Source organism: Puma concolor, chromosome A1 (assembly GCF_028749965.1).
Source record: "Puma concolor isolate L17-30 chromosome A1, mPumCon1.1.hap2, whole genome shotgun sequence".
Lineage (NCBI taxonomy): Eukaryota > Metazoa > Chordata > Mammalia > Carnivora > Felidae > Puma > Puma concolor.
Window position 1 is genome coordinate 42429659 of NC_141667.1, and position 68480 is coordinate 42498138.

Below are 68480 nucleotides of genomic sequence, written 5' to 3' on the forward strand. Positions count from 1 at the left end.
TATAGAGTTTCAATGACTTGCCCAAGGTCACAATGAAATTTAATGTCAAATCCAAGACCAAAACACAGGTCACCCCACTTCCTGGTGATCTGTTTCTCCCCCTAATTCTGATACTTTCCACTCCTATATACTCCCTTCCCCAGGGAAACTTCTGTCAAAAGAGTTATGTGTTATTTACAAAGCACAAGTAAACACACACACACACACACACACACGTACATGCACACAGAGACACAATATGAAAACATCTTAAAATAACAGAGAAGCAAATAAGAAAAGAATAAAAGCAATATTGGATCTCAGAGTGTTAACACTGTTGGGTAGGAAAGAAATGTACCTGAAAGCTGAGAAAACATGTTACAGGGCTTTCCACAATGTTGTAATTCTCTTCTCGTTCTTTATTCAGGTTAGATACAAGCAGCCAGGAGCTGGGGTGGGGGGTGAAGGGGGATCTCACAAGTTTTAGGGGAGGATTAGGATATAGGGGGGTAACTCATTCATTCATTCATCTCTGGCTACTACATATGTACAATAGAATCTGCTTAAATGCAGACCAGATCCGATCACCTCTCCACGCTCTGTGGATTGTGGTGGGAGAGAAAGCTTCAGCATGATTCCAAGAAGGAGAATAGTTAACCATATTGTTTAAAAGGGATTCTTAAACCCTTGTAAAGACCATTTTATTTATTTTTTTTTAAAGGATTTTGCTTTAGACATAGATCTTCATTGGCAAATATTCCTTTTTAAATTTTTTTTTTCAACGTTTATTTTATTTTTGGGAGGACAGAGAGAGACCGAGCATGAACGGGGGAGGGGCAGAGAGAGAGGGAGACACAGAATCGGAAACAGGCTCCAGGCTCTGAGCCATCAGCCCAGAGCCCGACGCGGGGCTCAAACTCACGGACCGCGAGATGGTGACCTGGCTGAAGTTGGACGCTTAACCGACTGCGCCACCCAGGCGCCCCAAGACCATTTTATTTAGCAGAGCAATTTCATATAGGATCTAGTAACTGCAATGATACAGTGCAATGCTTTTCTCATTTAAAAAATAATCCTACCCCTCTTCTTTGGAAATATGTTGAACATTTTTATAACTGATCTGGTTAGAGGCAGATTTGCCAGGTATACAGATGAACCAAGGTGCACAGAATCAGATAATTTTAACCAAAATTCCCAATGAAATATAAAATGGGTAGGTATAATGCCCTTCACTTAAAAATAAATAAATTTGATAGATATAGATATGAATAGAGATAGAAACAGAGATAGAGAGACGGAGATGATAGAGATAGAGACAGATTTGCAGCAATTAAAAAAGATCTGGAGAAACAGTAGCTCGTGTGGGAAAAGATGTCAATGAATCAAAAGCTCAATGTGAGCCAGTGGTAAGATGCGGGTGCTGGAGAGAAGAAAAATCTTAATGCAACATTAAAATACAACACTAAATTACATTATGCACAGTGATGGCCCTCTCTGCTCTCCCCACAAGCCAGTACCAAAGCCTGGTGCATTGTGGGAAGCACACTTTCAGAGGAGCTGAAATTGGCGTCTGGCCAGAGGGCAGTAATAAGTCAGTGGGAAAAGGGAAAGGGGCTGTAACCTGAGACAAGTGAGGAATGGTTCATGGCATGGGTTCCAGGGCCAAGCAAGCTTTCTCCAAAATAAGATGCGGAACTGTCCTGGAATGCATGTGCCCCCGTCCATCTCCCAGGAATGTTGTTGAAAGGGTGCTGCCTGGGAGGTTGGACCCATCCACAACATCCCTCCCTGTTTGGGGATTTTACGGTTTGTGGTGGGAACCAAATCACATCTATTCTACACGGTCATGGATTAGGTCACTTCATTTCCTTCCCGGAGAAGAATATTCTAGAACGGAGTGCATTTTGGCAACCAACCAAGCTCCTAAAAGAAAATAAGATGTACCGATGTGTAGATGACCTTGGTGACTAGAAGATGAAATGTTGACACAACTCATTCCCAACCCACTACGCTATCAACCATCTGGTCGGACCGAAAAGCTAGAAATTAAGGACCCAGGGTCTGACAGTAAAATCTAAGCCTATGGCTAGATCTTCTTGAATGTTCCCACATCTCAGAACAAGAGTGAACCTCCTGTATCAGGATAGCCTGAATGGCCCATCCAAGAAATGTAGGTACCAGGGGTGTCTCCCAGACGTCCTGAGTTAGAATTATTGGAGCAGGAACCAGAAGGTTCATTTGCAGCAAGTTCTTTTGAACTTGAAAGGTGATTCTTTGGCACATTTTCTGAGAACCATGGTTTCAGACTAGTGTTTATCATGCTTTAGTGTGCATTAGAATCACCTGGAGAGCAAGGCAAAAACTAGGGCTCCGGGACTCCGGAGATTCTGATTCAGAGGTCTCAGGTGGGCCCCAGAATTTGCGTTTCAGACAATTTCACAGGTAAGGCTGACGTGGCGGGTCCAGTGGGTGGACCATACTCGGAGTTCACTGCCTTAGGGAATTCCTGATTTCGTTATCAAATAGCTCAGATACTGTGGTAGGCAGCTTCTGGAAGGCCCCCAGTGATTCCTTGCCTCCTGGAAGTCACGCCCTTGGTATATATATCCCTCCCTTTTTGTGTGGGCTATAGACCTAGCGACTCCCTTATAATGAATAGACCAGGCAAAACTAATTGGATGTCACTTCTGAGGTGAGCTTATGAGAAGACTCCCTTCTCTCACTCGGTTCTCACTGTCTTGCTCTCTGATGAAGCAGGCTGCCATGCTGTGAGCTGTCCTGTGGAGAGGTCACATGGAAGGGAACCGGGGGCAGCCTCCCGGCCAACAGCGAGCAAGGAACTGACCCCTGCCAACAGCGGTGTGAGTGAATTGGGAAGCGGAGCCCTCTGCCAGCGAAGCTGGAGAAGACAGCAGCTGATGCCTTCGTTGTAGCCTTGTGAGCCACCAGCTAAGCCACACTCCAGGTCCTGATTCCTATAGAAACTGTAGGATGATGGATGTTTCAAGCCACCGTATGTGTTTTATGCAGTGATAGACAACTCATAGAGATGCTTTGTCAAGGAGCTACCCCGAAATCCATACGACACCTTGGTATTTAACCCATCCTTCAAGCCTCCCATCTCATCTCTCTCTATTAGAAAGGAGACTGATGTGTATACATGTAGATGAGCAATATTTAATAATATACACTCTTCTGAAGGAATTTACGTCATCGTCTTCTTAGTGTTCAATGTTTAAGCCTTGGCCCTTGGGGAGGCTCCCGGAGTTTCCAGGCGGTTACGGAGGAGCAGAGCATCGGGCAGGAGGGAGAGGTGGATCCGCATCAGACCCCAGGCCCTGTGTGTTGAGCTGGCCGTCCTGGGGCTGTCGTTTGAGCTAAGAGCATGGTGAATGCCCACCTGCCAGTCCCCGCGAGCAAGAGGAGTGACACCCTCTTTGGCTGGCAAAAGAAAGAAATTTGCAGTTTCTCTGCTGGCGAGAGGAGAGGGTCTTTCCCTGAGAACCTGCTTGCCTTCTCTCCAGAGCAGCGCCTGATTTCCTCACGGCGGGGGGGGGGGGGGGGGGGGGGGGGGGGGGGGAGGGTGCGGGGAGGAGAGAGAGAGGTTGCCCCCTCAGGACAAGGGTTCTCATTTTCTCTAGAACGTTGTGTTGAGAAAGTGCGTTTCAGAGGCTGTATGTGGGGAAGGGCCCGCAGTCCGCTGAAAAGGTTCTAGACACAACCCCTGACACAAAGCCAGGACCTCCAGTCCCTGCTCTGTCATCCACTCCTGGTGTGGCCGACCCCAAATGAGCCCCTCCCTCTGGGCGGTGCTAGTCTCATTGTAAGATGAGGGGGCTGGGCCAGGTGATGATGCAGACCTTCCAGATGGGTGTCCTGGAGCCCAGGGCAGGGAGGCAGCTTCTGGCCATGGCCACTGGTCGGATGTAGGACAGCCCTCCTCAGAGGGCCAGGCCTCCCCCGCTCAGCCACCGCGCCCTCTCTGAGGAGCGCCCCGAGGGGCTGCTGTGCCACAGGGGGCTCCGGCAGACGTTGTCCAACCTGCTCCTAATGGTGTCCTGCAGCTCCTGGTCACCCAGCAGGACCGCCGCTGCCAGGGCCAGCCAGAAGTATTCGGTGGCATCGTGGGCGTCCTAACCCCATGACGTGGGGACAGAGAAGAGACAGCAGTGAGCAGACATCTCCAGGGGAGGCCAAGAGGCAGTGACAGGAACTCAGAACTCCAGATTCTGTCTACCCCAAGTACGTTCCCACCCCCTTCTCCTGGTTCCTGGGGGACCAGCGACATTGCTACCTCCAGTAGCCCTCCACGCCAGGTGGCACCTCACCCAGGCTCAGCCGATCGTGAAGCAGCAGCATCCTGGGCACAGTGCCTCGGGGATTCCTAAATGACTCAAGCTGACCTACCCCAGCCACTCCCTGGGACCTCTCAGTGTGACCTAACGGAGAAAATGTCCCTCACCCTTGGAGACGTGGGCGTAAGCCTGCCAATAGCTGGACGGGAAGGACACCAAAAAACAGAGAGAAGCAGAAACATACAGAGCCAAGAGATACAAGAAAAGGTGAGGAAATCCATGATGACATTGGAGCGCCAGCCTCCAGAACTACCTGGAACTCCTAAATTTATCCTTGAACTTCCCAGTTCCTGGAGCCAGTAAATCGCCTCTTTTGCATAAGCTAATTTGAGTTGAGTTCTTCCCCCCTTGCAATCCCTGGAACCACTGGTCGAGTCAATCAGACTGTCTGCACCGTGTCCCTGAACCACTTCCGGGGAGCTATGGGACAGGGGCAAGATGGCCTCTGCCATCTCCACCACCCCATCATCGTCCCTTCCTGCATGGTACGAATGAGGAACAGATGCTTCTTTGGGTGAGATTCAAAAAGGCAGTCTGGTTCCCATTAACCCTCCTAAGTCAATAATTAATTCAGGCCAGAAACAACTTCTGGCAAATAAGAAACGGACAGCAGAGCCGCGCTGAGGATCCCCTGGGGGCCAAACACAGGCGTGACTCAGAACAATATTAAGAGATTAAGGGCTGTGCTGGTGCAGACAGGGACCTCTGGTAAAGGGAAGCCAATGCTGGGGGCAAAGTTCAAGGGCCAGAATTGTAGCAGAGACTTTCAGACCACCAATACAGTTCTAGAAGTGACTGGAAAAACAAGCTCTGAATTCAGCTCCAGCAGAGCAAACAGGAGTCAGGGCTAAGGCCTCTCGAGGACGGAGGTGTGCCTACATTCGGAGATCCCACCTCGCTCTCTCAGTCGTGTCAACACGTACCCAGATTTGTCCTAGAGTTGTATAGAACTTTATAAGAAGTGCGTTGCATCTGGCTAGTTAATCCATAATATTTTGAAGACGCACAGTTGAACGTTAATGTTGTTTTTTAAAAAAAACTTTTTTTAATGTTTATTTCTTTTTGAGAGAGACAGAGACAGAATGCGAGTGGGTTAGGGGCAGAGAGAGAGGGAGACACAGAATCCAGAGCAGGCTCCAGGCTCCGAGCTATCAGCGGGGCTCGAACTCACGAGCTGTGAGACCATGACCTGAGGCCCAAGTCGGACGCTTACCCGACTGAGCCGCTCAGGCGCCCCAAACACTGATTTTGATTTTATTTATTTATTTTTTTTTTTTTAATTTTTTTTTCAACGTTTTTTATTTATTTTTGGGACAGAGAGAGACAGAGCATGAACGGGGGAGGGGCAGAGAGAGAGGGAGACACAGAATCGGAAACAGGCTCCAGGCTCTGAGCCATCAGCCCAGAGCCGGACGCGGGGCTCGAACTCCCGGACCGCGAGATCGTGACCTGGCTGAAGTCGGACGCTTAACCGACTGCGCCACCCAGGCGCCCCTGATTTTGATTTTAATGTGGGAGTCTCCAGCTCTTTTGTATCTTGTGTATGTCCATCGGCCCCTGAGGAACTCACATGCACTAGGCCATGTCCCCATTGTACCTAACAGATAAAGCGGCTACGGAAATCAGAGCAGGGCAAGGAGAAAGAGTAGCTCGAGCTATGATCCGTCTCCTCAGCGGACAGGAGCACGTTTGAGGTCTCCCACGGGGCTAAGCAGCAAAGAACCATCGTGTTCCCAGATGAGTCACCACCCCCCTCCACCCTGTGAGATATGACTCCCCATCTTGGCCCACTCAACTGTGCCCTGAAGGCTAAGGGTCAGGGAAGAGTGGGGTTGGATGGTAGCTGTCACACAACCTTGTACGCCAGCACGGCTCTTACCTTCAGCTGGCAGAAGGTGAGTCGGCCCAGGCGATAATATACCTTCGCATAGTACAGGGCCTCCTTGGGACTCTGCAGCCAGGGTGGGCAGAGGGACAGAGTCTTCAGGTAGCAGTCTTCAGCCATCTCATACATGCTCAGGGAATAGTACACCGTAGCCAGGCGGTGAAAGGCCACCAGCTCCTGCTTCTGATCTCCTAGGAATTGGAAGACTGAGGGAGACATCGTGCAGCCGACACCTGACGGCATCCGTCCACGCACCCAGTCTGTGCTGTTTTTTGAAGGTCTTCTGGGGATCAGGGGCGGTGCTTGGGATATATGGAACAGGGCAGAAGAGGTCCCTGCCCCCGTGAGGTTTCCCGCCTCACAGGACACAGATGCCCCTTAAATAATCTCACAAACAAAACTAACACTACACCTGCGGTAAGTGACGCGAAAGGCAACACGGGGCTCTGGGCGGGACTGATGAGAGCACGTGTGCCCGTCATGACTTCCTGGGACGATTTCCTGAAGGAAACTTTTTCTTTATTACAGAGGTGACTGTAACTCAAGATTCTGGGAGATAGTGATTTCCAAATCCCTGTAATGAAACATGGTGGCAAGTCTAGCTTGATGCAGTGGCTAAGGATTCTTTGCAACGAATGACTCTGTAGTGCGAACGTCTTCTCCCTTGAAAGTCTCCCCCTTCAGAGAAGCCCCGGGGGGCTGCCACCGGCATCAGTCACCCTCTGGCTTTTACCACCAGCTCCAGGTCTCAGATTACTACAAAGACCTGCTCACATTTAAACCCATGCTTTAGAACCTCCATTTCTAATGCGTTTATGATTTGTTGTTTGGGGTTTAGGCGGGTCTGTCGTTTTAATAACCAACTCCTTTAATACCAAGTGGCCTTTTAAAGAGAACAAAGGCTTCCCGTTGTGTTTTTGGAATATTTGCAAGGTGGCTCTTTGATGCAATCTAAAAAACACCACTTTTTAGGCTTCGAAGAACCAAACGCCAACAAGAAAAGAAAAAATCCAAGGGAGAGAAAATTCTCTGATATGGAAAAATCCAGTCACGGGGAAGTGCACAAAAGTGGATATAGCCTGCTTTCAGCTTCTGCCCAGGGAAGGAGAAAGAACTCTCAGAGAGGGAGCTGCCTGGGGCTCCCAAGGCCTCTGCCGAGCTAGCGGTCACTCAGATAAGATTTTCTGCAGTAAAGAAAAAGGTAGGAAGAGGAGACAGAGCTCTGAAGTGCAATTAAGACACAATAAAGTCCAGTGCCATCCACGTCTCAGGCCCTTGAGAATGCCCAGAAGTCCCTCCAAGCATCCTCGCTGAAGACTCCATTTGCCTCTACATCTAATCAAGCCTTCTCTCATCAAACCTGCTTTTCCTCAACACCAACATTCAAGATGAGGGTGGGGTTTTTTTTTTTTCGTCTTTTTTTTTTTTTTTATTCCGCCTTTTTTCTGTTTTGATGGCTCACATTGTTTCCCACTAGCTTCCGTGATAATTGTAAACTATTTCAGCCCCTTAGTGAGTGAAGTTAATGGGAATCTGACCTTCATCTACATTTCAATTCCGCAGGGAAAAATGTGCTTTTGACTAACAATCAACCAATTAAAAATTTAGGGCAGAGGCCCTTGGTAACAGGGGCACTGCCTGTGCGGGGATATGAAACCATTTACCCTATACCGGGAAGTAATACCAATGGTGGTATGATGATCAGGGTGACACAGGTAATGCTTATCTAGGACTTACGTACCAAGCGCGGAAGCGCTGTGCTGCGGGTTCTACATGGATAATCATGGGTCTTCATAACAACTACATGAGGTGGGTGCTATGTTTAAGCCTTATTTCCCTATGACACACTTGAGGCTTATAGACATTAAGCAGCTTGCTTACAACTAAGATCTCCCGACAGTTGGATCCGGGATTTGAACCCACACAGTCTGACTCCAGAGCCTTTGCTGTTACTGCTTTGTTATCCATTCCGCCCCCCCCCCCCCCATGTCCCCCACCACCATAGGATAAGCTTTCAGCCCGCCCATTCAACACGCCAGACCATCCGGATCACTTACCTATGACTGTGCTGAGTCTGGCTGCCAGAGTGGCAAACTCCAAAGCCTTCTCGTAGCCTTCCAGACTGATCTGCAGCTCCGTCAGCTTATTGAAAACCCGGAGCTCCGTTCTCACCGCCTTCATCCTCCTCGCTAAAGGGACAGCCCCAGCCTGGGAAGAGAGGCACATGGAGCCCTAGTCTAGCTAAAAATCATCGGTACAGACCGCACTCCAGGCGCTTACACTGTGCTGGTGGGGTTGGGGGGCCGCCACATGTGGCTTTTCCCAACTCGCTCTCCTGGTCCTTGCTCTTGGTCGCTCTGCCCAGATTCTAGAGGTAGGAGAACTGTAAAGGTCATCAGGCCTCCTGAGACTAGAAAAGCCGAGATCAGGAAAAGGAAGATGACCTATCTCAGGGCCACATGGGAACTTATTCACGTCCCAGTTCACAGGCTCCTTTGGCACCCGCGGCAGTCTGTGGAATTCGCGCGTGCTGTATGAGAGCGCCCAATAAATGGCCATTTCCGTTATTTTTATGACGATCGAATTTTAGGCAGGTCACTTCATCTCTCTCGACTTAATTCTCTCATCTATGAAGTGCATATGACGACGCGCACCTCAACGGTCAGGGACATACTCCACGCTCTCCTCACCCCTAGCTCAGTGCCCAGCACATAGTGGGTGTTCGATAAATGTTTGTTGACTGAAGAAAGAGCTGAACAAGCAAACGAATGAATAAGAGAAATTTTAGGGTCAAACAAGATAATAAACTTTCCAGACTTCACCGAACAACCATTATGATTTTGACACATCTGCTTCGCATCTGCAGGATTACTTAATTACAATTATTTTTTGAGCCAACGCTCTGCCTCAACTTTTGCGATAATGAATTCATGGGTTTGATGAGCTGGTGTTACACATGTTTAATATTTTAAATGTATTTTAATGCCCACTTAATAAAAACATAGTAAAACACAAGCGTTCATCCCTGGACCAATCATCTCCCCACCGTGCCCCCAGTGGTACCCGGGAACATTCTGGTAAACACACAAGTGAGCCAGAAACCATAAAGCACCACTCACCCAAGAGATGCAATTATTTTCGCGTGTTTTGCCAGAAAAGATAATTTATCAAGCCTAGGAATGACAGAATTTATCAACTCCTTCTTTGGGGGCTTGTGGATTGAAGAAAGGAAGACCACATAGGCACTGAATGAGGAACGAAAGGAAAAGGAATAACAGGAAGAGAGGGGAAGGGGGCCCCAGGCCTTGTGGCCCTGGCACGTTTGTGCCAGCGCCTGGCTGGCCTGGCTGGACTTACCCGGTAATACTCCACCGCACGGTGCCTGTGGCGGGTCCCATTGAAGAACACGTCGCCCGCTTCTTCATAGAGTTTGAGAGCCAGGGAGGGCTCTTCGGACTTCAGGGCTTTCTGGATGGCTGCCTGGATGGGACAGAGACAGCTGTCAAAGGCAGAGAAGACTTCCAAACGGCCACAGGACCAGCAGGAGCGAGGTCCTGGCCACCTGGTTCAACTCTCGGCTCACATCCTCTGAACGTTGAATTGTGGTCCACACTCACGGGGCTGGTAAGAAGACTTTGAGATTCCCTAGTCTGCCATTTCCCATCGTGGCATGAGAGATTACTTGGGGAGCCCTTGAGATGATTTTTTTAGCAGTACAGAGACAAGCATTTTGTGTTTCAATAGTTAAGTATTTATTTTAATATGTTTTAGGAGAGATGAATAATGCATCCAAATCTGTGCTTTCAGATAGTGTGATTTAGTGTAAAAAGCTCTAATTGATCAAATCGAGTTGATCTGAAGTTGAGTCAAAGAAAATAATAACGGTACAGGCAATACATAAACGTGGCAAAACCATTAACTTCATACACAAATGACTGGAGTTTGGAAACCAGCGATCTCATCCAACACCTACACTTTGCAGACGGTTTGGAGAAACCGAGGCTCAGAAAGAATAAGGAAAACTCTCTACATTTACATAATAGTTACTGCCAAAGAAATGCTAGTGTCTTCCAGCGTGATACCCTTCCCCTGGCTCCCACGACCTCTCTATCTCTAGCCAGTGATTCCACATTGCATGTAAACAAAACTTAGTGAGGAAGCTGAAGAATGTACCATAGCGTCTGCAGCCCAGCTATGGGACCTCAGAGGGCCTGAGGTTGAGAACAACTCTGCAGAAAATCAGGTCTGGGGTTGCGTGGGCCTGAGACCAGGGCTGGCCAATGGGTCCCTGGGGAAGACCCGGCAGTAATTGTTATTGCCTTGCTGCACAGAGAAACAGGTGGGGAGACGGAATCCGGGAATCAGGGGGCTCTGCCGGCCGAGCAAATGCACACCCCAGACAGCCGCCCCTGGGCCTCGTGTCCTGGAGAGTGAAAGGCAAGGCCGAATTGTCTGCTCTCTGAAAAAGCTTCCAGCTCTAAAGTCCCACGGCAGGAGAGCATGGAGGCTGAGAGTGAAGGCTTTGTGTCACACGGCCCATGGGCAGTTTTCACAGCTTACCAGCCGTATCACCTTGGGCAAGTTACTCAGCCTCATTGAGCCACATCCGTGAAATGGGAACTGGAGTAGACACTCCTGCTGTATTCGGAACGAGGGTTAAACTACAGCAGGTATGTGATGTGTTTGCACAGTGAGCATGCGCTCACTGTTAACATAACCATCATTAAGTCTCGGCGGAAGTGACTTTGTGTGGGTTTAAGTAATAAGGGGAATAAAAAGGGAGAAAAATAAGAAAAGGGAAGGAAGAAAAGCTAAATGACATGTTTCCAATGAAACAAATGATGTATACCATCATAATGTCGGCACTGTGCAGATAATAGCAATGATGATGACGATAATAAAAATAAAATGCCATTTATTAAGAATTCACTAAGTCCCAAGCACTTAGTAAATGCTTGCTTTGTATATGCATTTCCTACACAAGTGACACACATACTCCTTACCCTTAGAGATGGGGTTTACCCATGAAGAAACCGAGGCCCTGTGATGTGGCCAGTGCAGCCAGGCCAAGGTCACGCGGTCCATACTTGATGGCTCTGTGACCAGATTCCAGGCTGTCTGTCTGCAAAGCCCCGGCCTTTCATCACTACACTGTCCCATATCTCAGGCATTAAAGGGATGCAAACAAAAAGACTGGAAGAGGACAATAACGTTAACACCCTGCACTCATCAACCTCGCCTCATATTGCCGCAAAACCCCGGAAGTCAAGGTTTGTGTTGAGATTAGCAGAGATCGATCGTGACATGACAGATGAGCGGCTCTCCTGCCACATTCTTTGAGAGCCCACACGTCCCTATGGGACTCAGGGACCGGCCACCTGTCACCAGACCACTCTGGGCTCCATCTTGTGTCCAGGGGACATCCCAGCGTCACCCCTCCCTCCCAGGGCTCAGCATGGACATCACCTCTCTCCAGCTGGTCGCTTTGGAGGGTACGCTGTCTCCCCAGATGACCCAAGGGGGCAGGTGGGCTCTGCAGGAGACTTACCTGCAGGTACAGCTCCACCAGATCATCTTCCTGCATGAGGTAGTGGAGTCGTCCAGCTCCGAGCCAGGCCTCGGCAGCCTTGTCTTTCGCCCCCAGGTCGATGAAGATACGCAGGCTCTCCTTGATGCAGGTGAGAGATCTCCTGAGAGACCTGGGTTGAGGGAGCGGGCAGACATGGAACCATTAGGTGTGAGTCAAGGGCCCCCTCAAAGGGGCCTCGGAGTCACTCAGCACAGGAAGAAACTGAGGCTCTGGGAGGGAGCGACCCTCCAGATTGTCCAGGACCAGATTGTCCCTGATCACACAGAGAGATCAGAGGCCTGGCTCAGCTTCAAACATCTGTGTGAACTTGAGAAAGTATAGAAGCTTTCTGTGCCTTAGTTTCCCATCTGTAAAATGGGGGTGTCATTGTACCTGCCTCCGAGGGTTATTGGGAGGATTCAGTGAGATGGTGAAGCTGGAATGCTCGGATGGAGAAACAGTGTAACAGTGATGAATATTCACAGGTTAGTTATCAGAGTCATTATCATGGCCCATGGCCCACATCCATCTTTTGGATGTTACACCGTAACATTTTTTGCCATAAGCACCTAACACACAGTGGATACCAAATGCATATTTATTAAATAAAAGCGCGAATGAATGAGCACAGTGGTAACTTTACATCATCAAAAAGATTTAGATGTTTTGTTTGAGAAGAAAAATCGAACAAGGGCAACAAGTCTTAAAAGGTTGGTGTTTATCGGAGGACTCGAATTATCTGGAAAATTGTCTTACATCCGAAACTCTTCCCCCATGACAGGGACTAAAGAAGAAATGTCGCACAGGCTATGTAGTGTGGCGCAGATTCGGAATTCTAGAACAAGAAGGAACACGGGGCATCATCTAGATAGTATTTCTCCATTCCAGCAGCAATTATCACCCAGAAGCTTTTTAAGCACACATACACAGGCAAAGTGACCCCAAGGTGTTGACATGCCATGCTAGGCCTGGGACACTGTGGGAGGATTTAGTCAAGGCTCGATAGTGACTTCATTGTGTAACCTGGGTTGAAACTTGGAGATCCAGCCCAGTCCCTTATGTTATAGAGGAAACAGGCCAAGAGTGGGAAGTAATTTGCACGAGATTGCACAACACATTGGGGGAAACTCCAAGGCCAAAACTCCCTTCTCCTGAGTCCTGGCCCAGAACTCATTTCACAGCACCCACATTCCTCTGAGACTCGTGGCCCTCCTGCAGCAGCATTATCTGGGAGCTTATTAAGAATACAGACTCCTAGGGGCGCCTGGGTGGCTCAGTTGGTTAAGCGTCCGACTTCAGCTCAGGTCGTGATCTCGCGCTCCGTGAGTTCGAGCCCCGCATCGGGCTCTGTGCTGACAGCTCAGAGCCTGGAGCCTGTTTCAGATTCTGTGTCTCCCTCTCTCTGACCCTCCCCCATTCATGCGCTGTCTCTCTCTGTCTCAAAAATAAATAAATAAACATTAAAAAAATTTTTTTAAAGAATACAGACTCCTAGAGCTACCTCAGACTCACTAAGTCCAAATCATGGCAGGTGCAAGCTCCAAATCTGGATTCCTAATGCACCCAGGTGCACCCTAACACACCCTAATAACCCAGGGGTTATGTCCACGCACATCAAAATCTGAGAACAACTACTCCAAACCATAAAGATCCTTCTAGAAACACGGATCATCATCAACCAAGTGTATGCACAGTTAGGAGGTCCTCATCAAACGTGGTTACCATCTCATCATTGTGCACAGTGATGAAAACAAGCATTGCCTTTGACTAATGAGGCCCTGGTTCGTGTTGGCAACGAGGCAGCTACTGGCCTTCTGGAGAAAGTGCCAGGCATTTGGCCCTTGCAACTCCTGAGAAGAAAGAACTCGGGTTTCCCCCCACTGCCCAGCTCTTGATAGGGCATTCAGGATGGGCACAGGCCACCCTCTCTCAAGTATTAGAATGTCAGACTGTGACATTCTCCTGGCTGTGAGCTGAGAAGCTGCACATAGTGCTGAGCTGGTCACCAGCCTGCCTGGCTGAGCTAGGATAAACGGGGGCCCCATCTTCTCTCACCCGCTCCGCACCCCCACCCCAGACCTCAAGCAGAGTTTCCAAGCCCCGCTCTCCCCACTCCCACTGGAACAGTTGATGAAGACAGGACTCCTACATCTCATCCTCCTATTCCCTCCTCTGTTTTTGTTTATTACTGTTTGCTGTCCTGGGAGACCCTTAAGCTATGGTTGTTTTCTCCAGACCCCCAGGGAGCAAGACGTGGGTTATTACAAAGAAGCCGATCGCAGAAGAGGAATGGAACTTTGCTTCTTAGACCTTTTCTCTCCGAGCTCACTATGACTGTGGATGAGCCATCAGGATTTCTCTCCAAGAAACACCCCACAGGGGAAGCCAGGACTTACAGAAACCTAACTGCTCACACAGCACCATCAAGACTCCTCGTGCATACAGGGTTTCCCAGAGACCACTGCCTGCCTCCAAGACGTACATCTGATCCGTGACGCCCAGTGAAAACAAGTGCCCGAAGGTCTGAAAATGGAAGGTGGTTTCCAGCCTCCTTGGTCCTATCCTGTCACCCATCACTGCCCAGTTGTTTGCCTATGCCAGTGGCTGTGCTCCATCACTCACCTGATGAGCCACTGGCTTGGCCTGGAATGGCCCAGCATTCCAGTTCCATCAGCCACCACCTGCAGCCCCTAGGTGTGGCTTAGCTCCCAAATCAAAAGAAGTAAGGAGCCTGGCTGGTGGGACAGCATCTGATCAGCCTTGATCCCGAGCGTCATGCTCTTCCGGGCCACCTATTGCCAAGGCTTTGCCTGAGTATCTCTCCTCTCCAATCTTGAGTCCTCTGTTTCCCATTTTTCCTGCCCCTGAAGTTCATTCTCTACAGCTGAGTCCTTGTTCCTTCCTTCCCACCTGGACATCAGCCATGAACTTGTGGCCAAGTGACTCTCATGCACCTGCATTCCCAGACTTCCTCTTTCCATCCCCTGCTGGGGCTTTCCAGATCCCTGCCCTGCCTGAATGAGTGTCTGACCTCTGGCCCAGCCTCCACTCATTGGTCCTGCCCTGTTTCCACAATAAGACCGGCCACTCACCGAGGGTTGACCCATGCCAGGTGTTGGGATATGAATTTTAATGTCCATTCTGTCATTTAAACCTCAGAAACATTAAGCCATGAGGGATCTTAGCCCATTGTGCAAATAAAGAAACTCAGAGGGTTTTTTTTTTTTTTTTTAATTTGTCCAAGTTGGCACTGTTCATTTCTAAAGATTTAGGTTGAGCCCTCTGCTGTTTGATCTTGTAATACGTGACAGTAATCATTCCCTGACATTTATTGAGCACCTGACATGCCTTATCTCACTTAATCATCAAAACAACCCTATGCAGCTAGTCCCGGTATTATATCCACTTTACGAATAGGGAAAAATAAGCCTCAGAAAGGGTAAGTGACAGGGACCAGGTAATAGACGTTGTTTAAACCAGAGTCTGGGGCGCCTGGGTGGCTCAGTCGGTTGGGTTGCTGACTTCGGCTCAGGTCATGATCTCGCGGTTCGTGAGTTCGAGCCCCACGTCGGGCTCTGTGCTGACGGCTCAGCACAGATAAACGTTAAACCAGAGTCTAACCCTGACAATCTGACTCCAGAACCCCACACACACCCTCAAGCAGCGCTCAGTCTCGGGCTCAGAAATCAGCACATGGGAGGGCTTCTGCTTTTTTTTTTTAACTCCTTTAACAACCTAGAAGTTTGGGAAGAGCATAAGCTACTTCCAGCCTCGAACAAGGTTTCCTCACCTGCCAAAGTAGGGGTGATGATGTACGTCCCAGCCCCCGTGATCACGTGACACGTCAGTGAGAGCAGTGCCTCCCTCGTTCAGGGTTACAGAAATGTTCGTGGTTGGTTGTATTAGTTACACCGAAAACCAAATGGCGAAGCGTTTCTTTGTTCATTCCACAGGAGTAAGAAGCATAAGAATAAGAATAAGGAATACTGACTTCCGGCGACTATTCTATCCACACGCAAAGAATTACTTCGTGAAGACTTGTTGCATACAGGCATGTCTTCTTTCTAAAAATAACATGCACATCCTTGGTGGCCCTTACCACAATTCATAGGATACCTTCGGCAAATATGTATGTGAATATTGTCAATATCTTGAACTGTAAGCATTGTGAGCTCAGGGACTATAGCTCTCTGTCAGGTGTTTGGGCTATAATAAACGCCCAGTGAACATTTGTCGGCTGGGTTCAATAGAGCCTCAAAATTCCCATGGGTCCCACCTGGTTCAGTACAAGGCACAGGCTGTACTAGGTCACCTGAAGACAGAAAACAAGATGCCCAAGGGCCCTGCCCACTGAGAGACTGGAAACACTAGGTCTTGTAGCTGTCACCCTGGAGGCAGAGATAGCAAGACCCCGACAGTCCTGGACAAAGGGACAGCAAAGTATTCCAAGGCAAACACCCAAAGGCTGGGCCGCAGCTTTCTCCGTCTGTATGCCCTCACCTACCATCCTCCACCTCTAAACCCTACAGAAAACCTTTCGAATAGGAGGAATTGACATGAGTAGAAAGGGAGCATGAGGTAGTGAAACCACCATAAATGGAGGAATCCGGGATCTGAGCTACTACCGGTGAAACCACATGGGTCAGCAGCCAGGACTCTCTGGAGCAGACAGGGATCAGACCAGATGAACAGTGAGGCCCTGCTCATCTATACAACTCCTGGAGCCTTCACGCTATAGCCATCCACACTAACAGTTTATCTGGGGGGGAAATTGCTGACCGAACAGGCAGAATACATACAGAGTGGTTACGAATATGGACTCTAGACCGGGGGTTGGCACACTATGGCTCATGAGCCAATGCAGCCTTCTCCTGCTTTTGTAAGCCAAATCTCAGTGAACCCAGCCGCACTCCCTCCCACACGTAGTCTACGGCTGTTTTCACAAGGCAACGCAACCTCAGCGTCGTCGTGACCGGGACCACATGGCCACCAAGCCTAAAACACTTCCTGTCTGACCTTTAACAAAAAGTTTGCCAACCCCTGTGCTAGACTCAACCTGGGTATCAACCCCGACTGCGCAGCTTCAAATTACTTGGCTTCCTTCGTTCTCAGTTCCCACAGGTCTTTGTGGATATTTGTGCAGTTATCCTGAGATGACACGTATCTTGGTAAATGCTGCATGCTCGCCGTGAAGGCCTTTAGCTACTATTCCGGCCACCATTTCCATTATGGCTGCCCGCTGTGCCAGTCCGGAGGCCCTCCCCAGCCCAGCCCACCTCCGCATCCCCTCCTAGGGGACAGGCCGAAGGCCTCTCTCTCCCTTACTACCCATATCCACTTGAACACCAAACTTCATCAAACCTACACAGTGTCTTCCAGATGGGTCCCCCCTTCCCACTATTCTCTTCCCCTCCTCCGCTTTCCGAAATCTTACCAATCCCTTAAGACCTTCTTCACACGCTACCACCTTCCTGAAGTCTTCCCCAACCCTCCTCTTCTTTCCCTCCAAACCCTCCCCTGCAGATGCCTGCCATCCTCACCCAGGAACCCTTCCTGCCTTTGAGCGTCGTGAATACGGAAATCCCACAGGGAGAGTTTCGTGGAAGAACTCTGTCCATACATCAAGACCCACTTAATAAGAGCCTCCCAGAAACAAGTGCCAGAAAAGCATTTGCTCCAACAGACACATTTGTTTATTTTTTTTAATCAGACAATGAGAACCTCCTGTGGCTTTCCCCTTTTTCCCTCAGTTACCAGGAAGCTTAGAGCTAAATTACAGTAACCACCTCAAGGTGTATGCAAATTCCTGTTTCTCTGTGTCTGTTAAGCGCCTTGCAGGAGTAGGTAATTTATACCTGCTAAATAAATATCGCATTGTAGCACGTTCTCCTTGACGAACTGAGCTTTCTGCAAAGGGATGATGACCTTATGTTTGCAGGGCTTTCCTCTGACACCTAAGGCACTTCCTAAATTTCTTCATATCACTCACATTAGTGGGAAAGCAGAAGAAAGGGAGTTGTACAGATCAGAAGCTCAGAGATTAGAATTCTAGAATATGAGGATTAAAAGATCCCCATCTGGATCAACTTCCAGAATGATAGAATGAGGACCGCCAAAAATCCACTCCTCACTAAAAGGACATTCATGGGGCGTCCTGGAATGGAAGCGGTGTCGCTCTGGGCCACACCTCCTGTCCCCTCACACGCTGCAAGGATCCAAACCTCCCGTCCTAGAACTGAAGGCAAAGATGGCGGGAGGTTTAGAGGACACCCGATTCTTGCAAGAGAGGAAAAGGGTGAGAGAGAGGGAGACAGAGGGAGGGGAACAGAGAGAGATTATTATCTGACTATTAGTGATCTGGCTGCCCTGATGCCCCAGGTTGCCATGCTGCCTTAGAGAAGCAACGTTTGTCATTCAATTAGCTTCTCCCCAACCACCTCTCTCTCTGCTCAACACTGGCAATTATCCCTGCCGTATTTTAGATGTCATTCATAATTGTGAGTACAACGCCACACTGCTAATCTGTTGCAAAATGAAGTCAGATCTCTTGCAAACCATGCAGAATGTAATGGAATCAATTGAAGGCCTGCTGGAAAGCAGAACAGCCGGCCACACCGCTGGTGAATGAGGAGTAGGCCGATTGGACCCAGTGTGGACGTGAGAGAAGAGAAAACCAGCAGAAGATAGCAGGATGCTTCACGTGAGAATGATTCAAAGGTCAAGGGGTTAAAAGAAGCTTTGGGGTAAAACAGTTAAGGTTTGGTGTATTTTTGCAAAGAGGAGGCTTTTTAAGAGAGGGCTGAAAAGTCAATCGTAAAACAAAGGATATCCCATCGTGCTGTTATGCAATCTTGTGCACACAATTGAGCTAAAAGTCAACAGTTCTTTTGCTGTTTATTCTATGACTTATTGCATGGTTGCAATTCTTACCTAAGTCTCTTAACTAAAAGGTGAAAATAAACTGAGGCCCATCACTTCCAGATGCATTTTAAAGGTAAGGTTGCAAATCAAATGTTTTTACTGTCAAATTTTACCCACCTGCCCCCCACCAGTGGATTGACTTACTTTGTGTCCTTTCTCTATTACCCATTGTCCACAGGTAACCAAGACCTCCTGAGGGGTCCAGTCCTGTATCACTGCCACCTCTCTAAATTAGGCCCCCTTGGGGCACCCGGGTGGCTCCGTCGGTCAAGCCTCGGACTTCGGCTCAGGTCATAATCTCGCGGTTTGTGAGTTTGAGCCTCGCCTCGGGCTCTATGCTGACAGCTCGGAGCCTGGAGCCTGCTTCGGATTCTGTCTCCCTCTCTCTCTGCCCTTCCCCTGTTCTCTGTGTCTTAAAATAAATAAGTAAACTTTTTTTTTTTAATACTATAAGGTCTATGCCACCGTTCTCATCTTTGATGAGGAGGCTGAGGTACAGAGAAATTAGAGAACTTGTTCGAATGTGCATGTGAACTTCACGTCCTGAGGAAAAGAGTGCTGCTTCTCCTCAAGGAAGGTAAGCTGTTTCCAGGACTGTCCCCGAGCCCAGACTCACCTGGCCGTGTTCAGGTTCCGATAGAGCTGCCCGAGGGACTCCAGCAGCCTCCCCTCCATCTCTCGGTCCCTGAGTTGCTGAGCTAGGGCCAGCCAGTGCTCATGGTAGGTGATGCATGCCTCGGGGTTTGGGGAAACAGAGCTGTAGAAATGGCAGAGGGATTTGGTGACCTGAAGCTGACCTGAACATAAAGCAGGGACATGAATGAGATCACTTGAGATAGGACGAGGGCAAAACGTGATTGTACACTTTTCTCTGAAGCGTGCAACAGCGTGGGACATACTCACTCTTTAGGTGCCGATGCCTTAAGCCCAACAGCAATGCCATTTCGTAACAAAGGCGGCCACTGGCCAGCTGACGTCCAGACACCAGGACTTGGGCCAACCAGAGAAGCACCTGTACTAATTCCATGTCTGTCTCCACGCTGGTCTGGAGTTCAGAATAGAGTCGGACGGCCCGCAGGAGATAGTCCTTGGCTGGTTGCCGAGCCCAGGACTTGAGAGTCAGGTGGCCAAGATTGGCCAAAGTCACCGCCTGGTTACGCACGTTCCCCATTTCCTGAGCTCTGTTCAAAGCCCGGAGATAGTTCTTGGCTGCCCTGTTCACCCGGCCTTCACCCTGAAGTGCAAGGCCCAGGAGGTTATGGACCACCCCCTTTTGGGTGATGCTCTCCATCTCCTTCTGAGAGTATAGCAGCGGCTCAAGAATGTCCAAAGCCTTCTTTGCCTGGCTGGCTACGAGATAAGCCCACGCCAGGCACAGGGAAGACTCGAAGGCCTCCTGCTCACCCAGCAGCTGTCCTAGCACCAAGGCCTGGCTCAGGTAGTGGATGGCGCCATCAGGAGACCTGTGTTGGAGGTACACTTTGGACAGGATGAGACACAGGGCCCTCTGGGTGCTCCGACTGGCCTGCTCTTCACAGGCAACCAGCGCCTGCCTGAGCGCTGGGCAGGCCAGGGCAGAAACCTCGCCCCAGCTTAAAGAGGGAACTCCAAGGAGCTTGGCGGTGTTCTGGAGAACCAGGTAGACCTGCCAAATTGGAAGGGACATCCCTTGGGCACTCTGGGTACCACGTTGCTGGACAGAGGCCACCGCAAGGTGTGGAAGGTATTTCTTATCATACAGAAAACTCAAGATGGTGGCCACGGCATCCAGGTCAGGAGGGTGTCCGGAGAGGAGTTGCAGACGCTCGGCAAAGGGCAGGACCTCCTCATGCCGGCCCAGGTCCAGGAGCAATCGGATGGCCAGGAAGCAGGCCCTGGCCTCCAGGACACAGCTGCCAGCCACAATCCCCTGGCGTAGCACATAGGCCACAACGTCAAGCTCATTCTTGGTGCTGGACTCACGGTCAGGCAGGCAGGCCAACAGGGCACCTGCCTTTTCCAGCAGGGCTGAGCCTTTATGCCTCAGCCTCTGCCTCAGGTAGATGGCAGCCAGATTGATGTACAGAGCAGCCACCAAGGATAGGTCCTCAAATGCCCCATCGAGGATGTACATAGCCTCCTCAAAGTACACCCTGGCCTGAGAGAGTTTGACCCTCCTGACGCTCAGCCGGCCCAGGAGGAAGCAGAGCCGGGCATGGGCCCAGGTCATGTGGTTCCTCTTGGCCCACTTCCTTGAGGCCTCCAGGTAGGCCACAAGTTCGTCCTCCTCAGAGAAGCTGTAAAAGGAAGACGTGAGGAAAGAGAAGGAGGAGTCGTAGAGGCTCCTAAAGTGGTCAGCGTAGCCCTTGTGATCCAGAAACGCCAGCATGGGGGCGAAATTCTCAGCCTCCTCCTCTTCCTGACCAGTGTTTAGGTCCACGAGCAGTTCTGGGTCATCGAGGTCATCGGGCTCTGGCAAGTGATAGCTGTCTGAGGCTGCTGAGAGGAGCTCCTCCTCCAGGCTGGAGTCCTCGGAACTGCTGGACTGTCTGGAGCCCACGGCCTGATGCTCCTCCCAGGCTCTACCAGTCCTGGCCTCCTTGAAGCCTTCAGGCTGGGACGCTGTAAGGGACAGGCAGAGTTGGGCAACCCTAAGCACCTGCCACTGTGGTGGCCAGCTCCTGGCAAGAGGGCAGGAGGCTGTTCTGAAGGACCGGAGGTCAGGTTCGGCATGATCTCTACTCACCACTTAGATCGTTTGGAAGATTCTGGATGGATTCAAACCCACCTGGATGGAGAGGAAAGACAGACCTGATGTTAGGTCAGAATAGGCCACCATGCCTAGGCCTGCAGGTATATACCCCAGACCCGTGGTCCCCTCAGGACCCTTTGTGTTTAAATTTCTCTAAGAAACTGGGAAGAATCTTCTCCTTTATCATCAGCTTAAGAGCTGTAGGGACCTGGAGAGCATCTTGTTTAAGCCACTCACTTCACGGTTGGGCACTGAGGTAGAAATAAGACCCAGAGCCAGAAAAGAAAAGTGGAGAAGCTAGAAACACGAGCTCTCTTCTAGGAGGTGTGGGAATGGGGAGGATGACAAAATCTAAAGGCTCAAATCTCCCAGGCAGATGACAAGAGAGCCATGATCAAAACTCCCAAGCATGGTGCACTTTGTGGCATGTGGCATCATGCCACGTGGACACCCTTCCTTCTTCCTTCCTCCATTCGTTCATCGTTCACCTTCTCAACAGTCATTGATCCAGTATGTACAATGGGACACGGGACTAGGTGACCAAGGGTGACTAATGAAGCAACTAGAGTGAAGAGGCCACTGAGCGTCCTGGTTTTGGTCCTCACGTAACCTCATGGGATGAGGTCGAAGGAACAGTGTTGAGAACAGCATTTAGATATTTTGAGTCTGAGGTACTCGCAGGGGCTCTAGGCTGAGAATGAAGTAGATCTGTAGCCAAAGAAAAAAGTTGAGACTTGCAAATACAGATTGAGGACCCACAGCCCATCCCAAGGAATGGGCCCAGGTCCTAGGAGAAGTGTTTGGACAAGAAAGCAAAGCAGCTGGGGGAGGGGAGTTTGTGAATGAGCCAGAGAAACACCAGCATCTCCCGGCAGGTGGGAGGCAGTGAAGGAGACTGGAAAGGCACAGTCCGAGAGAAAAGAGACACAGAGACCAAGGTGCCTGTGGGACCATCGCCTGACGTCACAAAAGTGGAAGAAGGCTAGTCGAGAACCAAGAAGACACCTTGAGTTTGGCAGCAAAGAACTTAACTCTCTTAGCAAAAGCAGTCATGGTACAACTGTGGAAGCGAAGACCAGGTTCGTCTCCATGGGACAGGGGCTTCTGGAAATAAGATTCTAACTCTTCCTGGCAGAGAAACAACAGCTGCCTGTGCCCTCACTCTGCGCTCTCCAATGAACTTTGAGGACAGCAGGCCCTTCACCAAGTCAAGCCTCGGCCTACCACTCTCTGTGAGAGTCGTTGTACATACTTGAGATCTGTAAGCTCTGAAGGGTAGAAGGCCCCATGGCCAAATGTGGGAGAGATAGGAAACCGGGCTCTGGAGAGCTACCGTTGTGCCCTGGCCCTCCCTGACGTTGAGAGCACATGAGAGTCTCACTGCAGCCATATCTCTCCAGGGCAGGGCCACCAAGAACACAAATGGTGCGTGAGTTGCAAAAAGATGCTCCCTCTGGGAGGAAGAAGTACCCAGAGGCACTCCTTCCTGGGGCACAGGACCTGAGGAAGCTGGAATTTACCAACAGGATGCCCCTCTGCTGGTTGCCTTGGTGACAGTGGAAACCTTTATAACCGCTAGGCTCTCGGCTACCCGGGACCTGCTCCTAGATCTCTCCCAATCATTGGATCAACGGTTGGTGGATCCCTTAGATCCAAGTCCGTGGCCTGCCCCTGCTGAAGGCAGACCCAAAGTAGTCTTGGATTGTCGGACCTCAGCAACCCCTGCCAGACAACGTCCACAGCTTCAGCTTCCTGGTCCAGCCTGGTAGGGGGTGTGACCTGTTTGTGGCAAGAAAGTTCTGCCAGGGCTGATGCAGACGCCTGGGCTAGGTGCTCCTCACAAGTGCTCCTTGTGCATGGTGAAAGATTCTAATGCCCACCTCTGCTCCAGGGAGCGGGCCTGTGTGTTCCCTCGGCAGATTCTCTGTCCTGGGCCCGTGAACTGTGCCCCATCTGATCTGGCCACACAGGGGTGGACACAATATCACCATCACTGAAGAGATGGGAGAACCACTCAAACCACTCAAACCACTGTCAAAGGGTGAACGTCCTTCCTGACACAGAGCAGCGGGCCTTTCCAAAATAAGGAAAAGGAGTGGCAGTCGCTCGCTCAATCAGTCATGCAGAAACTGATGAAAACTGCCAGCACTGAGGTCCCTCCCCCACCCAAAGCCAACACACCCCAACAGACGAATGTCATTTCTGTGTTGGGGCCAGTGTGGTAGAGGAGGGAGGGTCCTGACTAGAAAATGGGGAAAGGCGGTTCTTGGCCTGGCTCAGGCACAAATTCACCAGGAACTCAATTTCCAATCTATAAAATGAGAGGAGAAATCACCTCTTAGAACCTGTAACCTTCTACAGTCCTGCCTTTATCATTGGGGACCTAGACCCCCTTCAGCCCTAGGGGAAGAGACCTCAGTCTCAACTCAGGCAGTTTTCTTCTCCAAGATTAGAACGGAAGGCTCAATCTGGTTGACCTCGCAACTGGTTGAGTCCTCAACCAGATTGCTCAACCAGTTGCTCAGCTGAGCTGAGCTTTCAAAGGGGTCTGAGGAGCAAATACTCACTAAGCCGGTAGACAGACGCTATGTCAGTATGAGCAAGGGTGTGGAGAAAGCTGGCACACTCAGCTTTCCTGTCACTTCCCAGGACCCACAGAGAGCATCTTTCCTCATCGCTGAAAAACGCGGAGCTCTTGTTCCTGCATTGAGACAAAAGACATGGATGTTGATCGGTGCCAGGCCCCAGACGCAGCCATTCTCTCTCCAGCCCAGGATATAGCGAAGGCCACAGAGAAACCGCCAACTCGCCTGCCATAGCTGAAATCAGACTCCTCAGCTCATTGTTGCATAAGGTGTTTGCCTCTCCTGCCAAGGAAGAAAAGCTATCTGCACCCCACTCGTGAAGAGATGAGCTATGCTGCTGCTGAACAGGTCGAAGCGGAGACGAAAACACCCCTCCTGTTGAAACTCCATCTCTCAAGAAAAACAAAGGCCCTTCTCTCGACGCCTCCCCTTTCTTGGAGACCACCCGGTGCCCATTTTTAATGGAAAGAGGAATTGGTTGCCCCCAAAGGGAAGGGTTGAAAAGGGACCGTTAAGAGATATTTCTTTGTCAGGGACGGGTGGCACAATCTAGAGGAGCGATGAAGAAAGTTTGACTATGGTCAAAAGGGAATTTTCACAACTGCTGCCATCTCATTTCACGACACAGAACAAAAGCACTCTGTGGCATTCAGAGAGTGGATGGGAAGTGGGGAGAAGGAAGGTCAAGGGCGGCAAGAAGTGACTGCAGATAATAGAGATCCCTATACTTACTGTGGAAACTAGAAGTGCTTTGGAAAGAATTCAATCCAGAATCTACCTGAACAATTTTTAAGATCTCTTTCAGGTCTAAATCAGGCTGGGTTTTTTTTAAACCTCAGAATCCATTTTTTTAAACAAAAATAACTTGGAAGGCCCGAGAGTTAATAACGGCTACTAGTTGGGGGGTGGGGAGCTTATCGTGAATCAGACCGTCTGAGCTCATATAGTCTACACAATTGCCCTCTGAGGCAGGAGGTATTCTTATCACTTTTTGCAGAGGATGACACTGACACACAGAAAAATAAAGTTGGTGGTTAGGAAGTGGTACAGCAGGATGTAAAAAGAGCTTCTCTAGTTCAGGCTGAATTGAGGGAGGAACAGGGATGAGAATGCTGTGGTCTGCCACCTACATTTGTCCCCAGAACTCAGGTCAACCCGGTGATGAGAAGGCCAGGAGCTAATGTGAACGGCTCAAGGTGGCACCACCAGTTCGTGGCAGAACGGACACGAAAGCTCTGTCCTGACACCGGGCCCAGGATTCTTTCCATGACACTCACTGACTCTGCACCTCTCTGGCCTGACTTCCAGATTCTCCCAGACCATGAGAGCAGCCATCCTCAAAAGAGCACCTAGCTGAAATCTACAGCTAAACTTAGCTGAGATTAAAAAAAAAAAATTATAGGATTTCAAATCTCTGTAGAACCCTTACATTTTACACAGCATTTCCTGAACTCGCTATTTCATTTAGCGACATGCTCAGAATGACACAGCTAGAAAGTGGTCAAGCTGAGACAGAAACGGTGATCTTCTGCCTGTGTGCCTGTTGCCTCATAGCTGATCTGCTAATGGCCTGAGTCCCAGCTATTTAGAAAGAGTCCAAGACGCCTCACAAATTACATTAGGGTTTCCCTGGCATGGAAATTGGGTCAGAATGGTAGGACTTCTAGAAATAGGGCAGGCTGAGCTGCTCCACAGGGGGCTACTCTCACACACATACACAGACAAATCCTAGATAAAACGTGACATGGATGAATATTCTCATACGTTCTTTAACCTGAAAGGAAGCAAAGGAAATGCCTGGGAGCCAGAAACAAAAGGAGAAACCAAAGTCAAGTTGAGAAGCCAGAGCAGATGGCCCCGAGACCCCAGGAGTTCTCAGCTGGGATACTTGCCCTCAGAGTTGGGGCTCACCTTATAATGCCACACAAGGACAGGAGATGTGACTTTGAGTCTATGTGAAGCCGGGAAGCTGAATTGAGCTCCCTACATAGCTTTGAGCTCCCTTTGAGCCTGAAGTCTGGAAGAACTACAACTTCTGTAAAGAGGAGATGGGAAAACTTGCCTGCCAACAACACACTTTCCATCTGTGTGAGTCTCTGGAAAAAATCAAACACCTGGACTCACACCATTAGAAGGTGTGGGCTCTGAATTACACTCTACAATGGAGGTATCAGAGTCAGAGAACTTAACATTGAAAAACCAGCTCTGGACCTTGAGTTTCCTCGAGTTCCTAAGTTTTCAAGGAAAACAAATGCCAAAACTGCTCTGCTGGGATGTTTTCTTCAGTCCAGCTTCATGCAGAGACCATGTTTTAAAATGTTGGGAATTCGTTCACATAACCAAAAATACAAACGCGAGGAAAGGAGCCATGGACAATGAGTGCCAGCAGGTGCACAAATAGGTAAATGAACACTACAAAAGCTAGAAATAGCAACAACCTGAAGAGTAATTTATAATAGGCATGGTTAACATGATGAAATAAAAGACTGAATAGAAGCTATGGAGAAAATATGAACCTGGTCAGTAGAAACAAGTATATGTGAAAAATAGCAAAATACAAATTCTAGACATGAAAATAAAGGCATGGACACTTAGGACGACACGAGTTGAGTTAAACGGCAGGTTTAGTCTCAGCAGAGGAGAGAATTAGTGAAACTGAAGACGGTTCTGAGGAAACCACCCAGAATGCACCTAGAAGAACAAAAAGATGAAAAATGGAAAAGAACCGATTAAGCGAGATTGAGGATAGAATGGCAAGTCCAACATACCTCTGATAGGAATATTCCGGAAGAGAGACTAAAAAGAATGAGAGAGAGGCAATATTCAAAGGGAGAATGACTGAGAATTTTCCAGAATTGAAGAAAGACATGAGTCTTCAAATTGAAGAAGTACACCACGTCCTAAGCAAAATAAATAAAAATAATAAAAATTTTAACATGACTTCCATTTCTTTAGGGTTATCGGTCTTCTCATGTTTCCTGTTTCTCCTAATCCTTCTTTCTGGGTTCAACGATCTATTACTTGACTGTTCGATTTACAGGATGAAAGTTAAACAGAAAAGATAAGAGCATAAATTAAGGAAATAAAAACAAATAAAGTAGAAGAAAACAATAAAGGTAAATGTGAAATTAGTGACATAGAAAACAAAGAAACAATAAAGATGGTCAACATCAGAAAAGTTGTTTCTGAGGATTCATAAAATGGACAAAACCCTGGCCAAACAGATTTGAAATTTTATATTAATAGTTATTTTCCCCTCCACTTTGAAGGCTATTCCACACTCAGCTAAATTATCATTCACAAGTATATTCTAAGTATATTTAAGACAAACAAGGACTGGAGACTGAGAGTAGTTACAACTCACAGATCTCCAGTGAAATAACTACTAAAAGATACATGATGTGAACAAGGGAGTGGACACCTTGCGATAAATATGTAACAGAAAAATCACATCTAGGTATATCGTAGTACAAACCATTAGTAAGAATAACCTTTAAAAAATGAGGAAAAAAGGTGCCTACCTGCCAAGAAATGGCTGTGAGATTAACAGCAAACTTATCATCAGCAAAAATAGATGCCGCAAGAAATGGAATTATAGGGACACCTGGTGGCTCCGTCAGTTAAGTGTCTGACTTCGGCTCAGGTCATGATCTCGCGTTCCGTGAGTTCGAGCCCCGTGTCCGGCTCTGTGCTGACAGCTCAGAGCCTGGAAACTGCTTCAGATTCTGTGTCTCCCTCTCTCTCTGCCTCTCCCCCACTCATACTCTGTCTCTCTCACAAAAATAAATAAATATTTTTTAAAAATTCTTTAATAAAAAAAAGGCAGAGATAAACAATATGAAGTATAAAAAAGGGGATGTAAGAAGCAGAATTTTTCAAACTTCTAATACTATGAAATACTGGCTTTACTCTTATGTTCTTTTATCTGATACTGAGTGCATTAATTTTTCAGTTTTGCTTATTTTTTAATTTACACATTTCAATGTATACATTTCCTTTAAGTAACACTTTGGTGAAATGAACTATATCTACTATAATGTGAATATCCTAAATTTACCCTATCAACTGAAAAAAAGGCCAGTTACAGAAAAAAAAACCCATGTATATACATTTTTAAATACACAAAACTCTAGTATGTTGTTGTTGTTGTTGTTTTTGCAAGTGAACATCTATTCCTAAAATGTATCAGAATAAGGACTGGGAGGATACATATCAAATTCAAATAGAGTCTGCCCCTGGGGTAAGAATCAGGACCAGAAGGCAAAAGTCAGAAGGAGTAAAAAAGGGTCTTCAGTTATATCTAAAGACATTTTTCCCTCAACACACACACACACACACACACACACACACACACACACACCAAATACTCTTTAAAAACACAAAATCAAAAGAAAAGAATGGTCTGGCATTCTGTCACCATCAGAAGCTTTTAAATCTCTAAAGGCACTCTGGCCAAAACAAATACCATGTCTATTTAGACAGAATGCCTGCCCCCACGTTTTAAGAACTGGTTTTCCAGCTGCTGTTGCTGTGAAACTAGGTAGCTGATAGTGAAATATGTGCTGTTAAAAAAAGGAAACCCCCAACTTTGCCTCCTTGGAAAAACAGGATCCCTTTCCCATGTGTCAGAGGCACAGACCAAACCTGTCTCACAAAACAGCTTCTGTGAAATTTCACTCTTAATTGTCCCAATTTGGTTAAATAAATACAGTTGGATCGATGCATGGATGGATGATGTATGGATGGGAGGGAGGGAGGATGGATGGATGGATGGTTGGATGGATGAGTGGATGAATGAATGAATGAATGGATGGATGAATGAATGAATGAATGTACTCTTTAGGGAGTAATATACTAGCACAGGGAGGGAGACTATGGGAAGAGGAAGGACACCAGCAAATGCTAGACCTTCTTCAGAAACCTGATACCACATGAATACAGGCTAAGAGTGACACCCAGTGGCCAGACCACCTGCATAACACACAGGATGATTCCCAGGACCTCCGCACCCTGACTGTTGCTTGTGACCAGGTGGTTTATGGACTTTGACTCTCATTGCTGTGATTTGGGGAGGTCTGTAATCTAGGGAGTGCTTTGGGGGGAGAGGGGGTGTGATAAGCCACTCCCCCCCTCCCCCGCTCCTTCTTCCCTCTCTCCCTGTCTCCTGGCTCACTTTCCCCTTCCCTACCCAATATGTAGTCTCTAGTGATGGGGTCCCACAGGTGACGAGGTAGAGAGGCCATCAGAAGACACTAGAAACAAGGAGAATTTCTCATGCCACCACTTCAATGCAGGGGGTTATGTTCTTCACGGTAAGAGTGGACCCAATGAAGTCAGCTAAAATGTGGTAATCAAATTAATTTAGAGGTACAAGTTATTGCCATTTGGGGCAAGGTACGAGGTACAGAAGTCCCATAATGTATGACATCTGACACATTGCTCCCGACATCTTATTCAAACTGCTTCTCAAAGATTACGCATGGCTGTAACAGCACTAGTGAGAGTCAATGCGTATTGGTCATATACACACACACACTGTGCCACGCACCATTCCAAGTGCTTTACATGTACAGTATTAGCTCATGTTAACTCCTGACAACCCTATGGGCAAGTACTAACATTGTAAGCATTTTACAGTTGAGAAACCTGAGGCATAGAGACACCGATGGACATATCCAAGGTCCTGAAGCTGGGAAGCTTGCGGAGACACACAATGTGCTCACATGGCCATAAATGCCTCTCAGGCAGTCTGGCTCTGGAATTCTGATTACCAAGCTATGCTGCCTCCCGATGACCAGTGACCTCCCCATGGTCACGGACCTCTCAGTGACCAGTGACTTCTCAACGGTCAATCCCAAAGGCCTTTCAGCAGGCAGCCCTGCTTTACCGCTTTGCAGCCTGCAACAGTGTTCATGATCTCCCCACCTCCCTTCCTCCCTCCGCCTCATCTGGCCCCTTTGTTCCTTTGTCTCCTTTGCTACATTTCTTTCTTCCTCTGCGCTGTAAATTGTTCTTCCCCACCAAATCTCAGTGCTCTTTATTCTTTCTCCCTCTTACCAGGACCTCAGCTGCAGAACTGTGTTGCTGAAAAAAGAAGGCTAGCTTTAACATCAGGATTCTGGGGTCCCAGACGCGGAGCCTTGGGTTCAGCCCTTTCACTCCTAGGGTCCTCACTAGCCCCCGCGGTAAATGAGGGGGTGGCTTGAGCAGCGGTTCTCATTGTGGCTGCACATTAGCCCCACCTGGGGAACTTCCATAACCATGGCTGCCCAGGGCCCACCTGCACCAATGAGAGAATCTCTGGGGGCAGAACACAAGCATCCATATTTATAAAGCTCTTGGAATCTCTAAATTCCTGTTGACTGGTCCACAGCAGTGACCTCTGCTCTCCGTTCCTTCCACCCTTTCCTAAGTGCCAGCCTCAGCATTCTCACTGGTCTCCTGCCTCGAGCTTCTCCCCTGCCCATGCACACCTCGCTCAAAGCCATGGTTAGAGAAGTTCCAGGCACATCATTTGTCACCCTTTCTCAGAGACACTCGCTGTCTCCCCATTCTCTGCCAGTTAAAGGACACAGGCCCCTGCGCAGGCATTCTCCGTCTGCCACCTCATGGCCACGTCATGCCCCGCCAAGTCTTTGCCACACCAGTGCTCTCCTGATGACCTGCTTCTCAATGAGCAGGAGCCATTCCTCAAGCATCCCCCTCACTTTTCCTACCTGTGTTCACGTTTCTCCATTTCCATCAGTTGAAATATCTTGCATCATACAAAGCTGGCTCAAATACTGCCTATTTCATGAGAGTTCTCCGAACACCCTTTTCCTCCTTATAAACTCCCATTCACTCCATAATCCTTTAGGGGCTCAGTGAGTCTCTTCCTTGATTAGACTCACTTGGATTCCCACATTTCTGTGTAGGGAAAACGACCTTCTGTCTCTTCTCCCTATAAAGGTCAGGGCTTAGAAGGAGATTTTGCCCTTCTTCCACTCTCTTCGGTGGCTCTTTCATACAAGGGAAGGGATTCCAGTGCGAGTGTTCAGGGCCTTCGATAATCCTTGAGCCACGTTTTCCCTGTGTCTCAATGTGGCAGCCAACTCTGTTCCTTCTGGTACTTTCTGGGCCCAGGCTTCCTACTGTTTCTTATCCTCATGCAGGAAGGCCAACCCAGAGAGACTGGTCAATATTCCTGCTGCTCATTGGTCACACGATCTGCTTCTCAGAACCAGCCCTCTAGACTCCAGGCAGAAACTAGTGTAAGATATACTCTACCATCGTGGCCAACACTGTTGCCACACAATTAGCTTTCAGCAGATAAACCTCCATGGGAGGATCTCTCCTTTCCCTGAGCTGTAATCTATAGGTCCCTGTGCGAGCCCTTCCCTAATGGGGCCCCTTGATTGGATGGGTAAGTGGCAGAATACAAGAACCAACACCACACCTGCAGGGATGACAGCAGGCCCTTCACCTTGGGGCCATGCTTCTCTCCTTACAGGAAGGCTTTCATGACCATCTGCTGAGCGGAACTGACCTGACTCATTCCTTGATCACTCATCCTCCCCTTCCCATCAGCCCTGGGGACAGCTTTGGTGGTCAGAATGCGCTCTTCCGGCTCTGTCTTGCCAGGGAACCCTGGAGCTCATCTCAATCCCATTCAGGATGGGGTGGGGCCACTGGGAAGACACCCGCTACAGGATCCCAGAGGGCCTGTCTGCCATACTCACATTGGGGAGTAAGACTCAGGATCTATGTTCCTGGTGGGGACAAAGCCCACTTCTCCTGAGCGTGTCGACTTTCCAATGAACCACGGAAGCCCAGGTATGACGAAGCCGATGATCTCGATGCTTTCTCCCTGGTGAAAATTCAGCTCATCCTTTTCTTCCCTCTCATATTCTTTCCAGGCCTTACATTTTCCTCTGCCTGTGGGGAGATAACATCCATGTCAACTAAATAAGGCAGAAACTGCTTCCAGCATACTATGAAATGAAGGGTCCCCAGAATTTAGAATTTCAAGGACCAGTAAAATCGTCTCCCTACCACACCCCCCCCCCAACCAAAAAAAAAAAAAAAAAGAAAAAGAAATTGGGAGGAATGACACAGGGTAACTGGCTCTTAACTTTGCCAAACTAGGACATTCAAAGAAAGGAGCTACCATCCACTGTCACCTTCACTTTACAAAAGAAATGATGTATTAACAAATGCAGGAAAGATCATCTCAGAATACTGGATATACGCTAAAACTGAATAAAGTTCACTCATGGCAAGCTGAAAAGCTTCCTATATCGTCCTACTATGTCTGATTTGCCATTGTCACATAAATACTTTGTGATGCTTAGCACAAATTGACAGACCAGTGTGAAAAACATTGTGGGATCTCTCCATTTCCTTCCAACTCCTTTGGCCACTATGAGCCTCGGTTTCCCCAACTGTACAATGGGAATAATAAGAATGCTTGCCTCATAAATATTAGGAAAAGCCAAAGAGATTACATGCACAATGCCTGGTACCTAATCAAACCTCCATAAATGTTAGCCTCGTGCCACCGGTGAACAGAAAACCGCTCAGGACCCAGAGGGATTTGGAAGACTTCCCTTCTGATGATGGTCATTACTCAGCTTGATGAGTTTCCCAGCTAAGATCTAGTAATGACATATTTATAAGCTCCGTACCGTCCAGTTTACAAAGTACGTTTAAGCCCATTTTCTCAGATCCTCCCCAGAGTCCCAAGGGGATCAGAATCCCCTTTTTATAGGTTAAAAGGTGGAAGCACAGAGAAGGTATGTGATTTGTCCAAGGAACTCAGTCTCTCAGCTTCTGGTTAACACTTCTTTCCGCTAATCCTGCTTTGCTTGGAACGATGGTTTTTATGTGTCTTAGTTTCCGTATTTGCGTTAGCCATTCTGCTAAAGCTACTGGCCTTTTTTTTTTTTTTTTTTTTTTTTTTTTTTGTCCCCTGACATTTTTGATCAAGTTATTATCAGTTGTGTGTTCAAGGTCAGAAATTCCCACCACTTCGTGGGTTGATGGGATCTGTAGTGTGTTAAACACCTGCAGCGCGCAAAAACCATACTAAGAGATTTTCAGATGTCCTTTGGTGGATTTCTCATGATATTCGAAGTCAGTTTTATGGTAACATTTTACTCATTAGGAACTTGTGGCACAGTAAGCTTGTGAACCGACAGAGATCACGCTGGTCTTAAGGTGTGGAGTCAGAATCTGAACCCAGAGCAGACATCACAGCCCTGTATTCATAACTCCAGGGAATGCTTGTACTGCCTCAGATAGGTGAAAATCTTACTTATGTCAACTGATTGATTAGATCTAATGTCTGGGTTCCATAATTCCCTGCATTTCTTTTTATAAAGTGCTATTTGGGAAAAAAAAATAAAGTGTCATTGGAGCTCCGAACTTATAAAATTGCACTTGGGCTAAGTTGGTTGGGAGTGGGGAGGGGCGCTAAGGGTGAAGATGAACGGAATTATATTTCAGACACTTAGAAAACATTACAGTTCATTTCCAGTAGATACACATATACTTATAGCTACATGTGTGTATGTGTATTTATGTGTACTCACATCCATACACATGCGTACAGAGATTACCTAGAATATACGCATATATACATAATACATAATATTATATATATATGTAAATATTTCTCTATTCAACAAATATTTACTGAGTATATCCATTGTGTGCCAGGCATTCTGACTCTTCCTACATTCAAGACCCATTTCACCTAACTTTAAGGGAAATTGGAAAAACGTTTTGACCAGAGATTGAGAACAGGCAGCCTGCGGCCCACATGCGGCCCACACCAGGCTGCTTATTCACCCATATGTCTTTAAATTTTTTTTTTTCAACGTTTATTTATTTTTGGGACAGAGAGAGACAGAGCATGAACGGGGGAGGGGCAGAGAGAGAGGGAGACACAGAATCAGAAACAGACTCCAGGCTCCGAGCCATCAGCCCAGAGCCTGACGCGGGGCTCGAACTCACGGACCGCGAGATCGTGACCTGGCTGAAGTCGGACGCTTAACCGACTGCGCCACCCAGGCGCCCCTGTCTTTAAATCCCTATGGTCCCTACCACTCCCCTACCTCTCCCATTCAGGCCCTCTCCGCCCCTGGGAGCATTTGTATCAATAGCCCTGGGTTGAGACTTCTCATTTCACAGGCAAGGAAACCCAGGTTATAGAGAGCAACCACTTTCTCCAAGTCCCGGGAGCAGCAGGGGCTAAACAGGAATTCCCATCAATGGACTCCAAACTTGCAGATAAAATTAGGAGGCAGGGCGATATGATCTCCCCGACAATACCGTCTTCAACTCAGCCATACCGATCTGATAGGAGCCTGTCCAATCCCTCTTCCTGGAAAAGCCACAGCTTCCTGGATAGTTCTTTAGGAACCATCTGCCAATGGAAACGCGGGGTTTGCAAACACAGATTTCAAAAAACTGACAACAGCGAGCAGAATAGTCCGTTAAAATAACAATGAGGGTGATAATGGGTAAGTATCATGGTTATTAGTCCTATTATAATGATGACCGACATTTATTGGGCATTTAGGCACTGTGAAAAGGAGAGGAATTCAGCAGGCCTGGGATGATTTTTTTGGCTCTGCGATTAGTTGGCCAGTGAAATAACTAACAAGGGATCCCTTTCCATTATCACTGTCAAATTCTCTGCCAGAGCCAACCACAGGGTCCACAGCCTGGGATCATGCATATTGTCACTTGGTGTGTGACAATCTCCCGGCAGGGATTTTCAAACTTTAGTATGGAACACATCCTCTTACGTTCAAAGGGAGCTTATATAAAATGCAAATTCCTGAATCTAATCCTAATAGAGTCTGAAGATGGCCAGGGGGGCACTGAATTTATAGTAAATCCCCAGATGATTCTGATACAAATGGTCCCCAGTCCCCACATTGAGAAACACTGCATTTGGAGATCAGGCAGTAGGTTTCCTCTTAGGTACAATGTCCATCTGAAATTTTGAGTTGTCTCCAGTTTCATCAAGTTGTGCAAATTTTGACCGTTAAAAAAAATGACAAAAGACAAAAAACCATCCAGGTTTTCTTCCCACCCTGGCACCATAGATGCCCATATGTGCAGGCATGTCTCCTCTGTTCCGTGCAGACCTCAGTTCTGCTCTGGGACCCACTCCCAAGATGTAGGTGGCTACTCACTGGTGGAAAGGGAGAAGCAGAGGTTCCAGGGCTGACACGGGCACCAGGCCCCGCTGACCAGTCACCAGGGACACGCCCTCCCACTCGGATCCGCCTTCAACTATTTTCACGGAGATTAACTCCTTCTTCCAGAGTGTCAAATACTCCCCTTCCTTCTCAGGCGGCTGAGCCACAGAGCACACGGCTCTGCAGAAGAAGTGGCCTGTAGATAATGAGAAAAGCCCCTCCAAGGAGTAGAAGGAAGTGAAAAGGGATTATCACACAATGTAACATTTCTAACAGAAGCCGAAATACTTTTCTTCCTGGGAGTCAAGGACACAGCCAAGGGAGAGGCATCCCAGAGAGACTTTGGGATCCCAGAAGAACTGTACCGGGGGGAGGGGGGGGGGAAGCCACTGAGAGGGAAGGCACTTAAATTAGACACCATAAGCTCTGAGTAATTGGTGAGAATAAGGTTTAATTGGGACTTTGCCTTGAAAAAAAAAAAAAAAGAAACAAAAATTAATGAAAATACATTTAACAGAATTTCAGTTACAATTGCAAGCTTCTGCTTAACCTGAGGACCAGAAAAGAATAAGTTGATTTGGGCGAATATAATTTCTGCAACTAGATTTTACAGTAGCACAGTATGACATTCTTTCCTTCCATTGTGATTTGTGCAATGCAATCATAAACAGCATCATTTTGCAAAAGATTCTATGCAAATCTGGCTTTTTCACTGTGTCTGTGACGTCATCAGTTGTTAACTGATTGGCTGTAGCCCTGCTCAGATTCCTCCTTGTAAACAGATCAGCCGGTGCTCCAAGAAGTTCCCTGACACCATATTCCTCAATTTCATAAAATCTTGAGGGGTTTGTAAGATCTGCAATTTTATTTCACAATCCAATCATATATATTTTAAAAAGGGGTTCTTACTCTCAGATGCACATTAGTATTGTCTGGGCAACTTTCAAAAACCAAAGCCTGGCTCCTACCTCTGGAGATTTAATTGGCCCTGGTGGAGTCCTGGCATGGGCATCTTCTAAAAATTCCCCACGTGGTTCTAACACCAGAAAATCAGTGAGACTGACAAATATAGCTGTTCATGGGATGTCAGTGTCAAACCAAGAGATATGTTTGGAGTAATATTATAACAGGTGGGTTCTTTATGAATATTCTCACCTTTGAATGATTTTTGCCTCTCTTTGTATCCTAATTACTTCAGAGACACTGATAATAAATATCCACATAAAAGCCCATTCCACCCCACTCCAAGCTCACCTTCCTGTATCAGAAGTCCCAGGTATATTGTTTCCAGGTGTTTCTCATCCACAGAAACTTGGATCTCTGTATCTTCCACCAATCTGCAGTTGAGCCAGTACTTATGGTCAAAGAGGAGATGTTCCAGACATGCAGATACATAGCCTAAGAAATCAAGCCAACAAGGTTCCTGGACAACGTGATTTCTGCCATTAGCTGAGCCCAGGAAAGGTTGAGAAAGCTCCTTTTGGAAGTTCCTTCTTGGACTTCCATCCTCAACCTGACCCCATTTAACTGGCATTAGAAGAGCATAGAGAGGTAGCTAGAAAATTTCTAGAGTGAACTGATTCTTCTCAGCATCTGTTGGGAAATACAAGTCATTTTTAAAGGATATTTACCATTTCCAACATGTTTTGGGTCACCATAAATGCGCAATGAGCTGACCAAACCTAATTACCTTTTTCTAATACATCCATGGAACAATCTCCAAGATCATAATTTGGACCCTGGGAGGTCCTGGTCACCACCCCCTTTCAGGTTTTCCTGACTTGAGTTTCAAATTTCTATGTCCCAGATGATGCAGTGGCTGGTGGGCTGTCCATGACCCACAAAGGAGCCAGGATTTTCTTTAACATCCCCTCTCTGACCCTCTCCATCAGTCATTGTCAGTATGGTCTCCCTTGTTAAAACCAGACTGGAAACTCTGCAAATTGCAATTATGGGTAATAATTCACACACACCTATAAATGTGAATGATTTATGTTAAAATTTTGCTTCTGTTTGAGACTGCCTCTTTCTTAAGATGCAAAAACCTGTTTTTTTTTCCATTCTGACTCTCCATTATACCTGCTTAGGCCTCGTGTGTTTTCTATAATTGTGCATCTTGTACTTTAATTGCACACAAATCACCTGGGGATCATATTAAAATACAGATGCTGGGCCAGTTGGTCTGGGATGGGTGCTGGGATTCCACTTTTCTAGCAAGCTCTACATGAGGCCAATGCTGCTGGTCCATGGAGTACACTTTAAACTGGAGGCAGGTCTCTAAATGATCACAGGAGATGCACAGTATGGAGAACAGAAAGTCGCCATGACTACCAGAGAAGCTATACCTTCTAGCCAAGAACCATCTTGACCCCTCCCTCCCTCCACAAGGTCATTTCCTAGAAAACCCTGCAATCTGAGTTCCCTTTAGCAGATAACTTCCCATCCCTTTCTTTGACCCTTTTCCAAAAATGTGGGCTACAGTATCCAGAGCTTTACTATTCTGAGCAGCTACTCTGATCTTACTGAAGACTGGTTTCCTTTTTTTTTTTCGAAACCATCAATCTGTATCTCTCCCAGTCCTTTGAATTTAGTAGATCCCTAAGAACTTCCTGCCAGTTGCTTGATTATCTGAGAAAGTAGTCTCTTCCTGAAATCGAAGAAATGTGGCACATGGCATTTGAGGGTAGTAGTCAATATTTGCTTTAGATTTAGTTCCAGGTAGTTTGTGACATTTCAAAAGTTAACCATCCACGTTAGGGCTCTAACCTCTTTCAGTTATCAGAGCTGGGCCAATTCCCTAATGTCAAGCCCTACATATTGGCTGAACTTTGATGTAGTTACGTCCTCCACCTGCCTGCTCCACATCATACCTAAGTTCAAGTAGGTGGAAAACTTCCAGATTTCCTCCACGGTCTTGAAGGTGATGAGGAACTGAGCCTTCTGGGACTGGATACCCACCAACCTGGCTGAGAGGTCCTGGGTAAAGAGAACAGTGAGAAGACCTGGGGTGACAGTGTCTTGTTAATGATCTCATAGACACGCAAAATGCTTCGTATGAATTTCTTGATTGTGGCATTGATTTGTTTTTATATCACCAAAAAAAAAAAAAAAAGGAAACAACCTAAATGTCCATCAATAGGAGACTGGTGAATTATGATTCATCCACGCAATGGAATATTATGATATTACGCAGCCATAAAAAAGAATGAGGAAATTCTTGGTGCTCTGACACAGTTCCAAATATACGCTGCTAAATGGAACAGCCACAACAGAAAGAAAGCAAGGTGCAAAGAATACCTTTTGTGTTAAAAAAAAAAAAAAAAAAAGATGTATAAGGGAAGAAGAAAGATAGATAATAGAAGGCACCTTGAAAGAAACTTTGATTGTGAATCTATGTCTAATGAGTATTTTCATAAAGCTGACAGAAAAACCAAATTACACAAAAACAAAAATCATCCACAATCCCCCCTCCTAGAGATCATCGATGTTAACACCCTTGCGTATTAACTCTGAATCCTTTTTCCTCTCCGTGAGTTTGGAAGTAACTATTTTTATATAAGTAGAATTACATTATGTAAGTTGTTTTGTAATCTTTTGTAACTAAATAATATTTTGTGAACCAGCTCCCTTGTCGTTAAATAGCCTGCATTCTTCTTAATGGTTACGTATGTCATTGCTACATTAATATAATTAATTCTTAACATTGCCTTATGGTTAGACATTTGAGTTGTTTTAATTTTCTTACCATCCTAAACAGTACCGTGATAAACATCCTAGAGTTAAATCTTTGTACACATCTTTGATAGTCTTGACGCAAGTTATTCTGAGATGTGCATTTGGGAATGTAGACATCCATGTTTTCAATCCTAAAATGCGGGGGCCAAACTGCCCTCCAGAAAGGCTGTGCTAGGCCAGTTTGCATGCTCCCCCACCCCAGTTTTTTTAATAACTGAGAAAACAGGCCTGAACCACTATGCAGACTTGGTTTTCCCTTAAAATCTTTTCCTGTTGCTTGTCCAAGCTTCTAGAGTTGACTATAAGGACAGATGGCCAGAACATCCTTTCTCCCCCAGACCAGGTCCTGCCATCAAAGATCAACCCCCGGAATACTGTTCTGGGAGAACCCTGTGGAAAGAAGAGGATAGAAAGAGAGGTTATCTACCCTGTGGATAGAAGAGAAGAGGACAGGAGAGAGAAAGAGCCCTCAGGTCAACAAAGTCAAAACGCTGGGGTTCTCCCATACCAGGCCCCAGGAGTCCCCAGATCCTTGGAGGATGTCGATCCTGTTGCACAGGGAATGGGCTCTAGATAAAAATTGATTTCTGGGAGATTCATCAATGGTCAGGCACCTCACAAAGATCTTTATGAACATTGCCTCATTTACTCACAATAACCCTGTGAAAAGAGTACGATTACACTACTGAATACATTCTAAGATGCACTTTTCCCACATTTGATCATTTCTGAAACAAGAGAGAAGGAAGCACGGCATCATACTTAATTGGCCGTATTTCTTTTCTTTCCTTTGAGGTATATAAGATGTTGGTGCGTTTTATAATCAAATGGCACCTCAGATTTAATAGAAAATGGCCCTCTCCACGTCAACAAGGGCCAGGCACAGACAGGTTAAGCAATCTGCCCATGGTCACCTGTGTGTGTGCTGTGGCACCTTGGCTGGAGCTGAGATCCAGCTGACTCCAGGTCTCAGTTCTGGCACACAAGTTTGCCTGGCTCAATCCTCAACCCAGCAGACCACCTGGCTCAATCAAACCCAGCTCTTGCCCACGCCAAGAGTGACTCAAATTTTAAAAAAACTATGGTGCCAGTTAGCAGCTCGTGCCTCCAAGTTTCTGAATTCTGGAAATTAAAAAAAAACACTACTATTTATAATTTATCTACTATTTATGGAGTATATACCACCACCCAAGCAAAGCCAAGCTCTCTACAGATACTGACTCACTGACTCCTCCCAACAAACCAAACACTTTCTTTCTTTTTTTTTATACGTGACAGATTAATAGAACACATTTCCCTTTATAATTTGTATCAAATTAATTCAGGGACTGTAAAAATAACTAGAACATATTAGTTTATTACATAAGGTAATATTCTCTTTATCCCACCTCTAGTTGCAACAATTTTTAACCATTTCTGACTTTGGCTCTCCTAGTAAGTCCCTCCTAAGCTGTAAATAACTTGGCCATACCCTTCTTCCTTGGTGTAACAACTGAAGATACTAGCTACCCACTATGAAAGAGGACGAATTGGTTTTTTACTTCAATGCCTTTTTCCCTCCCATTCTAAAATGTATAGTTACTAATTTTTGATTGACAATTTTGGTAATTTAAAAAAATACATACTTATTGGTTACCAGTGTTGAGGAAAGGGGACAGAGGAGAGTTATTGTTTAGTAGGTACAGAGCTTCCATTTGGGATGATGGAAAAGTTCTGGAATGAACAGTGATGATGGTTGCATAACAATGTGAGTGCACTTAATGTCACCGAATTACACACTGAAAATAATTAAAGTTGAGAGTTTATGTTATGCATATTTTATCACAATAAAAAACAATAAAATTCCAATTAAAAAAATTAATTTCATTTTTTTTAAAGTATACTTGATAGACATGATAACGATTCCCATCCTACACAGGTAAGTAAGTTGTAGAAGGTCAAACAAATAACAGTGTCAGATTTGAAACCATTTTCTCTGACTCTGCAACTCCTCGCCAGCTTCCGAGTGCTGCCTATTCTTGTTGGGCAGAAAATATGTACATTTTCATTCATTGTTTCCTTCAGTCAGCCCTGTTCTTGAGGGCCTACTTTGTTCCCGGCGCTGTCCCAGGTGCTGGTGAACCTTGTAGCCGCCCACGAACACAAGGCAGGCTCAGAATTGCACCCCTCCATCCAAGCTCACCTTAAACAGTGCACGCACCTCCTGGTCCTCATTCTCCAGTGCCCAGAGCCGCCTCCTGGCTGCTTCCTGCAGGGGGCCGTTTACACACCTCCTGGAGCGGCTCTTCACACTGAAGGAGAGGGTCAGATCTTAAAGAGAAGAGAGAGAGAAATGCAATCAGGTCAGGCTGGAAATGCAATAAAAGGGAAGAAAGAATTAGATGAACCCCAATGCTTCCCACACCTAAACCTTAAATTGGTATCCTCATTAATTAGAGATTACAAGTACTCCTAACTACCTAACAATCTTCTGAGCACCTTTTGAAAAATGTCCCCCAAGGCAGAAAAGAAAAAAAAAAGGCTGAAACCCCAGCATGTTCTGGAATCCCAGGAGTTGCCGTTGGTTATTCCTGCTTTGAACAAGGTATATTTGTACGCTGCCTGGCACTGAGTGCCGACACAAACAGGTAGACATATATTGCCTCCTGTGAATGATCTGTGAAAGTTTTGAACAAATACCAACTTATCCATTCATAGGGAAATGTATTAATATGTCAAATGTATGATATGTCATAGATATTATGTACTTTATATACTATGCATACACCATATGTTTTTCTCTAAACCATTTCTTTCTAATAATGTTTCTATTAATGTTTGTCAGGGTAACTGGTAATGTATTAAAGTCTACCTTTAATTTCTTCAAAATGCACATTTATTCAACCACTATTGCGAGCAGAAGCTGCTTCAGGCGCTGGGGTATCACAGGAACAAAATAGACACGGTCCCTGTTCTCACAGAGCTTGTATTCTAGGCAAGTAACCCATTGGGTGAACACAATAATTTCGGATGGAGAAAAGTGCTACAAACTGAACGCAATCAGGCGAACAGACAGAGGGACCAAGCACTTGGAGGCTGAGGTATGCCTTTGAATAGTGTTGTGAGGAAAGGTCACCCTGAGGAGGTTCATCTTATAACCGAACTTTGCCACATGCCTTCTTTAGACAATAAGTAGCCATCTTGTTAATAATTAGCAAACACAAGGAGCCAAAAAGGCATTGGACTGCATAACCATGGAGGTCTTTCTTCTAAGCCTAACTTGCAGGGACTTTGCAAATCCCTGAGCACTTTAAAGACGGTCCCTCTCATGCTGACCTGGGTAACACAAGGCAGCCTGGAATCCTACCTGTAAGAGGCCCATTTTTAAACTAGAAGTCCTGAAAATGTTGTGGCTGCCGATCGGCTCCAACAGGACATGCCCAACTGACCTGACATTGGTATGAACTGCGGGTGGATGTGTGTTCCACTCCATTCCTCCCTGGCCTGCGATCTAATCTCATCCAAGCCGTCCATCTTCAGCCGAGCGGATCCAGTCTTCTGGTAGCCTCACTGATCAGTGCGCTGACCTCTCGGAGGAGGCAGGAGGCGAAGCCCAGGGAGGCGGAGTCACACAGACCTGGGCTCAAGGCTGGGCTCCGCGCTGGCTAACCGCCATGCCCAACAGTTAATTACCTCTCTACACTTGACTTTTCTCACTAGCAAAATGACTTGTCGAATAACCTATCTCACACAGCTTTTAAGAGGCTTACAAATGAGATTATGCATATAAAGCTTTTTGTTCAGGGCCTCCAACATAGCAAATACTCACTTAACACCTTAAGCGCTGGCTCTTGACCCTCACAAACTTCCCACCCCCACCCCAGTGCTACAGCAATTCCTTATCTCTCTGCTCTCATCTTGTCACACCTGTAATCAACCTTGACTCTGATTCTGGGATGCCTTTTTGCCAAGCCCATCGGTCCTGTCCTTCCAAAGCCTGACCCAAACTCCCTTCTAGAATCTCTTGCAATAGCCCCGAACGAATGACAGTCCTTTCAGTGGGGATCTCCTTGCCCTGCATATGGATCCGTGGATATGTCACTCAAAAGACTGGATTTAAATAAGCAAACTGCTTTTGAGATCCCAACAGGTGAGAGCCATCCGTGAGAGCCTCCTGTCTGGGATCCTACAGTGCCCTCAGCATGACCAGACCGGGGAATAAATCAAGTTCACTCCAGTGTTAGTGTGAAGTGCATTTTGTCATTTTTTAAAAATCTTTCTGAAAACTGGTCGTTTAATCATGCTAATGTATCTGATTGATTTTGTCTACACCTCTTCTGCATAAAAGAGAGCTTGGCCGCTGGAGCAAAGTGTCCCCTTCTCACTCCGTGACTTTCCTGGAAACAGCATCCTGGAGGAAAACACTGAAAGATGGAAGAGACCAGCCCCGGTTGGATAAATTTCACCTACACGTACCCTCTGTTCATTGGCCTTCATGCATTGAGAAGGCAAAATGCTGACTCCACTGCCTTCAGGAAACAACAGATGGCAAGTTACCTTTTTTTTCCAGGATGGCCCAAGCTGACAGACAAATAAGCAGACTGACACAAGAACAAGAAAGGGCAAGGTTTTTCTCATCGTCAGCCCAGCAGTTGGACAGAATTGAAAAAATAATAGTAATAAAAATAAAGAACCTGTAATGACAAGTAAGCAATATCCATTCACCTAGTTCATGTCGCTTGTAACATTCATAATGCAAATCTTTTTCGCAAATCTAACACTCGTATGCCAGACAGGAGCACGTGCTTGGAGCGGCAATGAAGCACAGTGGTTATGAACAACGACCCAGGTTTGATTGCTTTTCTTGTCACCTACTAGCTTTGCAGTGGTGGGGAAGTTGCCTTTCTCTCTGGGACTCTGCCACCTTTGCAATGGGGAGTTTGGCGGCACCTCCTAGAGGTGAGCACGTGAGAATGAGACGCGATCACTTAGCACATGCTTGACACACGATTTGCCCTCAAAAATGGTCCCTGATGATGATATACTTTCTTTAGTACAGCAAATATATATGGAGCTCCTAATACGTGCTGGACCGTGAAGAGCTTTGAGTGTCAGCCTGAGAAGCTTTAACTTAATCCTGCAGGCAATGGAGAGAGCACCGGAAGATTTGTGAGCAAGTGAATGTCATAGTCAAGGCCATGCCCACAACGATGCATTTTGTGGTGGTGCCTAGAAAGGATAAGAGGAAGGGAGCTTGCAGATGGGAGACATAAGGAGGTTACTGTGGTATTCAACATGGATAATATTTGTTTCAACAAATAGGTCTTCTCTTTAGGGTTTAAATACCTGGAGTCATATTCTGTGACAGGAAACATTTTTCCTTGTCTTCAGATGAGGCTATAACCTCACTCGATATGGTTGGATCCTTGGAAGGAGTTTCTTTACCTGGAGGAGAGCAAGTGAAAGATCATTTGTGTGGGTGTAAGCAAGATAGAAGCATGGACTGTAAGTCCTTGTCAAGTGACAATTTTTTCTCCAGGGCTGGTGGCATGGAAGAATTCTCACGGCTTGCACCATTACCTTGTAATTATTTAGTACTCAACTGTTATCAAAGACCTGTCACACATGCTCCCTCAATCCTGCAGTGGCCTGGGTGCCCCTGTTTTATTTAAAATAAACAGGGGCGCCTGGGTGGCTCAGTCGGTTGAGGTTCCGACTTCGGCTCAGGTCATGATCTCATGGTCTGTGAGTTCGAGCCCCGCCTCGGGCTCTGTGCTGAGAGCTCGGAGCCTGGAGCCCGCTTCAGATTCTGTGTCTCCCTCTCTCTCTGACCCTCCCCTGCTCATGCTCTGTCTCTCTCTGCCTCAAAAATAAATAAACATTAAAAAAAATTTTTTTTAAATAAACAAACAGAACAGATTCGTGCTCACACGTCAGACTGGGTCCCCTGGCTGAGTACCCTGAAGATGCTCATTCTGTGTTGAGCCTTCAAAGTCATTATAGATCTGAGGTCCATGGGTGGATCACAGAAGTGTTACAGCAGAGCAGGACAGAGTGGTATCATTAGGGAGATGACTGAGGCATGCATGGTTGTCATGGACCTGAAATGTACGATGGTCCCCAGACTGTCTGCCCACTAGAGTCCTGTATGAGATCTCCAAAATGTTCCTGTCTTTGCAGCTGTAGAATTGGAGTGAAAGGAGAAGAAAGAGGGTCATGGCATAGGATAGGGTTAGGAAGAAGGCTATTTTGATGGCAGAGAGTTGAAAAGAGAAACGAATACAGCCATAAAGCATGGGGCAATGGTTATAAAAGAATAGAAGGGGGGCGCCTGGGTGGCGCAGTCAGTTAAGCGTCCGACTTCAGCCAGGTCACGATCTCGCTGTCCGTGAGTTCGAGCCCCGCGTCGGGCTCTGGGCTGATGGCTCGGAGCCTGGAGCCTGTTTCCGATTCTGTGTCTCCCTCTCTCTCTGCCCCTCCCCCGTTCATGCTCTGTCTCTCTCTGTCCCAAAAATAAATAAACGTTGAAAAAAAATGTATAATTAAAAAAAAAAAAAAGAATAGAAGGACATTTCACAAGTATCACTGGGAAATGTGGGCCTCCTTTGTGGTATCCCGAAAATACAAGAGAACTCATTGACACATTACTTGTGTGGTTACTCTGTTCCTTTGACCGCGAAACTGCTCAAGGACTATCCCATGGGATCAGCATATTATGAGCACTTTCCTTCTCCTGGAAAGAGGGGTTAGGAATCTTGGCTCAACCACTCTGTGGGAGGCACTCAGTTAATTCTCCCAGTTTCTTCAACTGTAAAACTGTGCTAGGTCAGGCTCAAGTAGACCTACCAGCTTCCCATTCTGGACCTGTTCTTCTACTGATGCAGCCCAAGAGTGATAAGGGACCAGCAATCACACTCCATCCACTCACTGCTGATTGGTGCCGAACCCAGATTCTCACACTGCTGCCAGGGGTCTTGGCCTCCACTCCCTGCCTATGCAGCAAGATTTTGAGGCCCGGGTGGAGGACCTTCCATTTCTTCATAGCAGGAGCAGTTAGCACATTTGGAGGTGATGTATAGGGAGAATGAAATGGATTTGGGTTTGAATAGGCAGAAGGAAGGGCCCGTCAACTCACAGCCTTTCATCCAGTCCATCTTGTTAGGCATTCAGTGCTGAAAGCAACTTAGCTGGAAGGCTGGCAGTCATGAGCTATCGAGCTATCATTGAACAGGATTATTTTGTGGTTCTGCTCCCAGGAACCAAAGGTAACGGTAGCAAAAAGCCACAGGCTTGGGAATCGTGAGATAAGAGGTTGAGCACAAATCAGATTCTCCCACACCCTAGCTAATGACCTTGGGCAAGACATTTCACCCATCCATTTTCCGAGGCTTCACTTTGCCACTCATAAATGTCAGACTGATCTAAGTTAGTGTTTCTCAACTCTGACTGCCCACTTGAAGCACTCAGATGGGTTTTTATTTTTTTTTAAATTTTTTTTTTCAACGTTTTATTTTATTTTATTTTTGGGACAGAGAGAGACAGAGCATGAACGGGGGAGGGGCAGAGAGAGAGGGAGACACAGAATGGGAAACAGGCTCCAGGCTCTGAGCCATCAGCCCAGAGCCTGACGCTGGGCTCAAACTCACAGACCGCGAGATCGTGACCTGGCTGAAGTCGGACGCTTAACCGACTGCGCCACCCAGGCGCCCCTCAGATGGGTTTTTAAATAGCAGTGCCTAGGCCACATCTCCAGAAATGCTGACTTACTTGCTTCCTAGTGCAGCCCAGTCATAGATATTCTTTTAAGTTCTCCAAGTGATTCTAATTTGGCCCAGTGTTGGGAACCATACACCTAGACTGGTGCTTCTCAAACTTGAATGTGTGTATGAATTGCCTGGGGATATTGATAAAATTTAGATTCTGTCTCAACTAGGTTGAAAGCCTATGGTTCTGCCTGTCTAATGTGCTCCCTAGTGGAGCTCCTGCTGGTCCCAGGAAAACACTTGGAGTGGCGGCCTGCTTCTCTACTCTGAGACACTGAAAACTGATTGACTAGAGACCAGAGACTATAACAAACCCACAAGCATCTTTTTTTCTTTTTTTGTTCTTTTTTTGGTTGTCTCTTTTCTTTTCCTCCTCCCAACCCCCAGAACAGTGAATTTTTTAAAGTTTAAATTTGAATTCCTTGACATCATTTAGAAACTGGGATACTCTCAGAGAGGGAAGGAGGCAAACCATAAGAGACTCTTAAATACTGAGAACAAACCGAGGGTGGATGGGGGGTGGGGTGGGGAGAGGGGAAAGTGGGTGATGGGCATTGAGGAGGGCACCTGTTGGGATGAGCACTGGGTGTTGTATGGAAACCAATTGGACAACAAATTGTATAAAAAAATAAATAAAAATAAAATAAAGTAAAACATATATTGATCATTGAAAAAAAAAAGAAACTGGGATATTCTACATAGCCTAGATGCTTGGCTTCGCTTTGAAAACTGGAAGATCTGTAGCTCAGGGCCCTCATGTGACAGCAGTCAGCTGGAGCCCAGTGGTTGCTGCCCCTCTATGGGAATTTGTTCTTCTCTGGCCACCAGCATCCCCACATTGTCAAATTTACTCATTTGCACCTGGTTCCAGCAAGCTTTGTCCTGATTGTAAGACTGCATGAAAAGAAACAACAGCCTACGGATGTTGAATGCCTGTGAGGTAAGTCCATCTCGAAGGAGTAAGTTCATGGCCACCATTTTGCATTCCTATCAGCAGTGTGAGAGAGTTCCAGTTGCTTCATACCCTCACCAACACTTGATATTATCTTCTTTTTAAATTTAGCCTTTCCATAGGTGTGCAGTTTTATCTCATTGTTTCAATTTACATTTCCTCAATAACTAATGGTGTTGAACATTTTTATGTTCTTATTTGCCATCCATATATTTTCTTTTTTCCCCCATTCATGATTTTATTTTTATTTTTATTTTTTTTGCTTTAAACAATTTTTTTAATCTTATTTTTTAAAATTTACATCCAAGTTAGTTAGCATATAGTGCAACAATAATTTCAGGAGTAGATTCCTTAGTGCCCCTTCCCCATTTAGCCCATCCCCCCTCCCATAACCCCTCCAGTAACCCTCAGTTTGTTCTCCATATTTATGAGTCTCTTCTGTTTTGTACCCCTCCTTGTTTTTATATTGTTTTTGTTTCCCTTTCCTTATGTTCGTCTGTTTTGTCTCTTAAAGTCCTCATATGAGTGAAGTCATATGATTTTTGTCTTTCTCTGACTGACTAATTTCACTTAGCATAATGCCCTCCAGTTCTATCCACGTAGTTGCAGAGGGCAAGATTTCATTCTTTTCTTTTCAATATATGAAGTTTATTGTCAAATTGGTTTCCATATAACACAAAAGGTGCTCATCAAAAGGTGCCCTCCTTAGTACCCATCACCCACCCTCCCCTCCCTCCCACCCAAGATTTCACTCTTTTTGATTGCCAAGTAATACTCCATTGTGTATATATATATATATATATATATATATATATACCATATCTTCTTTATCCATTCATCCATTGATGGACATTTGGGCTCTTTCCATACTTTGGCTATTGTTGATAGTGCTGCTATAAACATGGGGGTGCATGTGTCCCTTTGAAACAGCACACCTGTATCCCGTGGATAAATGCCTAGTAGTGCAATTGTTGGGTCGTAGGGTAGTACCCTTTTTAGTTTTTTGAGGAACCTCCATACTGTTTTCCGGAGTGGCTACACCAGTGTGCATTCCCAACCATCCATATATCTTCTGAACGAAAGTATCTTTATAAACTTTTTGCTCCATTTAATTAGGTTATTTACCTTCTTATCACTGAATTATAAAGGGTTTTTTTTTTTTTATGTTCTGGATACAAGTATCAGATACATGGTTTTCATGTATTATTTCCAAGTCTGCAGTTTCTTTTTCATTCTCTTGTTAGGTTTAGTGATAGCAAAGCTATCAGCAAAGAGATCAGTAGGATAAGGGGGAATGAGCTTTGCATACACATGAGAGAGCAGAAACCAGTCGTTACATACCAGAGAAGTCAGTGATCATGGGGCTAAAATTGATAGATCTGGTAGGGCTAGGAGAGGGAGAGAAATGCAGAATAAAAACAGCGAGCAATAGGGAGCCATGAAGGGAACCTTGAGCCTGGGGATGGCAAAACAAAATCGGAAATTCTACCTTGGGGGGTAGCACAAGAAGGACAGGGAGAAGAAAAGGCAAAAGGCGGGGAGGCCAGCTTGAATGGCAATAGGGAACATAAAGCGTGAGACTGTGGACTGTGATCTGGGCAAATGAGAAGTGAAGGAATACAGTGAATCAAGTAAGGAAAGAGAAAGCATCTTGACGAATTGAATACGAAGGATAAAAGTAAGGAAGAGACAATCATTATAGAAAAGCGAATAGATAGAGGGATCTGAGAGATGATGTAGTTCTACTCCTCATTTTACCGTGGAGAACCTAAGGCCCAAAGAGGAGCAGTGATTTTACCAAGGTCACATAGCGAGTTAGCAGCAGAGTCAGAGGCCATCCAGATCACTGGCGGCGGACCTCGCTGCCACCATTACCTTAACCCTAACTGGGAATTCAGGGCTCTGAAGTCTCTAATCTGGAAGCATCTCCCTTCCAGAAACTTGCTGGACAAAAGCATCTGTGCTTACTTCTCCCCTCCTTGCTCTTACCCACCACCCCGACTTTAAGAAGCAAGTGTGGTCCTGCGTGCTTTCTTCCCCCCACCTACGTACTTTTTCCTTCTTTGACCTGACAGTCACAGCACCAGAAGTTTTTTATGATGTAAGCCTACTCTGTCCTGGTTGGGGCAAGTATCAAATTAGAACTACAGGGGCGCCTGGGTGGCGCAGTCGGTTAAGCGTCCGACTTCAGCCAGGTCATGATCTCGCGGTCCGTGAGTTCGAGCCCCGCGTCAGGCTCTGGGCTGATGGCTCAGAGCCTGGAGCCTGCTTCCGATTCTGTGTCTCCCTCTCTCTCTGCCCCTCCCCCATTCATGCTCTGTCTCTCTCTGTCCCAAAAATAAATAAATGTTGAAAAAAAAAAAATTAAAAAAAAAAAAAAAAAAGAACTACAGCTACATCTATCTCCACGGACATATCTCCAATCCTAATGTTGAGGAAGAGGGAAAAAAGAAGTTGCACGATGCTATCATTTTGTTTAAGTATCAAAATCTGCAGAAGAAATTCTTTGCAGTGATTACGGGTACATGGACATGTACTAAAAGCACGAAACCGCTGAATTAATGAAAGTAATTAACTTTAGGGAGAGAGAGGGGGAGGGAAATGAGACTAAGAGAGAACTACCAGGGGACCCTACTTGTGTCTGCAACGTTTTTTTTTTTTTTTAAGTAAGAGAATAAAATAAAGATATTCTAAAGCTAATATGGTATAATGTTCAAAACATGCTAAAGCTAGACGGTTGGTTTATTGTTCTGATATTCTCTATTATGAGTAAGTTCGAAATGCCTCACAAGCTTTTTAAAGTTCAAATACGAAGCATCATTTACTATTGGCAGCATTCTCCCTCAGTTTCCTATTATTATACTCATGATTCACGTCTACCAAAAATGTTGAAAGTTAAAACCACCAATGATCAACGTAGGCAAAGGTTCTCTCTCACATCCTCCGTTTCAGAGTGTAAGGCTGCCAAATTTCTTCAAGAATGTGTTGAAGATAAGGGGGCAGTGCTAGAAGCTTTTAGATTGATGAACTTTGACATGACTTGCTCCGGGCTCCTAAGGGAGCAACTATAATTTATTAAACTGTGGCAAGAATACCCAAGGGTCCAGGAAGTCAGACAAGACGGCAATTGACCGGAACCAGCATGTGCAATCGGGAGATCTTTGTGAGGCAATGAGAAACGTCACAGGGAACAGACGCTTCAGGCAGAGCCCATGTGTGAGAATACATATCACCTGGGGTCGCCAGAGCCAACACTCCTCACTGTGTGACACCCCAGCAAGCCGGCGAGGCATCGGTCCAGAGCTCGGTGCTACCAAGAGCCTTCTCCTTTCCTGCCTCCCTCACCCTGAGGACTGTTGGCCTTTGCTCTTTGCTCCCCCTTAAACAGCTGTAATGGCAGAAGCAGCCAGAAACAGGGCCACTGTGGAGCCAGGAGTTAGGGACAAGGGTTGTGGGAATAGTCTTTTCTAGCGAACAAGAAAACAGCCCACAATTACTGAGGGGTTATCAGAACCCAGCGCCTGTACTTAACCCATGAGATGAGTTACCTGATTTAATCCTCACCAAAAATTCCGTATGACAGATAGTACCGTTAGATCCAGGTTACAGATGGGAAACCAAGGTTTGAAGAGTGCAAGAGACTTGCCCAAAGTCACAGAACTACAGAGTCGCTCCAGGATGTGTCGCATACCTTGTTCCATGTCTCTGGGATAAATGGGGGGCCGAAAAGGCGATGTTTATATCAACAGTCCTCAGACCTACAACAGCCATATCATCCTCCCTAGGGAAAGTCCCCGACAAGCACAGAAAACAGTTTGGAAAATAGCACGAAAAGCCTCAATAAAGTACATAGCAGGTTGACTCTTGGCGAACTAGTGGATTCAGGATCCCAACCACTTACTCATGCCACAATTCCGGTGAAACAATAGAATAACTGGTCAATAAGGTCCTAAGAACTCTGAGGATGCTTTCTTCAGTGTCGGTTGGTTTGGGGCCACAGAACTCTTGTACCTGAAATCTTGGGCTGAGGACAGGGTGTCAGACAGAGACAGAGCTGCTCCAGCTGAACCTGAGGGTCGGAGAGCAGGAGCAGAGCTCCCTAGGGCTCCTTTGCAGGCCGAGCCTACAACACCTCATCTTATAGATGAGCAAACAAAGACCTAGAGAGAGAGCTTGGTACGTTAGGGTCATAGAAATGTAATTAATATGTGCTTAATTTCTTGTGCTTAATTAACCGTGTGCCAGGTCGGTTTAAGTGTTTCACATGTAGGCTTAATCCCTACCACAGCTCTCTGGGGAACGCATAATTATATCATAAACCTATAGACAAGGAAACTGAAACAGAGAGCTTGAGTAAATTGCTAAGGCAAGTCAAAGAACCAAGATCAAACCCGGACGCTTTGGCCTCAAAGATCAGGCGATTAACCATGATGATGCCTGCCCAGTTAAAGGTAGGCTGAGTCAGCTCTGGATCACTGGCTTGCAGACCAGTGATCCTTCCTGTGCCCCCACACTCCGTTCACTGTCTGTTCCCATGGGGTACAATGGCAGCAGGACTTAGGGGAAGGATCCAAACAGTTTATAAACCTTAGAAGTCTGGAGAAACAAAATGTTTTCACAGCTAAAGATCATGTCTTTTGTGCTACGGGCATCATTTGGGAATTTGTTTGCCTTGGCTCAGGGTCCTCCTGGGCTCCCCTTCCAAGGAATCACATGGTACTTCTGGAAGACATGGAATCCTAACAAGGGTTAGGAATGATTCCTTGGCATGGTGCTCTCTTATTTCCCAAGTAAGTCCTCCCTGACTCTGCCAGCTTCCCTCAAAGCTGCCACACATCCTGATAAATGCCATACCCCAGGTGGCAGGGCCCCACCTTGGCCTTGCTCTGAAAAGAAGCAAGAAGCTTGCGTTGGGGTGACTTAACCACGCTGGTTGCCTGGGACTGTCCTGCTTTTAGCACTGACTGCATCCTGAGAAAGCCCTTGGGCCCAGGCAAACTGGGATGGTTGGTCACCTAATGTCAAGTCTCAGATGACTTGACAATTTCACAGAGCAACAACTCTCCATGGTCTCAAGATGTACCAAGAAAGGGGGTGGGGAGAAAGAAAGAGGGAAAGAAAAGAAAGAAAGAAGAAAGAAAGAAAGAAAGAAAGAAAGAAAGAAAGAAAGAAAGAAAAAAAGAAAGAAAGAAAAGAAAGAAAGAGAGAGAGAGAGAAAGAAAAAGAAAGAAAGAAATCAGGGGCACCTGGGTGGCTCAGTCGGTTAAGTGTTTGACTCTTGATTTCTCTTCAGATCATGAGCTCGAGTTTGTGAATTTGAGCCCCACATCGGGCTCTGCCATGACAGTGCAGAGCCTGCTTGGAATTCTCAATCTCTCTCTCTCTCTCTCTCTCTCTCTCTCTCTCTCTATCTCTGCCCCTCCCCCCAGTTCTCTCTCTCTCTCTCTCTCTCAAAGTAAATAAACAAACTTTAAAAAAATGTGTCACTCTGTAATAGGTAGGAGGCAGGAAATTGCCTGTTTTTCTCAGGTAACAGCGACCCTGATGAAAATAGGGTTGTGGGACGGAGGCCAAATTTGTGACCACGCATGGGCCCCAGAGACTCGCTGCCTGAGGTTTCTTCCTGACCTAGGGAATCCTGGGAAGAAAGGACGGAAGGGGTTAGTCACACCCTGCAAGCGGCAGCCAAGAGCAGCTCTGGCTCCCCACAGAGCGAGCTCAAAGCCTCTCCCTTCAGGAAAAGTAGAAGCTTCCCAGGCTCACCTCCCTTCTCACAAAACCCGAACGGCAAATACTGAATGAGGGACGGAGGAGAGGGAGCCAGAAAGCACGGCCATCTCCCCGTCTTGGGAAAAGCAGCTTCCCCAACCCAGCAGATCCCTGAGCCTTCACTGGACCAACCACCTCAGCCAAGCCACGGGCCTGGGCCCCCCCCCCCCAGGAGACTCACCTGGGCCCCAGGACAGACTCGGCTCCCCAGGAATACAGAAGCAGCCACCCATGTGTGCATCATCCTCCCCAGGCCAAGGCCCCTGGGAACACCAGCCAGAAGAGCTGGGAGGGGACAGCCTCCCAACGGTGTCCCTCCTCCCGCCTCCTCCCTGGCACACGAAGGACCAAACCCCAGTTCAGTGCACAAAGCAGCCTTTGATATCCAGCTGCAGCAGGAGGCCCAGGGAGGGTGAGAGGGGCAGCCCAGCCCTCAGGACCCATAGTCCTTGCTCTGTCAGGCCTCTGACCAGGGAGCAGAGCTCCTCCCTGCCTCTCTGCAGATTGCTCCATGCCTAGCAGGCTCTGGCACATTCCTCACATTCTAAGATTGAGATACACGGTTTGGTTCCTGTGGGGGCGGCCGGGGTGGGGGAGGAGGGCAGGGAGCATCCCAGGAATCAAGGCTGCTGTGCTTGTTTTCCCCCTGACTGCCTTGGCCCTCACGGACTTGCCTGCCAATGAGCAAGTGATCCCCACCTGGCCTCTCTCTGCAAACACCTCCCTGAGCGATCTGGGCGACACCGGAGCTGTGGGCGCAGCGTCTCACCTCGGCCCCAGCAGCATCAGGGAGCCAACCCCTCATCGGGGGGGAAGGGGGGTGCGTGCAGAACCCCAGTCCCAGCTCCTAAAGTCAGGAGGAATCTGGGAAATCGCCTGATGGAGCCCAGCACCTTACAGACGAGAGGACAGAGGACCAGGTATGGTAAGGTTACAGGTATGCACAAAAACCTGCTCCCACCAGACCAGCCTCTTTTCCTTTGGGGACAAAGCAGAGTTTGCAGCCGACACAGAATCAGATACAATACAGAAAACCTTCCATGACATCTTCCCAAGGAGGCCGAAAAACTATGGTTCAATGTCAACAAGATCGGCAGAGGCACGACTGACCTAACATCCAAGCCCAAGGCTCGCTAATTACTTACTATTTTCTTAATGCCTCGCACAAAGTTCAGTGGTGAGTGACCATAAGAGGGAGGAGGTGCGGCCGAGAGGAGGCAGCATCCCAACCACTGGCGTGCGGGCTCCGAGCAGGCCGAGCGGGAGGTCAGCCTCACGAGCATTTTAAGGAGGGAGGTGGCCTGGCTGTGTTTATATCCTGGGAGGGGCACGGGGGTGACAGTGTGCAGGCTAGCCCGGGGGTCAGTCTCACTGGTGTGGTCACGAGTTTCTACTGGACACACCAGCTCAGCCCCAGGTGGCAGGGTCAGGCTTCGGTTTCAATGCTGACTCGTCTTGACTCATAGTCAACTGACTTTGCCACGGACCAGCCACTCACCATATATTACCTCATTTAAATCCCGTAGCAGCCCCATAACGTAGGCACTACCAGCTCTCTTCCGTAAGTGAGGAAACTCATAAAGAGGGGTGGATAACTTGTCCAAAGCCCCACCATCTATGAATGTCAGATTCAGGACTGGAGCCAGGTCTAATCGATTCCACAGCTAAGGAGCTTCATTTCTCCAATACACGAGCTCCTTCCACAACTACAATGAAAAATGATTAGATGATCTGATAGGGAACCCTCAGAGCTTTCTGGCCACGATAGAAGGCCCAAGAGAAGAGGGCTGAGGCGGGGGCAGGGAGGCCAGAGGGACAGGGTCTCTCGGATCACAGTGCTACCGTGGGGCATGTTGTCTCTGTGCACGTCTGTGTAAAGTATCCACTTCCCATAATGTCCCATGCCTTCTCCTTCATCAAAGCAGTGTTTTAGCGTTTTAGCAGTGTTCTCTTGGGCCTAAGATAAAAGAACAAGAGTTTCTTTAGAAAGTTGTCACTCAAGGGGTACCTGGGTGGCTCAGTCAGTTAAGCGTCTGACTTCAGCTCAGGTCGTGATCTCACGGTTTCTGAGTTTGAGCCCCGCATCGGGTTTTGTGCTGACAGCTCGGAGCCTGAAGCCTGCTTTGGATTCTGTGTCTCCCTCTCTCTGTTCCTCCCCTACTCGCACTCTGTCTCTCTCTCTCTCTCTCAGAAATAAAGATTTAAAAAAAATTAAGAAGAAAAGAAAGTCGTCACTCAAACTTTGGGAGGTACATGAGAATCAGACAGTGAAAAGAAACCATGGTTTAACTTGCACATGACGACAAATGCTCAGACTTACCATTTCTCCTTGACTTGCCTACATGCCATTCTTACACAAGTGCAACAACAGTGATCAGAAATTGTAAATGACCAAGACTAACCAAAGGAAGCCCATCTGTCCCAGATGACACCCTGTGGCAGGTAGCTGAGACACACATTTTGGCAAGTCCATTCTGGAAAAAGTCATTGCTTCTCTTGAGATGCAAGAAACTAGTGGTCTTCTGTGTCTGGGTAACTCAAATGAATGAACCTGAACAAAGGGCTTTCCAGACAGAGAAAGCAGCAGGTGCAAAGGCCCTGAGGCTGGAACATAGGTGGCAAGTGAAAGGAAAAGCATGTGTGGTCAGAGTCCATGAGGCAGGGCAGGGTGTAGAGATGAGGTTAGAGAAAGCAGCTGGAGGCCAGATTGCACAGGACCTTGAAGGCCATCAAAGGACTTAAGCTTCTCCTGCGAGTGACATGGGAGACAATGGAGGATACTAAATAGAGGAGTCTCATGATGGACTTATGCTTTTAAAAGGTCACCCTGGCTTCTCCTTGAAAAACAGGCTAGAGCTGGGATTCCAGGTATGCAGCAATTATAACATCCAGGAGAGAGATAATGATGGCTTGAACCAGAGTGACAGGGTAAGAGAAGCTTAGGAATTAGACACGTATTTCAGAGTGAAGAGTATATTAACCAAGGTTCTCCGGAGAAGCAGAATCAATAAGGTATAAATATATCTGTGGTGCGAGAAAAGTCACTGCCCCATCTAAGAAGCCCCTGCTAGGGAGCCTGCTAGGCTCCAGGCAACAAAGAGTGAGGTGCCATGTTCCTCTGGCGTATGGCCAGACATTCTGATTTGTCATGGAAACCAGACATTGAGATTGTCAGGTGAAGTTCCCAAACTTTTTAATGGTCACAAACTAGGCTTGCTTCAGCAGCCCATGTACTAAAATTGGAAGGATACAGAGATTGGCATGGCCCCTATGCAAGGATGACACACAAATTCGCGTGCTTTGAGGATTGCGTGGGATTGTTGAATCATTATGTTGTTCACTGGAAACTGATATAACACTGTAAGTATTAAAAAAATTAGTGTTCCCAAACCAAGTCAGAAAATCTTCCAAAGCACCGCGCATAGGCCAGTACTTTGGAGCAGACAAACATGGCTGCCAGCCAAATCCAACCCACGAGCAGCCGGTTGGACCCTTCTGAGGTAAAACTGAATTTGTTTCCCTCGGGAAACTTACAATCTAGTTGGGATAATAAGATATGCAGTTGGGAACTATATAATTCAAGAGAAAAACCAAAAGACTGTGTCACGGGTGGTATTCTGCCCCCTCCAAAAAATGATATACTGCAGACTTAACCCCCCAGTGCCTCAGAATGTGGTTTTATTTCAAATTAAGATTGTTGTAGATATAATGATTTAAGTCGAGTTCATTCTGGAGTAGGGTCGGCCCCTAAGCCAATATGACTGGTGTCCTTATAAAAAGAACACCCCATGAAGACATCACAAGCAGAAGCATCTGCAACAGTGAGGGGGGTAGAGTTACGCATCCACAAGCCCAGGACCGCCCGGGATTTGCCAACAAACCACCAGAGGCCAGAAAGAGGCAAGGGACGATTCTCCCTGCAGGCTTCAGAGGGGGCATAGCCACGCAGACCCCTTGATTTGGGACTTCCAGCCCTCAGAACTATGAGACAATAACATCTCTGTTGTGTTAAGCCACCCAGTTTGGGCAGCTTGTTAGGACAGCCTCCACTCCGGTGTGTTCATACCTCTCAGAGGTCAGTTTGGGCATTCGCTTTGTGGTCAGAAGACCAAAGCTCGAATCCTGGCTCTGCCATTTTCAAGTTGTATATTGTTTGGCATAGTCCCTCCCTCCTTTCTAAATAACAACGATAGTAATAGTTACGTAGAGATCACAAAAAAGTTTTCCCTCATAAAACGGTTGTGAGGACTTAAAATGGGGTTTATAGGTGTTGGTTGTTTACTTGTGCAAATCTTGCACGTGCACGTGTGTGTGCGTGATCACGGTTACGCTAGTGTTTGGCATGTTTTCCGTGCGTCTGGACTCTGAGGAGGAAGGGGCATCGTTGGTGAGTAGAATGTGCCTATCAGCCGTGGTAGAGACAAAATCTCAGAGTTCCAATCAGAAAGTCTACAAGGAAATGCATCCAAGCGAAACTAGGTCTTGCTGTCTTCAGATCATCGGGAAGATTCCTTTCATTACTTCAGACAAAGGCATCCAGCCTAGTCACCCTAGCTGTATTTCTCTCCTTACTTCTTGACTTGCCGACATTTTTGATAGACACGAATTTTGCAAGCAGTTTACTTAAGAAAGAAGAATGAAATCCCACGGTCAACCGTTTTCGTCATTATGATATTTGGCCTTTGTGGTCTAGCGAATCTGTTGCAACCAAAAGGAGGGGCACCTGGGTGACTGGGTCGGTTAAGCACCCGACTCTTGGTTTTGACTCAGGGCATGATTTCACAGTCGTGAGATCAAGCCCCAGTCAGGCTCCAAGCTGAGTGTGGAGCCTGCTTGAGATTCTCTCTCCTTCTCTCTCTGCCCCTCCCCCGCTTATGCTTGAGCACACGCACACGTGTGCATGTGCTCTCTCTGTGCCAAGAAAAAAATTAAAATAAAAAAAAGGAAATGTGTGTCTCTTTCCTTTTCTAGGTGTTTTGTTTTGGGTTTGGGGTTTTGTTTTAGAGAGGGTGTGTGCATGCATGAGCAGAGGAGAGGCAGAGAGAGAGAGAGAGAGAGAGAGAGAGAGAGTGCCAAGCAGGCTCCATACTGTCAGTGTAGAGCCCGATGTGGGGCTTGATCCCACAAATGGTGAGATCATGACCTGAGCTGAAATCAAGAGCCAGACCCTTAATGGACTGAGCCACCCAGGTACCCATCTAGGTGTTTTCATTGATAAATTTCATTGGGTGACCTTGGAAAAGTCAGCCATTTTCCCTTTGGTGCTTTCCATGCGTTCCTTATGTAATGTTGCTTTGGGTCCCCACCCATTCGGGTCTTGTTCCCGTGATGACTTTGTTCAAGTTCCTTTGGAAGTGGAGTCCCCAGATCTCCAGCCAGCTGTCTAGGACAGCTCCATATTCTGTCTCTGAGGCCCTGTCCCCTCCTTTGTTTCATGTATTGTACTTCTGTTAATAGAACCCAAGCTTACATCAGCCAAAAGGAGTCATAAGGGTAGTTCATATTCTATCCATTTAGAGAGATTTATCAAAATTCAGATGCCTAGATCTTACCCAGCCCTAGTGAATCAGAATCTCTGACTAGACCCATTCCAGGTAATTCTGATGTGCATTCAGATGTCAGCAAATAATTCTCCAGGGGTTTCTTTTGCAGGGATAAGGGACAGGCCCAGGTGTAGATTTCAGGGATCTAAATGTCCCCTCAGGTCTCCTCTTCATCTCTGATATACACCAAAGTGAATTAAAAGCCTTAACCACAAGGGGGCAGCACATGCAGGAAGTCTAGCTCTTCCAATGAAAAAACTGCGAGAGGGTCCCTTTCATCTGCAAGCTTCAGCATCCATAAATAACCAAAAAAAAAAAAAAAATGACTTACAGTTGTTCAGGGGTTCCCTATTGATTAAATCCTCAATCTTAATAACACAGGAGTTGGACGCGCCATTTTATAAGCAACGAAAGGGTTGTGTGAGCGAAGTCAGGTGACTTCTCCAAGGTCTTGCAGCTAGCAATTGATAGAGATGGCTTTTCTCAAACATTCCAGCCAGCAGCAGCACATACTGGAGGCTTCACCACTTAAGACAGCCGGGAGGATATTAACCAGACACATATCCACAGCATCCCAACCCCCAACCCCTCCCTCAAGCAACATCTGTGCAGTAATAAAGATCAGAATTATCTTAACCTCCACAGAACCACATATGCCCAGAGGTTGAGCAAACAAGCAAAACAAATTTATCATACGTGCGCTTCACTTAAAAGGTTTCAACAATACGTGAACATCCAGGGAAAGCAGGAAAGGAAACCATTTACATACCATGGACCAGGGCTTCTCAAACTGGAATATGGACATTAATGATCTGGCATCTGGGAAGAATAACGCCCCCCAAAGATGTCTTAGTCCCCAGAACCTGTGACTCTGTTACCTTACGTGGCTAGAGGGACTTGGTGGATAGGTTTAAGTTAAGGAATTTGAGAAAGGGACGTTGTTTGGGTTGACCAGATGTAATCACAAGGGAAGTAGGAAGGTCAGACTCAGAAGAAGATGTGACAAGAAACCCAGAAGCCAGAGGTCAGAATCAGAGAAAGCAATTTAAAGATACTGCTACCATGCTGGTTGTAGATGGAAGATGGGGCCATGAGACGGGGAATGTGGGAAGCCAAAAGACATGGGACGGATTCTCCCCTAGAACTTCCAAGAGGAACACGGCTCTGATTTTAGGCCGGGGAGACCGGCTTCGGACTTCCGACCTCCAGAACTCTGAGACTAGAAAGCTGTGTTATTTGAAGCCCCTAAGTTCGTCATTTGTTACAGCAGCCAGAGGAGACGAAAACACCCTGGGAACTGGCAAGATGCAGGTCCTGATCCTGGGTCCACGAAGGGGTGAGAAGTTCCAGTGGGGCTTGCCTGTGGTGCCTGTGTGCTGCTCTTTGGACCGCACTTGGAGAGTCAAGGCCGTCAGAACTCCCCCGCAGCTGGTCCTTCAAAGTCTGGAGACTTCGCTTAGCACGGGATGGGAGCATGACCCCACGGACCCCTCAGTTCCTCACCTCTGACTCCCCAGGCGTCTGCCCACCTATCCCTTTTATTCCTATTTCTGCCCCCTGTTTATTTACTTTGGAGACTGTAGTCCTAAATCGGAGTGTTCACGTTCCTGCTGTCCCCTTCCCACCGTGCAACACGGTGCCTGGCATGGGATAGGCACTCTTAAGTGAATGAGTGAATGAATGAATGAACGGATGAACTAAAAAATCATGGAAACTCTTAGTTGTTTTCCAAACAGCTGCCTGACCGAATCTCTCGCAACTTGTATTTGCACAACTGAGTTTGTTTTAAGCTACGTAATCCAAACGTAGCTTGGACTGAACCCAGGAGCTTAATTTTCTCAGGCTGGGCTCTATGTTCTAAGCAGATGAAACCAATCTGCACATCGATTTTTCCTCCCCCAATCTGAAAAGCCTGCTGCAGCAGGTCAGTGCCCAAGAGGCAGACTCTGAGAAGAAGATTCGCAGGCAGGAAGCGTATGGCGTTCTGCTCACAGGATCCCTGTGGGTGGGGGTGTGGAAAAACAGGACCAGGCAGAGGACGGAGTGGCCTGCGAAGCACACGCAACAGAGTCCTCGGCGGGTTCCTACAGGGAGCTCGGGAGTAGGCAGGCCCTGCAGAGTCTTCCTGGGACAAAGGTACCTGATAATGACTAGTCACTGGACCGGCTACATCCTCGTAATGGCCAGTCATTGAGGGCAGGCTGACCCGGGGCGTGGGGAGGGAGGGTATGAACTGGAGAAGGCACTCTTCCATTCTAGGCAAGCTCCAGAGAGGGACTCAGCTGAGAGCTGTCAACCACGAAAGCCGCCAGCCACTGGGGGACGGAGTGGGCCAGTCGTGATAGGTGGGGATCCAGGCAGACTCCACAACATGCACCACACATGCCTTCTGTTTCCTCAGTCACTGGGGGGAAAGCAGCGATTTAATCAAACTAAGCCCAGAATAGAGCTCTGCGTCACACCAATAGGACTAGAGAGGAGTAGACTAAAGACGCGGAAGGAAGAAGAACACTGATGTGGAAGAGTCCAGAAGGGGGGGCGCCTGGGTGGCTCAGTCAGTGAAGCAACCGACTTCGGCTCAGGTCCTGATCTCACAGTTCATGGGTTCGAGCCAGGCTTTGTGCTGACAGCTCGGAGCCTGGAGCCTGCTTCCAATTCTGTGTCTCCCTCTTCTCTGCCCCTCTCCCACCTGCACTCTGTCTCTCTCTCAAAAATAAATAAAACAGGGGCGCCTGGGTGGCGCAGTCGGTTAAGCGTCCGACTTCAGCCAGGTCACGATCTCGCGGTCCGGGAGTTCGAGCCCCGCGTCGGGCTCTGGGCTGATGGCTCAGAGCCTGGAGCCTGTTTCCGATTCTGTGTCCCCCTCTCTCTCTGCCCCTCCCCCGTCCATGCTCTGTCTCTCTCTGTCGCAAAAATAAATAAATGTTGAAAAAAAAAATTTAAAAAATAAATAAATAAATAAATAAATAAAACATTTAAACTTTAAAGAAAAAAAAAAAGAGTCCAGAAGGAGGAGAACTGGGATGGCCTTGAGAGTGTGCACGGCGTTTCTCTGAGGTGGGATGAGAGTACGGAGGAATGAGCTATGCATTTGGAGTAGCCCGTGAGTGAAGGCCACAGTATAACCAGGGAGGAGGAGAATAAAGGGGCCCACGGGGGTAGCATAGTGAGACGCTGATTGCCAAGGAACGAGAGGGCTGCTGGGCCCAGTGAGGGGCAGGCGGGGCGGCTGTTAAAAGTCTGCAGGGGCCCAGTCATGACAGTTTATGTCTCTCTTCCAGGAGCCTCAGGACAGAGCAGGGACAGCACACAAGAGTTCAGAGCCGGCAAAGCAGGGGTGTCAGGGGGCTGGTGAGATGGTCACTGAAATGGGCCACCTTGGAGTCAGGCTGGATGAGGAGGCCAAGGGGGATGAAAGGAGATAAGAAATCCCCAAGTCCCGAGGTCATACGGAGAAAATCCAGCAGCTTGGGGCGATTTCAGGGAGAGGGAAAGTGAAAAGGCGGAGGCTGCAGCGGAGAATTTCAGAGATGGCGTTTATAGTGGTGGAGGGTGAAACAGAGCCCATGTAGAGGGTGGTGAGGAAAGTACTGATCCGCAGGAAGGCCACCTATTCAGTTTGAAACGGTGTCATCACGGTGACAGTCCTATACATCTAGAAAAGTCGACACCACCTTCAAACCACTTTGCTCCTAACCAAAGCCCAGCGCCCTCCCTGAAGGCAACCACAGGCCCTTTGCAGTATCCCATGAACTTTGGCTCTACATCCTAGACATGTGTATATGCGATCCCATTTCTGTAAGGAAGATTATATATACACATATGATCCTATATAGGATCATATTATATACATTATCACATATACTCATTTGCTCACTGCTTCTCTCTCTGCCCGGGACTTAGCCCACGTTGTGAGAATGACATCTCTTGACCTGGCCTGTTGCACTTGACTTGTGACTGTAGCTTTGGGTTAAAAAGATTGGAACTCTCGGGGCACCTGGGTGGTTCAGTCGGTTAAGCATCCAACTTTGGCTCAGGTCATGATCTCACAGTCCGTGAGTTCGAGCCCCACATTGGGCTCTGTGCTGACAGCCCAGGGCCTGGAGCCGGCTTCGGATTCTGTGTCTCCCCCTCTCTCGGCCCCTCCCCCGCTCATGTTCTGTGTGTGTGTGTCTCTCTCTCTCCTTCAAAAATACATAAACGTTAAAAAGAAATTGTAACTCTTGTGGAAGAGACTTTGTGAGGACAGCCCTGGCAGCAGCCTGTGAAAGGTGAGGCCACAGCCATGGGTAAAGCCTGCCCCGAAAGGGTTCCTCTGTCCTCTCTCTAGAGGCAGAGCAAGTGAGTCCCATTGGCTGAGCCACATGGATTTCTAACATTTTCCTGTTTCTAGGTGAGAGTTTTAGTCTCGCTTCCTGGAATCGAAACACAGTTCAAAACAAATTTCTAAACAAAGGGATCCTCCGCTTCCCCAGATCTCGATTCCATTCCCTGAGAGGAACGAGCCAAGGTACTTCTCCTCTGACGACTTTCCCAGCAGAGCCCCGTGGCTTCCTCCTGCACCTTCCTGGAGGCCACCAATTGTTGTGAACATCCTCATGGGTGTAGATTTTTATTTCTATTAACCCTTTTCTTCATGTCCTCATAATTATGCAGGGAGAAGAAGACTGTTTTCCCAATAGAAGTTATTCGAGACTTTTCGAAGGTCTAGGGTTCAATGGTCTCTCCTAAAAGCCAAGTCCATCGGCACCCAGCTGGGCAAGGTGAAAAGGATTCTCGACACATTCAAGCCTGATGCTGCCTCTGCTCAGCCTCTCAGCAGATGGTTCGAGGGCAGGGTTCATCCGCTATCAAGTGGGAAGGTCACTCCTACCTCCAGGGCTTGACAAAGCGGTTGCGAAGAGAAAATTAGAAAGATCCTTGGAAGCGTTTTGTTAATTGTGAGGTGCTGGGAAGCACAGAATGTGTTTCTTTAAACTGAGTCCACACAACTGGAGGGAGATTAATCACAGCCTGGAATAAAGGGAAAGGAAACAGAAGCACGTCGCCTTCAAATGTGAAGTCACGCTGCTTTGAAAGCACTTGCATTCAGACTGTGAAATGAAGAGGCAGGCTTAAATTCTTACTGCCTTTGCAAGAGAAGGCATGGAGACGGGGCAGGAAAGCCTGAAGCCTGTTCTCCTGGTCTTTATCTGAGTACTTCCCCGCAAGGAGATGGAAACAGGGACACAGGCCAGCCTCATTTAGCATCGTTGTAATTGGCCCAGAGGAAGGACCACACCCTGAAATCCTCATGGCAACAGAGCTCACCCCACATTCCCAGGCAGGGAAACGCTGTCAGGAACAAACTGTGGGAAGGTCCAGCAGGCCTGTGTGAGAAGAGAGAGGATGGGCTTGTGGTATGGGTAGATGTAGGTGAATGATGATAATGGCAGTGAAAGTGCATGGACCGCTTCATATGGACGCACTACACCTAGTATTTGACTCTACCATACCAAGCCGCTCCCAATGATGGGTTTATTTTCCTATCATTGTCTAGCCCCTAGACCTCAGCACCAAGGAAAAGCAAACAAGTGCTCAAACACCCCCCTTGTTGGTCCCAGGACACAAAGGACACTTCCATCCCTGCATTACACCCCAAGACCCAGGAAGAAACCCAGGCACGGCTCAGCCTGGACATGCACGGGCGTGTCCAGTAGGTGGCAGCAGCTAGCAGCCGTGCCCCCAGACCCGGACTCCCACCCAGTGCAGCCGCCCGGTGGGCCTGCACGGGGGAGGTCGAACTCCCCTATTTCATTTTGCTCATCTTGGAATACAAGACTCTAGAAGAGGACCGGGATTCATGAACCAGTCGCAGGGGCTCAGGCAGGGGCCTTTGGCTCCCGACACTGGCAAAAAGATGGATCCTGAGGCCGGTCACTGTTTCGAGCCTGGGCAGGATACACTGCCCTGCAGAGCCCCAGCCCTGGGTGCTGCCCCTGCCCTGCCTCTCTGTGCTCCATGCCCTGTTTGGGCTCTCCAGCCATGGGCATAGTCCGGGGTGTCCATGAGCTGGGGCTCCAGCTCTGCTCCTACCAGGCATTTGGGTCTGAGGGAGCTGCCCTCCCATCCTCCTCACTACCCTCTGCTCCTTCTTGCTTTGACCGGGGCCTACTAGTCCACTTGCTTTCAAAGCCAGAGTCTACAGCCCAGACTCAGAGGGGATGGCAGAAGGAGAGACAGCACCTGATGATACAGAAGTGGAATGCCTTTTCACCCCCAGGTGATAAGTGAGGTTGGAAGATTGGAGTGCTTAAAGGCAAATGGGTGAAAAAAAAAATGAAATGAAAAGTGTTTAAGTTGGAAACTATCCCCACTTTAAAGGGACATGATCTTATATGTCGAAAATCACAAGGAATCCAATTTTTAAAAACCATTAGACTAGAGGAGTTTAGCAAGGTTGCAGGATATAAGAACAATACACAAACATCAATTTTTTTCTCTGCATTAACGATGAACAGTCCAAAAATGAAATTAAGAAAACAATTCAATTTACAATAGCATCAAAAATAATAAAATACTTGGAAATATGTTCAACAAAAGAAGGGCAAAACCTATACTCTGGGAGCTACAAATCATCATTGAAATAAATTACAGATCTCAGTGAAGGAAAACATTTCATGTTCATGGATTTGGAAGATTTAATACTATTAAGATGGCAAGACTCCCCAGACTAATCTAGATATTCAATGTAATCGCTATCAAAATCCCAGCAGCTTCTTTTCTAGAAACTGGCAAGCTGACACTAACATCCATATGGAAACTTAGGAACCCAGCATAGCCAAACGGTCTTGAAAACAAAGGGTAGGGGCGCCTGGGTGGCTCAGTCGGTTAAGCGGCCGACTTCACCTCAGGTCATGATCTCACGGTCCTTGAGTTCGAGCCCCGCGTCAGGCTCTGTGCTGACAGCTCAGAGCCTAGAGCCTGTTTTGGATTCTGTGTCTCCCTCTCTCTGACCCTCCCCCGTTCATGCTCTGTCTCTCTCTGTCTCAAAAATAAATAAACATTAAAAAAAATTAAAAAAAAAAAAAAGAAAACAAAGGGTAAAGTTGTCAATTTTACACTTCTTGATTTCAAAACTTACTATAAAGGAATGGTAATCAAACAGTGGAGTACTGATATAAGGATAGATCATTGCAATAGAATTGAGAGTCTGGAAATAAACCCATGTCAATTGATTCTCCACAAGGGGACCAAATCAATGGAGGAAAAAATAGTCTTTCAACAAATGGTGCTGGGAGAACTGCATGGCCACATGCAGAAGAATGAAGTTGGATCCTTACCTCGCACTATTACACAAATCAACTCACGGTAATGGAAATGTAGTATTGCCTTTAACTAATGAGGCTCTGATTCATTTTGGTAATGAGGCAGCTGGAGACCTTCTGAAGAAAGTGTCAAATTTTGGCCCTTAAAGCAACTGGGGGAGAAAGAGCCCACACTTTCCCTGCTGCCCTGTCTTCGGCATAATATATATAATATCCCTCAACTGGCTCTGGGCATCCTCTCTCAAATATCAGAATGCCCAAGTTGCTGCTGAGACTGTGCTGTGAGCTCCAGGGTAAGCTAAGGTGGTCACCAACCTCCCTGGCTGAGCAAAAATCATCACAGCCTTCTTTTACTGAGGGACCCCTCAACCACATTATATTCTCAAACCTCGGTAGAGTGAAGAGGCTGGGCAGGCCTGGCTTATTATTCTCCCTGCTTCCACAAAATATAAGACGACATGCTCTACATAGCCCTGGATTTTTTGTACCAACTGTATCAATCTACTATTTTCTAAGTCATCAACTCAGTTATAACCACAGCTCCAAATCCATGGGTAGGACTGGAACAACACTATTCGTACTTGAAAAAGACCCTATTGATCTTGGGGAGCGTGGGCCTTCAGAAGATACTAGGAACGTCCAGTCAGCTGGCAGGCAGATGATATACCAATGTGAGTAGCCTAGAGAGAAACAGGCCCACTCCAATTTTCTGTCACTTTCCTAAACCTACAGAGACCATCTCACCCCGTCACTGAAAATGAATTCAGGCCCAAGGAGGGTGGGGGGGAGAGGGACGTCCGTGCAAGGCCTCAGCCCTGCCACTTTTGCACTTCCCCCTGGCATGTGGTAGGAAGCCATCAACCCTCATTCTTCATGGCTGAATCCTGGCTCATAATCTCATTTGATTCATAATACGATCATGCTCCCAAGTAAGTAGAGCCATCAGCAGCTCATCCGTGCAGAGCTGGCCTGAACAATTGCCGAGTAGGTGGAGTCGAGACGAAAAATGCCCCGCCTCATACCTGTTGCTCTTAAGAGACAAAGCAAAGCCCTTTCCTTAACCCCATCCTTTGTGAGACTACATCGTCCCCACTTCCATAGGAAGTGTCGAAGAGGTTACCAGAAATGTAAAGGTTAAAGAGGATCCATGAGATACAATTTCTTTACAGTTAGGCCATTTCAGCAAAAAGTCTAGGGGCAGGAGACACAATGTTGACGAACCATGAAGCAAGGCTGACGCTAGTGCTAGTCCGAAGGAAGCTTGTACAACTGTTACAACAAGCTCATTGTGAGTCATTAAGAAAAGCTAAGAATTGCTATGGGATGGGAAGTGGGGCTGGAGGAATGTCAGGGGGCTGGAGGAAAATAATCATAAACAATAGAGAACTTTATGCCCACCCTGGCAGGCATAAGCCAAGCTTGGCTAAAACTAACTTTGCTAGCCAAACTTGGCTCAAATTAACTTTCCTGCTGGTAGAATTAGCATAGAGGTAAAGAATCTTTGAAACCAGAAGTTCTTTTAGAAAATACCCAGTCTAGAGTGTATCTATATAGTTTTTAAAGCCTCATCTAGATTTTAAAAGGACATTATTTTTTTTTTTAATTCAAAATCTTTTATTTTTTCTTTTTTTTTTTAATTTTTTTTTTAACGTTTATTTATTTTTGAGACAGAGAGAGACAGAACATGAACGGGGGAGGGTCAGAGAGAGGGAGACACAGAATCTGAAACAGGCTCCAGGCTCTGAGCTGTCAGCACAGAGCCCGACGCGGGGCTCGAACCCATGGACCGCAAAATCATGACCTGAGTCAAAGTCGGCTGCTTAACCGACTGAGCCACCCAGGCGCCCCCAGAATCATTGTTTTAAAAAGAAATGTAACTTGGAGCTCCATAATCAACAACAAAGAAAATCTTTATGAATCTTATTTAGCCTCACAACAATCCGGTGAGGCAGCACTGCTATTGTTCCCTTTTTACAGATGAAGAAACTGAGGTACACAAGACTGAAGTACTTGCCAGGGTCACACAGCGAGGCTGCTGTTGTACAGCAGGGCACAAGAAGAGCTTCTTTGTTTAAAGCAGGGTGGAGGGCAGGGTTCAGAGCGAGGAAGGTGTCAGTATCCCGGCAAATGACCCTTCCCCACAGCTCACATGACCCTGTTTGAAAACGTCTGATAAGAAAATCAGGAGACAGAGGTTGAAAATGGTGGCGGCTGGGTC

At 47.1% G+C, this 68480-nt stretch overlaps 1 protein-coding gene and 1 non-coding gene across 7 annotated transcripts; one reads left to right on the forward strand and one right to left on the reverse strand.

The window, feature by feature from the left end:
• Positions 1-3559: 3559 nt before the first annotated feature.
• On the reverse strand, positions 3560-53785 carry SH3TC2 (SH3 domain and tetratricopeptide repeats 2). Of its 6 annotated transcripts, none has more exons than XM_086678995.1 (17): positions 53594-53785; positions 44275-44373; positions 41150-41259; positions 38085-38190; positions 36469-36612; positions 35209-35410; positions 34357-34430; positions 31744-31939; positions 24008-24141; positions 21435-21476; positions 19613-21310; positions 19326-19506; positions 11768-11918; positions 9577-9699; positions 8277-8427; positions 6214-6425; positions 3560-4112 (listed from the first exon to the last, which is right to left on the reverse strand). In XM_086678995.1, exons 1-17 carry the CDS (start codon positions 53643-53645, stop codon positions 3921-3923), a joined length of 3867 nt encoding a protein of 1288 aa, XP_086535121.1. In that variant the 5' UTR covers positions 53646-53785; the 3' UTR covers positions 3560-3920. The 6 variants fall into 6 exon arrangements, with proteins under 6 accessions (XP_086535121.1, XP_086535116.1, XP_086535109.1 ...); XM_086678990.1 differs by having other exon boundaries at positions 41132-41259; positions 53594-53784; XM_086678983.1 differs by having other exon boundaries at positions 6214-6410; positions 41132-41259; positions 53594-53660.
• Positions 53786-56621: 2836 nt separating this feature from the next.
• LOC112861833 (U6 spliceosomal RNA) lies at positions 56622-56725 on the forward strand. Its single transcript, XR_003223720.1, has one exon. It is a non-coding gene; the product is annotated as a U6 spliceosomal RNA (small nuclear RNA).
• The last annotated feature ends 11755 nt before the right edge of the window (positions 56726-68480 follow it).

Coding starts and splice junctions, on each gene's coding strand:
- SH3TC2 (XM_086678990.1), bottom strand. CDS start 53,645: ATGGGTGGCTGCTTCTGTATTCCTGGGGAGCCGAGTCTGTCCTGGGGC. Junction 21,477..24,007: donor AGCGTCTGTCTACCGGCTTA/GTGAGTATTTGC, acceptor CTCTCCATCCAG/GTGGGTTTGAATCCATCCAG. Junction 9,700..11,767: donor TGGTGGAGCTGTACCTGCAG/GTAAGTCTCCTG, acceptor TGTCCCATCCAG/GCAGCCATCCAGAAAGCCCT.